This window comes from Epinephelus lanceolatus, chromosome 16 (genome assembly GCF_041903045.1).
Source record: "Epinephelus lanceolatus isolate andai-2023 chromosome 16, ASM4190304v1, whole genome shotgun sequence".
In the NCBI taxonomy this organism is placed as follows: Eukaryota; Metazoa; Chordata; class Actinopteri; order Perciformes; family Serranidae; genus Epinephelus; species Epinephelus lanceolatus.
The window spans coordinates 33,336,464-33,408,500 of record NC_135749.1 but is presented as its reverse complement, the minus strand read 5'-3'; the positions used below and the strand labels follow the sequence as shown (position 1 = coordinate 33,408,500).

The window sequence follows — 72,037 nt, the reverse complement described above, 5'->3', positions numbered from 1 at the left end:
CTTCAGAAACTTCGATAATGAAAACAAAATGTCTTTCTAAAGATTGAAAAGCCTTTTGGTATTCCTTGGTTTTAATTCTATGCAGCTTACAGCAGCTCCTGTATTTCCTTTCTGCGTGGCAACTGTGTACAGTTAGTGTTTATAGCACGTGTATGGTCAAGAGTTTTGTTGTTAATCTCACTTTTGCAGGGTGAACACATTACAAACTAACAATCTGCTTAGACTTCAGCAACACTTCTTCACTCCCAGCTTGTCAAATGGAGCAGCTTGGTCAGTGGCCTTATATTTCAAACTATGATGCTTGAGATCCCCTTCTAGCATCAATAATGGACATCAGTTTCCACTCCTGTGCATACAGTGCTGTTCAAAATAAACTTCTGTGATCACAGGAAACAGGTTTCAGCACCAAAAGTACTTTGTTAGATTTAAGTAAATTGTTGGTTTGGGTTAAAGTGACATTGGCCTTGGGTTTAATGTGAGACACACAGTCTCCTGGGTGAAACTATAGTGTTTGTCTCATACAAATGCTTAACGTTGCCTTGTGTGTTGGTATCAGACCAGGCTCCAGGAAGTGCATTGAGCTTTGTAGCCAATTTTTGTGGTGGCCAAACAAACAGTGTGATTACACTGTCTGGTTGCATCCTGTTGTCAGAAAAGACCTTTTCCATTGATTTACATAGAGAGAAAGACGGCTGTAAATCAGTGGATACTTTGTTTTTGAGCCTCAACCCCAGTGAAATGACTCATTTTACAATCAGGGTTTTATCCATTTGGTGTGATAACAATAGGATAGTCTAGAAGTGAAACAAAACTGAATCATTTTATCTCCATTTCAGTAAACGGAGCGCTAAACCAGAAGGAGCTGGCTCAGTCAGCAGAAGTCTCTGCATTGGAGCTAATCATCTGGGTAATATTGGCTTCACACGTCACTCAGTATGTCTACATAACATTAAAGAAGACTTTTTAAATACTTTTAAACATGTTAGCCCGACTGAAATCGTACTAGCTCAAATTTCTCAAAGGCGGACCAACACACCCAGGTAATGTGATGGGAGTCAAATTCCTCCTGCACATATACAGTCAATCAGACCCAAACTGGTATAGGTGCTTTGCGCATGCTCCAGTTTCCACCCAGAGCTTTGACCTGGATGTTGAAAGCATTAAATGTGTAAAAGAAGAAGAAGCAGGTAACAAGATGGCGAAATCTACATCCAGAGCCCTGCATTTTTTGGAAGGACGAAAACTACAGAGCTGTAAAGTTGTCCACCATGATACCTGTTGGCCACTAGCTAACTGCAGCTATGTTGGTTGTCCATTTTGTTTTGTCTGTGACATAAAAGGTCAAAGGGAAAAAGGTCAAGCCACCTATTGTAGCAAAGTCGGACAAACTTTGGTCAATAAATTGCTTGTATACTGGGACAAGGACAGTAATCCATTTAAATGGCCGAGTCGGGCTATAACCGTAGCCCCACTTAACTGTGCGTGTAAACATACTGATTGAGCAACTGAACGAGGCCTCGCCATCAGTGCTGTATCCAGTTCTCTTTATTCATCCATGTATCAGACACCTAAGAGTTTGATAAAGTGTCAGTACATAACGACCTGAGAATGAGAACTGGTTGAATTTAGACATACTGACATACTTCTTGTGTTCTGACAGCTGAGGACTTGTACCGGTAATGCTGATGTGGACGCTCAATGGTTGTTGTCGGTCTGGCGTTCCATGCATGCACATTTCCTGATCCTGATCCATTTCCAGTTGGTGGCAGTAGAGATGGCCAAATGAAGCCTCATGAAGCATTTTCTTTATTTCATGAGCCCACTAGATGGTGCTTTTTGTTCAACAAAAGGTTGAAAGCACACTGAATTGCCATTCTTTGAGCCTCTCTCGTTAAACCAAGAGCGTCATCTAGTGGGCTCATAAAATAAAGAAAATGCTTCATGAGGCTTCATTTGGCCATCACTAGGTGGTGGTAATGCACCATACCATTGTTTGCCAACAACCATAAAAACCAAGAAGGAGAATCATGCATTCATTTTGCATAAGGAGAAAACTGTGACCTCATGACAGCAAGAGGAGCTCCGGTGTTTGTTGTTTTTGGCCAAACATGAAAACACAAAAAGAGAAAATCTCTGAACAAGAATAGGACCGGGGACGGGGAATACAGTAGATAAGTCAAGAGAAGAGAAGCATCACCAGCAGGAGCATGCACACTCTGCATGCTTGCTATGTGTACAGGGGTCTGCGCAGACCCTGACAGACGTGGGCAGATAATGACATTTACGTCACAGACAAAAGCAGACACCAAAAGTATGAACTGACCCTAAATATGTAGACAAGGCAGCTTTTTCGTTTTGTTTTTGATCAATGCAGCTATTCCTATTTGTGACCACTAGAGGCAGATAAAGACAATACCATGTTTGGTTACATTAAAACAACTTTCAGAGTAAATCAGGGCACAAATAAGACACTTCCACTGCAAACATTAATTTATTAGAATCCCAGGCAATAATCAGAATAATGCATCTGTAATGTTTTAGTGTCAAATGTTTGTCACTTCTCTTTACCTGTGATATCCAGCAGTACTGAGGGAGCACTAAACACAGTGGGATTAATGCTCAGTACCTGCTCACAGTTTTAAATCTCACAGTTTCTCTCTACATTTTAATGATCATATCTGTAATATCTTCAGTCTCACCAGTTTCATTCAGAAAATGCCTCAAAAACACACAGAGGAGTCACATTCAAGCAGAGCACACGAACATTCAAACCACAGCTGAAGTGCACAAACACAAGTCAGGTCAGTTCACGAGACAATAAAAATAAAATCAGGACTGTTTCTGCATCACAACTGTTACAACAACTCAAACTGAGGCTGGACAGACAAACTGAGAAAAAAAATCAACTTTGTTCTTGTCGTGGTTCTGCAAGAAGTGAAATTTCTGCTCAAACATCAGCAGCAGTACCAACACTGACAGCAAGGGGGCAGCTTTCCTGAAAAAAAAAATACTGTACAACACAGCAAAGAGGACAGAGAGGAAAAGAAAGCAGGAATCCTCAAACTCAGGATTAAAATACTGTTCAGTGATGTTTTAGTTCCTCAATTTCATAAAAAAATCAAAACAAAAGAAACACAGTGTTCACTATCATTCAGTTAGAACCAGATAAATATTAAAGTCTAATTATTACATGCAAAAAAAGGGTTAACTTATATCACATGGATTATGTATGGAAATTATGTTATAAACCATTTCTTAAACTGTCACTCTAATTTACTGCAATCTGGTTTTTTAATGGACTCTCAGTCCAGATCATCCACGTATCAGTGCACAAGTTGTCATTTCAATTTCTGGCAATTATGACAAAACTATCATTTATATTTCTGCATCTTTAATATCTTAATTTCTGATGGAAAATATCTCCTGGCCTGTCTGCTGCTCATGCTGATGTTTAAAGAAAGAAAATTTAACAAGAAGAAAGAAAGAAAGAAAGAAAGAAAGAAAGAAAGAAAGAAAGGAAGGAAGAAATTAAAAAGAGAAAGAAAAAGAAATTATGAAAGAAATTTAAAAAGATGAGACAAATTAGAAAGAAAGAAAAAAAACAATAGAAAAGAGAGAAATCTATAAAGAAAAAGAGAAAAATTAAAAAGAGAATGTATAAAAGACAAGAAAATAAAAAGAAATTCAAAAAACTGAAGAAATAAATAAAATAAAAAGACAAAGAAAGAAAGAAAGAAAAAGAAAGAGAAAATAAAATCAAAAAGAAAGAAACGAAAGAGAAATTAAAAAAGAAGGAAAGACTGGGAGATGACAGAGCAGCTGACTCAACATTAGTTTTGTGTCTCTAAAACTTTTTCTGTAAGAAAAATTTGTTTTAAAGCCAAAAAATGACTGAATGAATAAATAAATAAAATCTTATTTGACATAACAACTCCCCTGTAGACCCTTCTGTTGGATGATTTTGATTCTTTCTGGTTATTATGGCTCTTTGTCAGATACTGGAGACCAGCAGTTCATACTGGTGGTCAGTGGAAACCAATAAAAAGGTCACAGATCACTTCCTGTTCCTTTAACTTGGCCCGGAAAGTCTTTTTTTCTTTTAAATCTCACTTTCTGTGGCCCAATTTCCAATTTTCTAAATACTTTTTTTTTTTTTAAAAAGAGTTTTGACTTTCATTTTTCACACAGGATAATACAGCAATAACAAGGGGGAAAAGTCTGCTTGACTTTTCTTTAATTCATTTATAATTTAAACCGTCCTATCTGGTACCCAAAAAAAAAGCAAGACTATGACATCCACTCAGGATTCCTGCCTGAGAGAAGTTTTCCACGAGGAGCGGAGAAGAAAAGGAGGCACTGGAGCACATTACAGAACAAGCATGGAGGTTTCTGAGGAAGGCATCTGTGAGGAAGAGGAGGGTGAAGAGCTGGAGGAGTGCTGAGGAGAGGCTCAATTTTGGCTTGGTAGCATTGGTGCAGACTCGTCCTGCGACTCGTGTGTCCATCCCTGAAGAGCAGCTCAGTAGAAGAAATACACTGAGGAGGGAGAGCAGAGATGAGACATTTAAAAATATTAACAATGACAATTTAATGACAGCTGGACAAACTCCATCTCCTGATGAAGAGCATGTGATACGATTGAAATGTACTTAAAGGTTCTGTATGTAACTTTCAGATAATCTTTGTTAATGATGACACCAGTGGCCGTTAAGTGAACTGCAGTCAGCATCTTGTTGCAGTAGGCGCCAGTCAGTAGTGATGGCCAAATGAAGCCTCATGAAGCATTTTATTTATTTTATAAACCCATTGGCACTTTTTGTTCAGCGAAAGGTTGAAAGCACACTGAATTGCCATTCTTTGAGCCTCTCTCTTTAAACCAACAGTGCGATCTAGTGGACTCATAAAATAAAGAAAATGCCTCATGAGGCTTCATTTGGCTATCACTACCAGTCAGCAACTGGGTACTGGCCAAAATAGTGACATGACATAGGCTACATGAGACTGAATGTGATTGATCAGCATCATGTTGATAGAATGCTGTAAAATTTATTGAAATCATATTTAGAATAACGTTACTATCTTTAATGTCCCTACATTTCATTTGGACCACTAGCTTAATGAAACTAGCTAGCTTGCCATTTGTAAACTACGTTTTTAAGCCCCAGTCACACAGAAAGCGCTTTAGCAGCTGGAGGCGGCTTTTTGTAATTGTTTTTATGTGAATGAAGCTTTTTGCTTGCTGTTTTTGCATTGCTACGCGCCTCACATTTCTGACCGAGGCATGTGGTGTTTTTGCCAGAGCGCTCTGAACTCCTTCAGTTGAAAAAACTTCAAGTCAGAGTGGAAAAGTGCCCTACGTCATCTCCCCTTTTTTCCCATCATCCAATTAGATGAGCTGAGAGGCGGGCCTTCGATGGTTGTCAGGACAACAAGTTTGGAGTTGGTAAACAATGGAGGAGAAACTGATGGTGGTGGTTGCTGGATACCAAGAGCTATACGACTTTACGAACTGCAGTTACCATGATTAAAATATAAAACAGCAGGCATGACAGCATGTAAGTGCAGTACTTGAAATGGCCATCATCGAGGTGAAACTCCTGGACCAACTGGTGGTACTCCCCATGATCCACCCTCTTTTTTAGGGTCTGATGTACCCACATAGATCTCTGTTTCCCTGTGCCCAACAAACTATTTGCTGACAGCCTCAACCAGAGCCACAGCAAGTACCCTCTGTCTGTCCATTTTAGTAACCAGCTACTAATTACATGGGAAGGTTAGGGTATGGAGGTGATGGGGTGGTTGCCTGACAATAATAAAAACGGTGCAGCAAGCGTTTTTTTTTAAATAGTGGCATTCAATTTTTTTTTTAAAAAAAGGCAGTGCAATGCGCCTTGCATTTTTCAACCTGCAAAACATATTCTGTGTGATTGGGGCCTTAGCTAACATTAAGAAGCAACTGAAGGCAGGTCCATGCAGATTAGCTTTAAAGCTAACTAGCTAACCTTAGCTCAGGTGCAGTTAGCTAGTTGAGTATCTCTGCCTTGCATCACTCTTGGCTACTAGAGAGCCATTGTTAATTGCACACCTTATCTGGTGAAGTAATTTGGCAAGCTAGCCGTCTACCATAAAACTTTGGACAATTAAAAGCCTAGTCCTAATTAAAACACCCAGTCCCTTTTACTAGCCCGGTGTAGCTACACATTTTGAAAAAATAAAGGCCTGTCTAAATTAGATGCCTCGTCTGGCTGCCAAGCAGTTCTTTTTTTAAAAAAAAAAAATCATAGAAGGTCTTTTGATGTTGACTACGTCAAATTATGTCCATTCCTCGATTTCCCTGTAAATTATTTATATTCTTTTAGTCCGTAAGGGTCATCAAATCAAAACAATCAAAAGGGTTTCTTTTTAATAAAAAATAATCCAAGTCGTGAGTGTTGTTTTAACAGGATGAAATGGTGTTGTGTCGGTATGCCCAGTGCTGTAATCCTCGAGTGCTGTGACTCACTCTCTCTCTGATGTGCTGTCTGTCAGAGCTAGATCAAATGAATGATTCATAATTGATATGTTATCTGAAGCCTAATTTTTAAACAAGTAATATTCATACTGGTTTCAATAAACAATTTGAATGTATTTTCCTATCTTTGCTTTGCTTTTGTGTGAAATAAATTAAAGGCCTGTCCCATAGAGACGCCTGTCCCAAATATAGGCCTGTTGATTTTAGGTTTAAGTAAAGCAAAAACAAAATGAGTATGAAAAATAGGAAATATTTTGACAAAATCAGACCTGGAAAAAAGAACCTGCAAAAAAAGAAACTAAAAAAAAGAAACACTTTGAAAATATACTGTTTTCTGTGAAAAGCTACAAACTACAAATATCTTACAGCAGTTTTTCCAAATCTACAAGAGTATTGTTTGATAGTTTTTGACATTTTTTTTTGGTGAAGAATCTCTCTGATAAAAGTGAAGCCTGACTGCTGTATGTGACAGAAGTGTGTTTGTGTGATGTTGGTTTACTTACAGAAGATGACTCCAAAACATATAACACCTACAACTGCCATGATGATCATCATCTGGAAGAAAAAGAAATGTTGATGAATAAACTGAGTGTGTTAAATAATCCTTAAATCTCTTTTATTTCTGATATCACAGGGAAAAAAAACATGTGGTTGACTAATTTAGACTCCATGTGTTGCTTATTTTATTTTAGACCGTGTGATAGTGTTTTTTTATCACCAAAGAAAGAGAGTCTTATTCTTTGTTAGTTATGGAGGATTTTCTGGGTACAATATACAAAGTTACACAACACAAACACTGTGTGGACCTAAATACTCCATAAATAAATCCACATGATGACATGAGAGTCAGAGCTGCTGACAGACAGGCAGGAAATCACATCACCTCTGATGGGGGGAGGGCGAGAGAGATTAATAAGAACAAGAGGATAGAGATAGACAGAGAGAGAGAGAGAGAGAGAGAGAGAGAGAGAGAGAGAGAGAGATTGGATGAGCTTGATGGGTCTGCGGGTTGGTAGAATTGCAAGAGAGAAATAAGAGAAACCAGATGTTGATTGTGAGCTTGTTTGAGTGTGAAAATGAAGCAATGAGGAATTTAAGGAAAAAGCGGGAACTATCACCTCACAGTTGTATGCGTATGCCAACCAATCAGGTTGCAGTTTTATCCATGTCTGTCCAGACACACTGTCAAGACTCTGAAGGACTTTAATAAAAGGTATTATGTGTATAAACATGGATGCTTCACACACATCTTCCCCTGGCAGCACAGAAGAACTATACAAACAGCACAGTTTCAAGGTGGACACCCAAGATTAGTGTCACCAATTCAGAATCTGACCCAGTGTCTCCCCTTCTGCTTCTGAGATATGACACTGAATAATGACCAGGAAAGTGTTTCGGGGAACATTATGATGTCACAGTGAAGTTGACCTTTGATTTTTTTTTTTTATCTAAAAAGTCAGCATTTTACACTATTAGACATTTGTGTGAATTTTGGTTGTAATTAGCATGTGAATTCTTGAGTTATGGGCAAATTCATGTTTTGTGAGGTCACAGTGACCTTGACCTTTGAACACCAGATTTTAACCAGTTCATCCTTGAGTCCAAGCAAATCTTAAAAAAATCCCTCATGGCCTTCCTGAGATACTGCGTTCACAAGAATGAGCAGACGGAGGGACAGATGAAACCTCACACACCTGACTCTATTCAACAACAAGCACACCACGAATGGTGTCATCACATTACAAACTTAACATAAAGTTATGTTTGTAACATAAAGATATGTAGATAAGATTTAGGAAAGTTTTTTATTTTTATTTAACCTTTATTTTACCAGGAAATAGTCCCATTGAGATTCAGAATCTCTTTTCCAAGGGAGTCCTGGCCAAGACAGCAGCATAATAGTTCCACTAAAAACACAACAGGTTAAAACAGACAACATGAAACAAACAGTTATGTTGCGCAAGTTAGTTTTAGGAAAAGACACATGGTTGCGCAACCTATTCTCAGACAGTTCTTATGATATCCTAAGAATTTGTGCCCTACAAATGACATTACGTCCTTAATGTACAGTTATGTAATTAGGTTAGGTTTAGGCAATAAAAGTAGCTGTTGTTATATTTAGGAAAAGTAACACAGTGAGGAAGAACATTCAAATGACTCAAAGTTCACAAGGATCTGAACATGGGACTCCAGAAGAAAGTCCCAGGTAAAAGTATTTTTTTGTGACCCATCCACCACCCCAACCTGCCTCCTTTCAAGCGCTCGGGTCTGCCTCTCACATGATCGCAGCCTTTCAAAATACTTGGGATATTTACAAATTTGGGTGCATTGCTTTCATCTAAACAATGTTTGAGCACAGTCTGGATGGCGACATCCCTTAAAATAACTCAGTTCACTTGGTTTCACACAGGACATAAACACTGGTCTCCTGGGGGACAGTCCTGTGTTTGTTTGATCCATCCACCTCCCCATGCTGCCACTTGATGCAGACTTTCACTCATTATACTACTTCCTTTTTTACTCCCGTCAGTGCATTGATCACATGATTGCAGCCTTCCTAATTACATGGGTTAAACAGAAATTTTGGTGCATTACTATTCTTAGGTATACATACGTATTGTGCATGACAACAGTGTGATGGACAGATGGACTGAAACAACACTAAAAGATAACTCATCTGGCCACAGCTGGCGCTGGTGCGGAGGCCTGATAAGTTTAATTTCCTAAAAAAGCTGGTCACTGTAGTTTTTAACAAATGGGAGGAAATAGTGCATTTATTGGGGACTATTTTCAGCAGGGGATTAATCCACATTTAGTGAGTATTTGTGGCAGCAGGATAGTGTATGTGGGACTGAGTCCAAATGAACTACAGTGTTTGTGTTTATGGTAATGAAGAAACATGTCACCCAGTGACACAGAGTGGCTTTTAACACTGATGTAGCTCTATGGCACAGAGGTAGAGAGAGATATCAGGCTTCAATACACACACAGTGATTGTTTCATTGTTGGTCTCTTACTGTGATTTATTTGCATTAAGAAAAATATCACCAGCCTAATATGTGACATAACTCTTCACAAAGTCATTAGAAGCCACAGCGTTCTCAAAAACAACAAAGAACAGGACCTTGGTGTTGTTAGGGTTAATATTAGAGACTAAGGGAGTGCATTATGTCAATGAGGGTCCTCACAAGTGTAGGAATATTGTGTGTGTGTGTGTGTGTGTGTGTGTGTGTGTGTACTGGGGGTGGGTGGAGTTACATCACAAATCACAGCTGGCTCTTTAATCCCAGACTGTCACTGTAATCCAGATTGGGATTTCTCTCTGTGACTTCCTGGTCGCTGTCAGTCAAACTCTCCTCTCATGTAATCCTCCTCTGACTGTCTGAATGGAAGCTTCTGATTGGACGCTCTGGAATCTGCACTATCTGTCCGTCAGAGGCGGAGCGCTGGATGAACTGATGCTGCTGAGATAAAAATGGTTTGGCAGCCATGGCCAGGATGAATGGATGAACAGGGACAGTGTGTTGTGGTGATGGAGGTGAATGAGGGATAAGGGTGGTGGCTGAGCTGAGTCAAACTGAAAATTGTTTCAGCCTCATTCAGCTGATGAATTTATCCAGAACAAGCTCAACCATAACTGTAGCCTGTTGTTAAGATATAAGTTATCTCATCAGTGTTATCATTTATCAGTTCTGCAGCACAATATGTCAACAAGTACATTTCTCTCCCTCAGCATGTCATTACTGTCTCACATTAGCTAAAGTAGTGATAGTGATAGTGATAATGATGATGATACCTAAATAAGAAGAAAGTAAAATAAGAAAATAGGCTATATTTTTATTTGCCTTCCAAAATGACCCGTATAACCGTTTAAAAATGACTTATGAGTGTTTTCTGCTCTGCCACCTCTACAGCTGTGGTAAAAGTTGATTGCACGATGTAATGTAGTTAATTATGTAAGAATAATGACACCATAGGCTTTTAAGCCGCATATCCAACAAACATGTTCGATATAGAGCCTTAGAATTGTACGTAACCAATATGGCTATGTACCTAAACTCTTAATCTGTTTGCAGACAGTACTTCTAATTGTAGGTAGGGTTGTTACAAGATGGTATTAACCGTGTCAGTGGTCCTTGCAGCTCTCGCCATATTTCCTTTTCCCCGACAACACAGGTTAATGTCTGAACCTTGTTGATCATCCATAGGACAGGGTAGTTTTTGTCTCAGTCAAATGGGATATTGAAATGTAGGGGCTTTGTGGTCTGTGCATTGAGTCCTTGTCAAGTGATGAGTGATGATTTTTTCTTGTCTAATCAACGGACTGCAGTGTTTATAGCTCCACTTTTTAGAATTGGATCAATGTGCTAGGTACATCAACAGAGGGGTGACGAAAAAACAGGACAGGATAGAATGATTGCTTTGTCACTGTCGACAACTTTTGACAATGGAAATGCAAAAATAATCGTTCCAATGTGTAATAAACTGAACTGAACCGGACTGCTTTGTGGTATAAGCCTTGCTTTCACTATGCAGTTTTCTCTGCCACTGGGTACGATTTCCCGACAAAAAAATGAAGGCTTAATTTACAGCCCAAAGGAAGTACGTCAAACATTGAGCAAGAATATCAGGAAGAGAGTAGCACTTACAAAAGTTATCTTATGGCACTTTTTATATAGTACAGGTATAAACCATACTATTTAATTTACAAAGACCTAACATTTCCCTGAGGAACAAGCACTTTGGCGGCGAGAAAAAATGTCCTTTCAACAAGCAGAAGCCTTGAACAGAACCAGACACGAGGTAGGCAGCCATCTGCCTCAACTGGTTGGGTTGAGAAATTACAGGAAAACAAAAAGTGATGCGGTTGTCGCTATGCTGAGCAGGTACTCTTCCATAAAGTCCACTATACTGACAAACCAAACCAACACGGTCTCACTCCAAAGTCATTGAAATCGGGCGCTTGGGCAGTGACTTCCAGCATTGGACACCAAAGAAAAAGCACAGGTAGGACACAGAATGCATCACTGTCTCCAGTGACTAAGATGGACACGCTGAATGCCTGTCCATCCAACTGGTTCCCTCAGAGTTTTTCCATTGCTTACAGCATGCCGTGCTCCTTTCACCTTTCCGTCAGAAAAATAGTCATAATTCGAATGACCACAACAGTTTGATTGTAAGGAAAATGTAAATATGTGTTGTTTTAGGCAAATAATCCATGCTGCCATCTTTCTGGTGAGAACAATCTTGCTGGAGAGTCCTCCTTACTTGTCTGTTGAAAGTCACTCTAAGCAGTGAGGTTACTTCCTGTAAAAACCATATTTTGCATCACTGGTATCCACACAATTCATATCTACATCATCTAGAGCATCACATTGGAATCTGATTGTCCAGTTTTCAGCTGCCAGACTCAAGCGAATGATTTTCAAACTAGAATTTCATGAAATCAGTGTAGATAAAACATCAGATGTTAGTTTCAGTTCAGAGGGATGAAGTCACACTGATGGATGGGTGTTACAGATGGAAAGTCCTTATGTAGCATTGACAAGGGCCAATGCATGATGGGAAACAAACACCAAACATGCCTACCTTGCAGTTTTTCCACCAGTACTTGTTCTTGAGTTTGGCGGCGCTGCTCTCAAACTGCGAGGCTCCGGCCTGCAGGGCGTCGGCTCGGTCATCCAGCTCCGACAGCTTCTGATCTCTCTCCAGGACTTTGTCCACATTCACACGCATGATGTCCACCACCTGTCAGACAACAAAACCTTTCAAAACACCTTTCAATAATCTTAATTCATTGGTCATTTTAGTGTCTCATTTTTCCTTTTTTCATTCATTGTAGCCTGATTTTATTTTAAAAGTGCATTCCTTTGTCTCCGAGCAGTTTCCTCACCTCGTCCACCTGTGCTTGTGTCTGCTGCAGTCGTCTGTTGCTGGTGAGGTTCGGGGCCGGAGCCGGAGGGCCCCCCTCCCCCTCTGGGGCCCCGGGAGTAACTGCTTCTGGAGTGGACCTGCAGACAGACAGGGCATGTGAGACAGAGGAATAACCATAAACTATGATTAAAACAACATTTCAAGTTCAGTTCAGTCTTTAAATTTGGAGTTGATTTATTTTGTTTTTTGCACTTTGGCCAGAAGTGGCAGTTACATGGATGCTGAAGCATAGCTCAGTAATGTCACAAGTATCAATTTATCAATAAATATTGATTCTGAATATCTGAAACAGTTTCAATACTCATTTTCCTCAGTATTAATACACTAGTACCAGCTGCGCTGTCTTATTGTTAATGTTTAGTGTTAATTGGGGGTCAGCGTTTCAATCCCCGGCTCCTCCAGTCCACATGTTGAAGTATCCTTGGGCAAGATATTGAACCCCAAATTGCTCCCAATGGCTGTTCCCTTGGTGTGTAATTAAGTTTGAGTGTTTAAAATTTGTCACCAAAGGCATCAAAGATCAAATCCAATATCACAATAGATATGTACTTTTATTTGTCCCTGCGGGGAAACTGGTTATCACACAATTACAAAGTCAACATAATGAAAGTCACACATCCCCAAAAATCATCAATAGCCATACACAGAGATAACACACATTCATATGCCCATACAAATGCAGGAGGGGGGGCAGACCAGACTAGCTGGACATGTTTTGGGACAGGGACAAAGTGGCCACAGTGCATGGGATTAGCTGCTAGTGCATTACCTGTTTAAAAACTTAGTGGTGTGTGGAACAAATGAAAACTTGGTTTTTAGTGTATATATCATCGCCCAGATGGCAATAGATTAAAAAAAGAAGGCAAGGGAGTTACTCTGGTCACCCATAATGTTGTTTGTCTTTGTCTCTGTACATGCATTCCATACTCAGGAAAGTAATTCCTAATACTGTTGTTTTTCTGTGCCTCTGTAGCATTACTAACCCAGCTGATGATGCAGAAGGATAAAACGCTTTCAGTAAAAGCACAGTAAAACATTCTGAACATTCTGTTGTGGACATTAAAAGATTGCAGCTTCTTTAGAAAGTGCATTCTTTGTCGTGTCTTAGTGCTTCTGACGTCAGTGCACAGGTCCCATTTAAGCTTGTAGGCAGGCACGATGCCAAGGTACTTGTAGTCTGTCACAGTTGTTATTGGCTTCCCATTGATAAAAGTCGGGACAGAGGATTGCAGCCTCCTGAAATCTTTTTTATAATTTCCTTTGTTTTAGAGGTGTTCAGATCGTGTCTTTATGGTAGCTGCCCCAAGGTTTTGAAGTAGCCTTCCACTCTCCATCAAATGACACTTTTAAGACAAATCTTTTAATATTAATGTCATTTTAATATTTTGGTGTTTTATAATCTTTTTACATAATTGTTCTTATCGTTTTATTCTGTTTTACATTTGTGTACATGTTATACTGCTATATATTTGTGTGTCACTCTTTTAATTTGTACAGCACTTTGGTCAACTGCAGTTGTTTTTAAATGTGCTATATAAATAAACTTGATTTGATTTGATTCAGGAGTAGATTTGGCTTCTCACTACAGTAAAGAAGTAGTCAAGAATTGCCCCATGCACCTCCTCAAATTTACAAGGATGGGACATAATGGATGGAAGATCTGAGTACTCTTAACTGGAATAAGAAATCCAAGGGCGTAGGTTTCATTTCAACATTAGGAAAGTGGATTTGTGGGTCAAACACTTAATTTGCTGTATTCTGGACTGTCAAAATAACACGTTAATTTCGATTTATTAATCACAGTAAAAAATAATGCAGAAAAAAATTAATGCTGATGATTCACATTTCAGGGTGCCCTTTGACATGGTTACTGAAGGACTCAGTGGCTTTGTCACATGATGGAGGCAGACGAGACGACGCTGCTTGGCCCCGTGAATGGAACATTTACATTCAAAAAACATATAGATGGAACTGTTGATAGGAGCACCATTCTCTGCAATTTCTGCAGTAAAGGATTTTTTGTACCATTGGAGAACTAAAAGCCTGAAATATCACCTCAACATAAAGCTTTTAGCAGCAAACCTGGAGGCCCGAGCTAGTACAGCTTATGATGCTATGATGGTGTTAAGATGCAAACTGAATAAGTCTACCTGTGACTAAGTAACAAACTCTCTTGCAAATGGACTGCAATGGACTGCAGACCAGTTTCGGTGGTAGCTTTACCACAACACATTCGCCAAAATTCATTTGAATTGAAATTTTTTAAATACTTTAACAGCAAAAAAAATGATGTATAAGATTAATTTAGATTTATACATCACAAAGGGTGTAATTAATCAGATTTTTTTAATCCCTTGACAGCCGAAATTTAAACATCTAAATTCTGTCTGAATAAATGTCCTCTGCTACTTTTATGTTCTAAGTTATAAGGGGTACGTGTCCCCTGCATTACCCCATAATCTACGCCCATGACGATAGGCCTGTCATTTGTCTGCGACTTTATAAATCAGAGTCTGTCAATACAGAGGGGATTTTTAAAACCCCAATTCAGTAACAGAGACATGACTCATCAAACTTTGGCCTCCATCCATCTAATCAAAGTATCAGAGACTGAAACAGCTCAGCAGCAAACACACAGCAGGTGGTTTGATGCATGGTCACACCAAAAAACAGCTCACTTCTTTGACAGCCTCAGGCTTGTTTTCCAGAGGCAAAATGGAGAAAGATTAGTGCAGCAGCAGCAGCAGCCAGAGGCTCCGGACAGATAAACATGCACGCAATAATTCCTCCCCCTCCTCCTCCTCCCCCTCCTCCTCCTCCTCCCCCACAAGAAAAATATAATAAAATAAAACATTATAAGCCACATTTTATCCAGCTCTTTGTGATGCTGTGAGCTGAATAAAGTGTGTGTTTGTTTGATGGTGTGACGATTAATAGTATAAACGCACTTTAGCCGATCACAGTGTTATTGATGGATAGTTTTGTAGGTGAGTCAGCCGGTGAGTCATTGTACCAATATTTCTGCTGCAGCCCAGAAATGTCCAGAAACACAGACAAGTTTCGTTTCAGCAACATAAACGTGAATAAAAGCAGAGCTCACTGTTATGTAAATAAAATGAGGGGAATGTGAATTAAATGAAGAATGTGTAGTTTTCAAACACTGGAAACTACACCGAGCAGGATGTTTCTATATGCATGTAAATTAAACTTAAAATTAAGACAGTGAGGAGATATTCCACACAGTCAGAGTTTATATATATATATATATATATATATATATATTTAATATATATATTAAAAATGAAAGAAATATGGAGTACTCACATCTGAGCGGCAGGATGATGGAGATAATCTGAGTCCGAGAGAGAGGGAGGGTGAGACAGAGGGAGAGGGAGAGAGAGAGAGAGAGACAGACAGACAGATCCAAGCTGAATATAAATGAAGGATGACTTCAGGCTTCTCTCCTTCAGTGATTCAGTTTTTCTATAAGACCAAAAAACTACAACTCAAGCAGCTGCGCATATTAAAAAAAAGAAAAAACTCTGCGTCACAATAGCCCCGCCCACACACACCCCCACACACCCACCCACACACACACACACACACACGCACACACACACACACACATACACACAGTCCCACTCGCAATAATTCTTTTCCAAGGATGACGAAAGCATGGCCCGCCCTACTCTCCCTCTGATTGGCTGCTACCCCTTGCCTTCTCTAATTAAGTTGTGAAGGTCAAAGTTAAAGGAACACTTCACCCCTCAGATTATCATTTGTGTATTAGTTACTCAACATGACTTACCTTGAATTCACAAAGGAAAGTTTGATTTTCTTGCATGCCTCAATGGTAAACGAAGAATCCAAAACCATAGAAAATTCTTGATGAATTGAAGTCATAGGGGGCCATGTTTAACAACAGCAAAACCATGTCAAATCATCCGTTAACAAAATGTCCCACAACTCGTGCAGCGATGAATTAAAGCAACCCTTACCTTTCTTCATTTCACACAGCACTTTGAAAAAATTTGAACATCCACAAATCCCACCTCCCTCCAAAGTCCTGTCACCCTTCTCCTGCAACTCCACCTCCCTCCATCGTCCTACTTCCCCCTCCTCCATTACGTCCTTGTGACGTCTATGATAGATGCCTGCGCCAGCAAGGTAACGTTAGATACACAGAAGAGGAGAGCGAGTGTAACGTTACAACCAGTCAAACGCAACCCCAGAGTTTTAAAACTTAACCGGAGTCAGTGATGACTGATGAGTTTTAGAATAAGGTTACAGTGCTAATGTTAGATAGTAGCGTTAATGTTACTAGTAAGTGGAAACGCACAAGAAAGATAATGTTAATGTTTCAGAGGCTACGCTACAGTAGGCTAACGTTAGTCATTAGCAACTGGATGCTGTGTTGTCATATAAAGTTAGATGTTATATTAGGAGCAAACTAAACATAACGTTACCTGTCCTGCACAGTCAAATGCAACCCCGGAGTGAGTGGTTACATCAGTCGGAGACCTCGACGTGGGGAAGACAGACAGGATGCTCGGCCAATCATTGCATTTGGTCCGAATGCTTATTAATAGAATTTTAACCTAAACAAAGAAAAGTGTAAAATTTCCAGAAAGGTAAGTGTGGCTTTAACGTAGGCTCGTAGGCTCGTAGGCTCTGCATCCATCTCTCTTGTGTTGCTGTAATCTGAATTTCCCCTGTGTGATCAATAAAGTTTTAAGTCCTCCTAAATCTTGTGTCACAAGTAAATTCTACATTAATAAAAGTACATATGTATAATCAGCAAAATGCACTTAAAGTATCAACGTAAAGGTACTCATGCAGAGTGGCACTTTATATAAAGTTTCATTATTACTGGATTGTTCTTATTAATGCATGAAAGTGTGTGGAGCTTTTTAATATACAGTAACAGAAGGAGGTGGAAGTAATTTTGAGTACTTCATGTATTGTTGAGTTGTTTAATCTGTAACAACGCGTCAAGGTCATCATATTTTAAATTTTAAAAGTAAAGCTAGCTGTCAGATAAATGTGGTTGAGGAGAAAAAGTGTTTCAGTCTCTTTGAAATTTAATGGAACAAAACACATCTACCTCAAAACTGGACTAAGTACTTCATGAGTAATATGATATCACACTACTGTACTCTAAGTTTCAATGCTGTATTCGGTGATGGAAGAAGTATTTTAGATCGTTTATTTACCGAAATGAAAGTAGCAATACCACAGTAAACAAATACTCCATTACTCCATTACAAGTTAGAGGCGCTGATTTTAAAATTTGTCTTGATGAAAAGTACAGAAACCTACTGAAATATCAAAAGTAAAAATACCCCTTATGAAGCAGAGTGTTGCCTATTAGTTAGTGATGGCCAAATGAAGCCTCATGAAGCATTTTCTTTATTTTATGAGCCCACTAGATGGTGCTTTTTCTTCAACAAAAAGTTGAAAGCACACTGAATTGTCATTCTTTGAGTCTCTCTCTTTAAACCAAGAGCGCCATCTAGTGGGCTCATAAAATAAAGAAAATGCTTCATGAGGCTTCATTTGGCCATCACTACTGTTAGTCTTGTTATTATATTGTTTGATCATAATTTTTGATGTATCATCATGTGAACAGCATTTTAAAGCCAATTAGTATCATAATACATAGTAATAAAACATCAGATTTTATAACTGATCGTATGTTTTGTGTGTAAAATCCTTTCTACACGAGTAGTAACTGGAGCCGATAAATGTAGTGGCATAAAAAAGTCCAATGTTTCCCTCTGTTTTTTAAGTAGAAGTATACAGTAGCATAAAATGTAAATGTCTGCAGAGTATAGTATTTGAATAATGTATATGTAATGATGTATATCTTGTATTGGTCAACACAGCCAGCTGGGGTTTCCTAAGTGCTCTGTGTTTTAAATGTGCTGAAGCGGTGCGGCTGTTTCCCCTCAGCAGCCTTTTCTTCTTCTGCTGTTTCGGTGTTTGTTCTTCTTCACTGACTATTGATTCAGGTTGTTTGTTTTGCTGCTTTGGAGCTCCTGTGTGTTGTTGAGCCGACAGAACAGTGTGAACATGAGGCAGTTAATATCAAATTATTACAGGAGCAAGCGGACTGAACTGAAACTGATGAAAGTAATCAATGCTGCAGATAAACTCTAGTTCAGTCAAAGAAAACTTTATTTCCACAACTGCTTTAGTCACTTCACAGATTTAGATTACAAATACAAAATGTTAAAAAAAACTCATTAATTCTGGTGTATTGGTTAAGCCACTCAGAAGTATAAGCAATTGATATGAACTCCACCTTAACCAGCTGCATCATTAGTGGTAAATATACATTAATGCATGAGTAATCATAATCCAGCGGTCAGTGGTGGGATGTAATTAAATTTACTCAAGTACTGTACTGTTTACAAAAAAGAAAGAAATCCAAGGCACTCCTCTAGCAACACATGTTAAAAGGCTTTATTCAGATGGCTATTTCATGATGAAATGTAAAACACACTAATACATATTAAAAATGGAGCTGGGATACAACCCACACATAGCGGCACAAACAGCCTTCTTCAGGGTGTAAATCCTCAGCACACAGTTTCCCCTTGAATAGACAAGATAATTACACACACCTGAGCAGGAAGACAATAAAGTCTCAGGCAGCAAATGCAAGCCATGACCATTAGATGGCTCCACAAGATATGGATTGAAGAACAATATATTAGTCCATAGCCATTGGTAGCTTTGTCACCTTCTACCTATGCCAATCCTCAATGCCTATGTGCAGTTTCACATAGATTGACCATGTCAGTGAGTAGAAAAATGTGGGACAGACAGAATGACTGACTGACAGAATGACACACTGACAGTTTCCGTGATTATGTACAGCATACCATACCATGACTTAGTCATACCAAAACAAAACATTGGGCCACAGGGGGAGCCACAGCGATCAGTCACATTTTAGCCATTTTTAAGCATTTTTCTGTTGTTATAGTGCCACCCAGTTGCCAATTAGAGTTAAATTTCTCCAGTCACCTTGAAGCGTCTTGGTGCCCCATTTTTTTGATCGGGTCAATAATGGAGGGGTCCCCTCAGATTATGTGTGGTCATATGCCTACAAAGTTGTGTGGTGATCGGTGAAACCCTTGAGATGTTATACACCTTTATGTGATGAGCCACGCCCTCCGCAATATTCATTGCCTTATAGAAGCTCAGTTTTAGTAAGTTTTCCAACTTTTGCCAAGAGGGAACTTTAGATATTGGTCCCTAGATTATGTTCACCCAGTTTCATGCAGATCGGTCAAACTTCCTAGGAAGAGATCGATTTTGTAAGAATAAATAAATCAATAAATCAATAAAGATAAAAATAAATCAATAAATAAAAATAAAATATAAAATAAATAAATGAATAAAAGAATAGAAAATAAAATAAAAATGAAAAATAAACAAAATTAACAAAGAATTAGAGGGCAAAAACTCATAATCCTAAATGTATATACCACACAGTTATAAAAAAAAAAGGACTGTAGTCAATTTCTTGGTTCAGTCCTGGGCATATTGTAGCCTGCGTATGGAATATATGAAAGGTTTCTCTCTGCAATAATAATTTGAGTTGATCACCACCTCGAATGTTCTTTTGGATGGTTTCTAGGCCTTCAACCATAAGGCTATATGAAGGCCTAGAAACCATCCAAAAGAAGATTCGAGGTGGTGATCAACTCAAATTATTATTACAGAGAGAAACCTTTTATATATTCCATATGCAGGCAATATGCCCAGGACTGAACCAAGAAATTGACTACAGTCTTTTTTAGTAACGGTGTGGTCTGATGTCTGTGTTGCTTAAGAGGCATATATATTGTTTATGTTTTGTTGTTTGTATATACATTTAGGATTATGAGTTTTTGACCTCTACTTCTTTGTTAATTTTGTTTATTTTTATTTTACTTTTTATTCTTTTATTTATTCTTTTATTTTTTTATTCATTTATTGATTGGTGTGTATGTTTTCTCTATTGTACTTTTGCTTCACTGTATCTGTCTGACAGCTGGAGTTATTTTACAGAGGTTAAATTTTTACAAACAAAACTTTATCAATTCATAAAATATGATGCTTTGCTACAGATTAAACCATCCAACAGTAAGTAATTAAAATGTGCTCCCCCTCATTCAATATGATATTACAATGGATCTTATGTGTAAAAACATTCATGATAATAATAATAATAATAATAATAATAATAATAATAATAATCAATTAATCTGATAAATATATAACAATATAACAAATTAGGGATTTTTTTTATTATATACATTATACATTTTTGCAAATACACATTATAATACAACTTTTGAAACTAGAATAATGAAATCTGTGTTAAAGCTGCCAACTGTTGAGTCTGTCAGATGTATGTGACACCTCTGACAGGTTTTATGACAGTGTTGGTCAGTCTGTCACATTTTACTGGAATAAAAATGATTAAAGTCAGACGAATCGAGTGAAAACTTTTTCTTATGAGGTAAAACTGATGTTGACAAAGTCTTCCTTTCCTAATAATTTGCAGTTGGGAAAAAAAGTAATGATTGCAATATACAGTACAGGCCAAAAGTTTGGACACACCTTCTCATTCAATGCGTTTTCTTTATTTTCATGACTATTTACATTGTAGATTCTCACTGAAGGCATCAAAACTATGAATGAACACATGTGGAGTTATGTACTTAACAAAAAATGGTGAAATAACTGAAAACATGTTTTATATTCTAGTTTCTTCAAAATAGCCACCCTTTGCTCTGATTACTGCTTTGCACACTCTTGGCATTCTCTCCATGAGCTTCAAGAGGTAGTCACCTGAAATGGTTTCCACTTCACAGGTGTGCCTTATCAGGGTTAATTAGTGGAATTTCTTGCTTTATCAATGGGGTTGGGACCATCAGTTGTGTTGTGCAGAAGTCAGGTTAATACACAGCCGACAGCCCTATTGGACAACTGTTAAAATTCATATTATGGCAAGAACCAATCAGCTAACTAAAGAAAAACCAGTGGCCATCATTACTTTAAGAAATGAAGGTCAGTCAGTCCGGAAAATTGCAAAAACTTTAAATGTGTCCCCAAGTGGAGTCGCAAAAACCATCAAGCGCTACAACCAAACTGGCACACATGAGGACCGACCCAGGAAAGGAAGAGTCACCTCTGCTTCTGAGGATAAGTTCATCCGAGTCACCAGCCTCAGAAATCGCAAGTTAACAGCAGCTCAGATCAGAGACCAGATGAATGCCACACAGAGTTCTAGCAGCAGACCCATCTCTAGAACAACTGTTAAGAGGAGACTGCGCCAATCAGGCCTTCATGGTCAAATAGCTGCTAGGAAACCACTGCTAAGGAGAGGCAACAAGCAGAAGAGATTTGTTTGGGCCAAGAAACACAAGGAATGGACATTAGACCAGTGGAAATCTGTGCTTTGGTCTGATGAGTCCAAATTTGAGATCTTTGGTTCCAACCGCCGTGTCTTTGTGAGACGCAGAAAAGGTGAACGGATGGATTCCACATGCCTGGTTCCCACTGTGAAGCATGGAGGAGGAGGTGTGATGGTGTGGGGGTGTTTTGCTGGTGACACTGTTGGGGATTTATTCAAAATTGAAGGCACACTGAACCAGCATGGCTACCACAGCATCCTGCAGCGACATGCCATCCCATCCGGTTTGCGTTTAGTTGGACGATCATTTATTTTTCAACAGGACAATGACCCCAAACACACCTCCAGGCTGTGTAAGGGCTATTTGACCAAGAAGGAGAGTGATGCAGTGCTGCGGCAGATGACCTGGCCTCCACAGTCACCGGACCTGAACCCAATCGAGATGGTTTGGGGTGAGCTGGACCGCAGAGTGAAGGCAAAGGGGCCAACAAGTGCTAAACACCTCTGGGAACTCCTTCAAGACTGTTGGAAAACCATTTCAGGTGACTACCTCTTGAAGCTCATGGAGAGAATGCCAAGAGTGTGCAAAGCAGTAATCAGAGCAAAGGGTGGCTATTTTGAAGAAACTAGAATATAAAACATGTTTTCAGTTATTTCACCTTTTTTTGTTAAGTACATAACTCCACATGTGTTCATTCATAGTTTTGATGCCTTCAGTGAGAATCTACAATGTAAATAGTCATGAAAATAAAGAAAACGCATTGAATGAGAAGGTGTGTCCAAACTTTTGGCCTGTACTGTATATTATTGCAATTCTCAGCATATCGCAATACATTTAATATTGTAGTAATATTGTATCATCGTGACCTAAGAATCAAGATAATATTGTATCGTAGGTCCTCTGCCGATTCTCACCCTTATAACCCACTAAAAGAAAGGCTCTGCCCAACAAGTACTTTTACAAGGACTTTAATACTCAAAGTGTGTTTTGTAATACTTTTGTACTTAAGTGAAATCTTGAATACAGGACTTTTGCTAAAGTATTGATACTTTTACTTACCTTTACTTGTAGTAATATAATATAATATCATTCTGAAGTGGGCCATTCTGCACAATGAGTACTTTTACTTTTGGTACTTGAAGTATAATTCACAACTAAAACCTACGTTATTTTACTTGAGTAAGACTTTTTTTACACTCTGGTAGTGCTACTTTTACTAAAGGGTGACTTTGGCACTTTTCAAGCTGGACCCTTTTTTCCCATGTTTTTGTGTCTAAGTGGCTCATGGGAACAACAGTTTTTGAAACTGGTCACTATTCAGCAAGAGCCCTGCAGCTGGCAGCTGCCAAACAGGCAATAATGTAACCACTCGGGGCATGTTCACACGGTCAGTGTGTGTCTACTAAAAGTTTTTGTTTTTGCCACTGACAGGATTCAGATTATTATTATACTAGTCTGACAACATTATGGAAAGGATCCCTACAGAGATAGATCTTTTTGCTGAGGTGTAAGATCCTTTTGGTTTTACCAGAAACAGCCCTGAATATAGCTATCATCAAACCCACCAGACTCCATTTAAATAAACAGTAATCTTATCATCGTAAAACACACTTCATTCAAAGTTGACAGAAACAAAATAAAACTCACAAAAGTTGTCTTATTTTGTCTTTCCAGTGTTCCAACAATCACCAACTCTGCTTTCGTTGAAATAAAGCCTTAATTCACCCCGTCAGATATGAAACTGTGCTGGCTCTATACACGGTAAAATTAATGTGAATTTAAATGGAGTCTGGGGAGTTTGGTGATGTCAGAACTGTTTCTGGTCAAACAATAAGGAACCTACTCTTTTCCAAAAAGGTCTATCTCTGTTGTCTATCTCTCCTTTTTCCATTATGTTGTCAGACACTTAAAATAACAATCTGGATCTTGTCAGTAGTAAAAACAAACACTTTAAGTGGGCATACATTGACGGGTTGTTACATTATAGCCTGTTTGGCGGCTGCTAGCTGCAGGGCTCTTGCTGAATAGTGGACCAATTTCAAAAACCGCTCTTCTCATGAACCACTTGGACACAAAAACATGGGGAAATAAGGCCCAGGTTGAAAAATACCACAGTTACCCTTTAAGTAAAAGATCTGAGTAACTTCTTGTAATAATCTACAAAAAATCTTAATTTGCAAGTAACTGTTATGTAATAAAATGTATTATATTTCACATGAAGATAAAAAACAACGACTGGCCAGCTGTGAAAGTCCATGGTACAGGCAGGCAATTCAAAAATGCATCTGAAGCACTCTGTGTTCAGAAACCCTTTATTAACACATGGATAAACCACCTTGTTTTAGTTGAATTTAAATATAAAGTCCAGTTGCCTACAATATAGCACTTATGATTACCATGACCTGGATGACTGAGACTCTTTATCGACAAGTATAAAGTAGACAGTCCTGTGGAAATGGATTACCCAATTTACTTTCAATCACTGCATGTAATAATACAACACATTTTATTTTTAAAAATTTAGGTACTTGGTACCAACAATACTTACATTTACTTATGTCACATTTTTATTGCAAAACTTTTACTTGTAATCAAGTGTTTCTCCAGTTTGGTTTGAAGCTTTTCCAAAAGTACTTTATCATACCTGATGCACATTTAACATGTAAATTCTTAATCTGCAAAGTAACTGTACATGTTAAATGGCGTGCAGTAAAATGTAAAACATTTTCTTTTAATGTTGTGGAATTTAAGTATAAATTGACCAATTTGGTGGAAATTTAGTACATAAATAACTGTAACAGTCCAGTAAATGTACTTAAGTCACTTTTCATCACTGTAATCAACAAACTCACAACACACAAAAGACTCTCTTATGTCTTTTATTCTGGACAATTTTTCATTTAGCTTCTGTGAATTGCTCAAACATACAGCTCTACGAAATAAAGAAAACAAAAAGTTAAAGACCTCATCAAAACAATGACTCAATTTACACAAACCAAACTAAGTATCTGAACTATATCAGCCACAGAGAGCTCACAGACACTATTTTAAATATAAAGAATAGCGCTTAGCTCAAGTACATGCTGACCTGTTGAAGTCCGTTTCGGCCACACTCTCTCGTTTCTGTTACATGAGGTCTTTAAGTCATTGTCTTTCCTTTCACACCTGATTTATTTCAATTTTCTGCTCTTTCCACAGATAGTATTTACATTCTGATAATATAGATGTCAACAGTTCAGTTGAAGCAGCGCCTGTACACAGTTTGATAAGGTGAGTAATGTCCGTCTATTTTGCTTTAAGTATATTGTACACTTGCAGTTGCTGTGTTTTTTTCTCCTTGATATAATAATACATAAAGGAATAATGTTGCATTTTAGTCCATTTCTTCTCAGAGCACTAGCTGAGAAAGTGTAAAATAATACGTTAATAGATGAAAACAAGCATGTTCATTTTGATTAGAAATGTGCTCTGAGAAGAAAACAACAGGACTAAAACTAAAAGTGTTCCTTTCATGGATCTGTTTTTTGGGTGAACATGGCAGGTTATTGACTCAGCAGACATTCATATAATGAGAGATGATGTGTTTGTAGAGGTGAACTGTGACACACTCATGTCAACAACGACAGAAAAACTGGCACAAACAAAGTAAAAAAAAAAAAAAATCATAATTTTTTAAACATCTTTTGCAAAATGGCTTCTTTCCTCTACATACTATATATATACACACACATCCTTCATCAGGAAACTCAGAGGTCACTTTAACTTTGAATCACTGCAGCAAGAGACAACCCTTCTTAAATGATACTGATGCCAGCTGTCCTACTATGATGTCTCAATCTGTTAAGAGTAAGCAAAAGTAAAAGTAAGGAATAAATAAAAGGCTGAGTGGCATTCAGCTAACTTTACATGATAAGAACATGAAGCGTACATAATAGATAGTTCAGCAATATACACAGCCTTATTATGTACATCAGATACAATATTCAGCCTTTACAAACTGTACATTCATAAAATAGGTTTTTACTTTTGTAAAATAAAAACAAAAATAAAATTTCCCTTCAATTTCTGTTGTTGCCAAACATCTCATAATCACAGACAAGTTCTTTCAAACAAATGATCTCTGCAGCGGACATGTGTCAAAGGTGTTGCATGATGGGATTTCAGGAGTAATGACTTCATAACACAGGATGGCTCGACGCCTTCCCTTTTAATTTGTTTAAGAAAAATTTCACCTCAGCTGAAAATCTCTTCCAATTCTCAAAACTAAATTCATATTTTAAAAAATGTGTAAGTTGATCTGTGAAGAACTGAAACAATTAATTAAAAAAGTAATTTAATCGACTGACATAATGTTAATCAGCCTTCATTTTGATAATTTTACAATTTTTTAAGTAAAAATGCCCCAAACTGAACAGGTTTTAGCTCCTCAAATATTAACTATTTGATTGCCCACGTCAAGTAAACTGAAGATCTTTGGCTTTTGACTGTCGCGTCGCTTTTTAGTTTTATTTTATAGAATTTTGTAGAAAGTAATTGCAGGATTAATCAATGAAAATAATGATTAGTTAGTTAACATCTGTCCTTTACACAGGTTGCATTTTAAGCCAAATCAAAATAACTTATTAAATTACATTACACAGATTTAAAGTAGCATGGTTTTTCATCTGTCTAAAACTCTCAGTAAAAAACAATGTCAGTGTTGTTTTGGTGTTTGGAGTTTCCTAATATGTACTTCTAAAATATTCTTTGGGCCGGTGTAACAGTTTTCAAACCGGTTTGATATTAAGCCAAACACCGGACTGGTTCACTGAGCAAGCAAGGACTCGACTATCTCCTTGCACCGCGTAACATCAGAGCTCTCTGTCCACATTGAATCCATTAGTTATGCATCTCTGTTACATCGTGTAAACAAACCACATTTATATCAGCTGTGCACTCCAGATCAGACTGGAGACGAAACCACTTAAAATATGGGTGAATACTTAATATTCATTTGTTCTTTTTAAACTGAAAACACATTTTAAAGTGTGATATTTTCTACCAGAAATGACATACAATACAGCCAACTGCAAGTACCTTCATAATTCAGTATTCAAAATGATGGATCAGGCTTTCCTCGTCCATTGTGATGCTTTCAATGCAAGACACACAAGTAACTAGAGGGAGCGTCTAACCAAGGTGCAGCTCAATACGGTGCACTGCGTCACTCATGTCCATGTTGTCACACCTCCTTCGTGTGCTTCAAATCCAAACTGAGAGACTAACTCCTCCATGTCTTGTCACTTTACCCCGAAAAACACAAACTTTCTGGTAAAAAAAAACATGTGTTGCTGTGTTGGCTCTCAGCCTGTCAGACACTAGAGGCTCCGTTAGTCTGTTTATCAGCGTAGAAATATCTTAATCATCTTGTAAAATTGCTTATCACTACTGCAGTACAAGCTGGATGTAGCTCTTTGAAGCTGTTGGCACAGGTTGCTGATGTGGGCTACTTTTTAATTTGCCAGAACACGTTACAACGACAAATGCCTGTTTGCACAAAATTAAACCGGTATAAACTTGTACACTGGACTGCACCAGCAAAACCAAAAAACTCTAATTAAGAAAGAAAATAAGAGGATTGAATGCTCAAAGATGCATCTTCAGGACAGCTCTCATGACTAACATTGACTCTCATGCAGCTACAATGTTTTTTATCACAGAAGGTGTCATATTAGAAATCAGTTTAAGGCAAGTTGGGCTTTGATAGGTGGAGATGAATGTGAAATTTTTGTTTAATATTTAGTTTACTTTCAGTAAAATCCCAGAAAATCATGAACATGTAACTACATTTTTAGGAATTAAACATCTGCTTATAATTGCAACATTTCAAAGCTGCAGCACATGACAGGTTTATACACAAGTAACCAAAACACAGAATAAAAACAAGCATTTCATTATCATAAATAATTTGGTTAATTAGTAAACTGTTCAGACTCTTAACCACAGTCGTGTGCAAACTCTTTCATTGTGCGTCACTTTGTCTGTGCAGCTGCAGCTGAAAGGCATTATTACTAAAACTGTGCAAATGATTGGCTCCTGCACTAAACAGCCAGGTCAGTGCGCAAAATAAAATATGTCCCTCTGTGAATGTCTGACAAAATTCCATTTTGTTCTGTTTGACCTTCACTAAGGTGCAGTTACAGCTGATGACCACAGGAGGGCAGCAGTTAAACATCAAGTGAATGATTATTGCCTTTTTGATGAAGCTCAGATCTTTCTATAATTCACTCTACAAGCTTTGCAAGCAAATTCTACTTTTGTGTGTATGTGGGTGAAACTTTTCTGCTCTCAATAACAGATTTAAGTTCTTCTCCTTTGCCTTTAATCACCTGCTGTTGAGTTTGTGAACAGTAAAAGTAACCAAACATCATCAGACTGGCTGCTTCGAAAGAGGCTTAAAGACCAAGAACATACATTTTTACATCTGCTGGATTTAAAATCATTTTTACTATGGGTGAACAAAAACCACTGAGACATAATTTTAGATGTGTGGAAGTTGTGAAGTTGTACACAGCTCAATTTTTCCCCCACCCCCCATTAGATTTAGGCTATGGAACCACACTACAGGAAGAGGAGAGCGTTAGTGTGACATTCTCTGATTGTAGTAGCAGTGTTTGTTAGGGCTTCCTCCAGGTCAGAGGAGGGATGGCGGCGTTGGCATCGCAGTGAGAGTCGCTGGTCAGAGAGTCGGCAGGGAGAGCTGGCTTCTTCTTCTCCTCACCGTCCGAGTCGTCCACTGTGATGAGCGAGGGTGACTTCCTGTAGACGGAAAATAATGTAGCGTTAGCATTCGTCTGTCTCTGTCTGCTGCTCAAATGTTTCCTCCACATTGAATCTTTAAAGGGCAGAAAGCTGAACTGTTCTCTGTGGATTCAAACCTTATTTTGGCCTCCTGTTTAATTTATGTATCATTACATTCATGTCACATAGCATCTGTTTTCCTGAGTGATGAATTTCGGGTGATCTCTGCAGGCAAAACATTCACATAATGAAGTTCATTCAGTTTCTGTACAATGGACCCTTCGTACTTCCTACTAGTGATGGCCAAATGAAGCCTCGTGAAGCATTTTCTTTTTTTATAAGCCCACTAGATGGTGCGTTTTTTTTTTTTGTTTGTTTTGTTTTTTTAACAAAAGGTTGAAAGCACCGTCAATTGCCATTCTTTGAACCTCCCTGTTTAAACCAAGAATGCCATCTAGCGGGCTCTTAAAATAAAGAAAATGCTTCATGGGGCTTCATTTGGCCATCACTACTTCCTACCACCTACTTCCAGCACCCTTGTTCAGACCATACACATCTTCAAACTTGGCTTCAAACCGTCATGTCACTGAACATTAACCACAATGAAGGAGAAATTTATAACCAACCCACACAGACCGGCGGGTCCGTCCTCTATACCTACACGCTTCGGCCTTACTTTCATCAGAGCATTTTTACTCCAGTGAATATTCAGTATCATAACAACCAAATGCAACAAAAGCGTGTGATGAAAAAACACTGCGCCATTTACTGTGCCTCATTGCCCTTATGTGTTCTTCATTTAAAAACTAACAAGTATTTAATTTGTTTTAAAACTGTGTTATCTTTGCCATTTAAATGGCAAACAACATACTGTACCTAATAAAGCTCATTTATAAAGCACTACAATCAGATTAAATTAAGTAATTTGCAAAAGGCTGTAGTACCATACATCCTGCTGTTGAGCCACCTGCAAGGAAAATGTCTTTACAGCAACAGCCTGACAAGCTGGTGATGCCGTGGCTGGAGGTATTATGTGTCTGGGTTGTCTGTACATCTGTTCTGCAAATTTGGCACAAATGTCCACTTGAACTCAAGGATAATCTGATTAGAGTATGGAGGTCAAAGGTCCCTGTGACCTCAAAAATACATTTTTGGCCATAACTCATGTCAATTCATGTGCCAATTATAACACAATTTCACACAAATGTCTGACAGGTGTCGCCAAAGCCAAACACAGGGTTGTGAGGCCTTCTTGATTTAAGGGATGTAAGAAATGTTTTAAAAATATATACACAGTAGGCCTATATCTCAGCATTTGATTAACTTATATGAAGAAAACTGAATTAAATTGTTATTTTTAAAGTTTAGATTATTATTCAAGATATAAACTTAAAAAAATCTCACACGATGAGGCAAAAACATTGAGCCTTATATATGACCTTACATTTAACCTTAATGACAGTAACTGCCCCAGTTCCAGCTTGGTGTACCTTATAACTTGCAACTGAGTGCTTATCGTCATATCATTCACTCTCTGACATTTTCCTCCTCTGTTTCTAGTGGTTGGTTTCGATTTCTTGTGTGTGTGTGTGTGTGTGTGTGTGTGTGTGTGTGTTACCTGTCTCCACTCTGTGTGATGAGTCTCCTGCAAGTCTCCATCTGAACGTCCAGCCCTCTTTTCATTGAACACATCTCCATGTACTCGTGCAAGTGACGGTTCATGTCCTTCTTGGCTGTGGCCAGTTCCAGCTGACCAGGACAGAAAACACACTCCACAAATTGAGATTACTGACACTATTATCCCTAATTACACCAATTAATAGTTTATATACCACAGAGTGGCCAAGTCATAGGAGCCATTTTGGGCACCCCTGGTTCTGGGGTAGTAAAAATGTGCCAGAAAAATATGGTTTTTTAATAAAAAGTTAAAGGAACAAGCCTGTGTACATAAAAAAATCAAGGTAGATGTTAAGTAAGACTCCCCAGGGGCATTTTGGCAAGAAACATACAATCATCACATGAATTCACTTCAGCTCTGATTAGCGCACTCACCTCAATCTGGTCGATGGTCTCCTGGTATTCCTTCTCTCTGGATTTGAACAGAGTCTCTGTGTCTTTTATCACATCCTCAATGGACTCCTCCTGCTGCTGTAGCTGGATACAGTAAGTGTATGTTGGGAAAAGAGAAAGAGAGAAAAATACTGTTCATTTGCACAGATACAGCCAACGTTGAGCTGCAGGTGTCATCAGTCATCAATACTTTCTAGGGACAGGGCTTCTGTTAAAGGGACCGTTTGGATCTTTTGATGTGGGGCTGTATGAGGTATTTATCAATAGTCAGTGTATTACAGAAAGAAGAGGGGAGTCGGTTCGCCCCCAGTTTGAAGAAGCAGGCTGGAGTCTGACAGCGAAGCTAGGAAATGTACTGCTGCGGATGGGGCAGCAGAAAAATATATTTCAGCCACCTAAAAAAATCACTGTCATTTTCAGTGTATGCTATATTTCGAATATTTTCACTGCTTTGCCTAGACAGGGGACTGAAGCTGTTACATTGCTCTCTTCAAAGCCAGGCTCCATTGAGAAAAACAGCGATTTAACATTGCTGAACACAGGAGCTGCTGGTGTACCGCTGCCTCTATCAAGCACTTTGTTTCTGTTACTCTGTGACTTTGGCTTTTGAAAGGGTTAGTTTGGATTCAGCAGAGTCACACAATAACACAAACTACTAACTTATCAGGGCAGCGGTAGACCAACAGCTCTCGTGTTCAGCAAGCCAAATTTACTGATTTTGTCAATGGAGTCTGGTGACACTGACGAGAGCATAGATGGGGAACTGAAGCTGTTAATGGCTTCCTCATTAGAACGGGCTTTTGGACGTAAAAGTAAAGTTTTCATCCCCAGAGTCCATGTTAGCTGACAACCTTTTAAACAAGACACTAAATATAATAAAAAATAGTATAAGTAGGAGTGGACAGAATAATGTAAACACTAAAATATAGGCTAATAAAATCCACCTCAAACCACACAGTCCTGAAGAGACTGAGGCCCAAGCAGTCAAAATAAGCAAGAAAACACAGTGTGAGTGCACCACAGGTGTGTGAAGGTCTTTTAATCTGCATTGGCCTCTTTCAGCTCTGCACTCAGCAGGTCTTCAGACTCTCTGGCTAATTCAATCAACAACAGCTTACAGGTCACCAGGATAGACTCCAACCATCAGTGTCATCAGACTGAACTCAAAAACAAACGTCCACCAGGTCAGAGAAGTAGGACAGAGTACAGCTGCCCCCGACAGGAAACACCAGTGGCTTTACTGACGGTGGGAAAACAGATCTGTACAGAGGTGGATGAGACACTGTGAGCTACATTAAGTGCTGCTGATGGCGGCTGCCGCCTGGGTGACTCCTGTTCTGTCAGTGCTTCTCTGTTATAGAGTGTTCACATATTAAAGGCAGTTTGACCTCTCAGTATCTGTTGTTTTTAAAGATTCGTATTTCAGTATCTTGGGGTAACAGTTATCATGTTCCTGTTTGAAATTGTCTGTTATACTTTATATTGCAGTTTTATCAAATAAAGTATTTATTTATATATTTTTGAGGTATTTTCAGTCGTAACTTATTTTTAAAGCTTTTACACATGATGGTCAGAAAGTAGGCTAGTCGGCGGTATCACAGTATTTATGGTATACCACCGTATTCATGCATGCGGTATGATTTTTAATATAATCATAATTACAGATGCTCATCTTTCTAATATACGTGCCACTAGAGGTCAGTCTTTACTGATGAAACTGGCAGCTAAGTTGAGAAAGAAGGCGGTAGCCAGTGGTGGGGATAACGTTAGAGGACTCGTAAAAAGCCGGCCAGCAATGGCAGAGAGAGACAACAAGGACATATTTTCATATCTAACTCAGTGAATTGAGAGTTTATTTCGACCAAACTAGAGTTGATGATTGTTGGAACAGTAGAACTAAGTCAATTTTAGTGAGTTTTTGTGACCAGCCAATGGCACACCTGTGTAGTAATGATGCTGTTTTATCAGCATCTTGATATGCCACACCTGTCAGGTGGATGGAAGAAGTGCTCACTAACACAGATTTTAACAAATCTGCAACCAAAATTGAGAGAAATGTCTTTTGTGTGCATAAAGAAAGTCTCAGATCTTTGACTGAAACTTGTAAATAATGGGGACAAACATTAAAGTGCTGCATTTAAATGGTTTTTCAGTGTTGTTTAAAAGGAGCAGTGCGTAGGATTAGGTGGCATCTAGTGGTGAGGATTACAGAGAGCAACCAGCTGAAACTTCTCCTGGGAAGAATTCATTCAGTGGTCAAGTTAAGGACTTTTTTTTATACCAGGAGCTGGATTATCCACAGGGTCTCCTCCTCTCTAAAACAAACAGACCAGATATGTAAAGCCAGTAAAAACACTGAGTAAAGCAGTTTCAGTGTTATTCTGATGCTGTTCTGCATGTCGTAGACGGGCCACTAGCCTAGCACCTGCTAATGTGTGCTCTCCGTTTTTCTCTAATGACTTAAGATCTAGACCTTGAGGAGGACAAATGGACCCAGTGAATTAAATCAGTAAAACACTGAATGAAGCAGTTTCATGTTACCAATCAGTGTTTGTACGATGCTGTACTTCTTGTCACAGAAGGGCTTAACTACACTGGCCAACACTAAAACACAAACATCCCTAACTAGAGTCACAAGGACCCACTCCATGTATAGATATAAACAGCTCATTCTAAGTTAACAAAAACACAGCAACTCTTATTTTCAGGTGATTATACACTAAAGAAAAAATACTTGGTATGTTATATTTCATTTCTGCCAATATATCCCCCTAAATCCTACACACTGGTCCTTAAAATCTGTAACACTAAGTGAAATGTATTCATTTTATTCTTATTTAACCCATGTCTGTCCAGGTAAATCAATGACCTCTTTTTTAAGGGAAACCAGGCCAAGACAGCGGCAATAGATAAAGTTACAAACAACAATAACCACAACAAAAACAACATAGAGCATATGCAATAAGATGAAGAAATATTAAAATAGTTACACACAATGACAAGTACTAGCTGATTCATTCACCTATGTACTCATGAGAACTTTAAAATCAGGCAGAGAGACCAACTCTTTCAGTTTCAAATCTTTTTGAAGGCTACTCCAAGTGCAATAAGTGAAGATAATGTGTGTGTACGCACCTCTCCCTGTGCTTCCACTCCCAGTGGGTATCCAGGAAAATCTTCCCACAGCAGAAGAGTTTCCTCCGTCTCCTCCCAGGCCAGACTGTCGCAGTCATCCTCAAACTCACACTCCCTCCTTAACACAAACACACACACACACACACACACACACAGATTAGACAAGTCGACTACATGATTTAATATGTTTAAACATTTATGGCCAAAACACCTACAGCTGATTCAGCATCCTCTGCATCTGCTCGTTGATCTGATTGGCCGACGTGCTGCAGGACTCCTCATCTTTAGCCCCGCCTCCCTCGCTTTCGGACATGCTCAGTTCGTCTCCATCCGCACCCTTTGCTGACTGCCCACTCTGTTTCCTGGCCCGGCCACTCATAGTGGAGGGGGGTGTGGCCACCTGCTGAGAGGAGACATGTTAAGTGTAGTGCAGTGAAAGTGGATGATTTGTTGAGGATATCTTTTATCACTAAAAACATACCTGAAACATGTTGATCATGTCCTCGCAGTTCCTCTGCTGGGCAACGTCGCAGAGGCGGGCGGTGATGTCGATGCGGCGGCAGATGTCCATGTCAACCTTCATTGCCTTCTCCTGGATTTTACTGTCCAGATCTGACAGGTTCTGATGAGGACATCAAGGATTCTTATTTTCCAGTCATCAAAAAAATCTGTTTTGTTTCTGTCATGACTCAGCAAGATGTCCAGCATTTTGTACCTACAGGAAAAGTCATCACCCTGTCAATGACCTTTAATGGTGCACCCTGACCAAACACCTGTTTTCTACATCCCACTGACGTAGTATGCACTCTGCCAGTACACCCTTAACTGTCTGTCATCAGAGCTTATAAAATAAGATTTGAACAGATGAAAAACAGAACAAAATGAAAAAAAAAAACCCCACTAAATGCAGGGTTTGCACCATTGTATGTGAGCCAGGCTGCCCATCTGCCCTTGAACTCCTGCTTGGCCTAAGCATCAGGGACTTTTTTAAATGTATTTTTAATATGTTTAACTACAGTTACAGTGGGGTGTCATCCTTAGAAACACAACAGTGATATCTTTTGGGTGAAATATGAACGCACAGAAGGAAAACACCAGGACTGAGATCAATGAGCCTCATTCACCAATTTCCATCAAAGTTTTTGTCCTTTACAAAAGTCCAAAGAAATGTCTACGTCAGATTCACAACATCTTGTTATATGGCAGAATTGTTAACACCTGTATTCTTATAGGCTAATGATAAATCCAATTGTCCTCATTGACAGCACATGCCAGTTAATCCTAATTAGCATAGGTAAACTCCCCGCAAATCCCCATAAAAGTGCATTAGACTGCAGGGCCGTGTGCACACTCAGAAATTAAAGAAGAACGAAAGTTGAGAGAATCAAGTCAACTGATTCAAGCCTGAGGAGGTTGGAGTACCAAGAGTGGATATAAAATGACACTAAAAGATCCATGGGATGCTAAAAGTACATGTCATTCAACCACCCGACCTGTAAACTTTAGGAATTATAGTAGCACAACTGTCAGGACTGAGGACAGAGTCAAGAGATGTAAATTTTGTTCTTACCTAAGAACAAATCCCAAATAAGAAAACACTGGTGAATGTCAGAATCTTCTTGAAAACTGCAGAAGAAGGTTTTAAGAAGAAATTTCTTCTTAAAGGGGGACTAATGTTTTTTCCACCTGGGCCCTATTTTCCAATCTACTTGTGTCTAAATGAGTGATAGGATGTTCAATATTTGACATTTCTCCTGTACAAAGCTAGGGCGAAGCCTGCAGCCCGCGAGAGTGCGCTATATTAAATAATAGGGCACTCAGACAGCGTCAAACGTCAAAATACGTCCACTAAAAGTGCATTTTTTTCACACAGATAGGCTCGGATTGTTAGTATAATTATCCGACAACATAACGGAAAGGAGAAATGAACGTCTGTCTTTACCTTTAGCTGGATTCAGACATGTTCCTCTGCCTGTTGCAATTTTAGTATATGTGTAACCGAAGTAACACTGCTCCCTCTCCTAGTCCGCTCTTCAGTTTCAATGAGCTCTGCATCCTTGTATGTCCGTGTACTCCGTGTTCAAATAAATACAGGCAGTCGTCAAATTCAAATGGCTCATCCAGATCCAGCTGGTCAAAATTGGGTCAACCCTAGCTTCGTACTGGAGAAATGTCAAATATTGAACATCCTATCACTCATTTAGACAAAATTAGATCAGAAAATAGGGCCCAGGTTGAAAAAAACATTAGTTCCCCTTTAAGCACGGTTGGTGACTGAGGCCCAATGTTCTTTACCCTCAAGAGAGTGTTTAGTTTAACTAATGTTACTGTTTTTTGCCTTTTAAAGTTGCTATTTTCACATTGACTAACATTAGCTAGCTAGCCTCACTAGTAAACTACAGACAAAGAGGGAGGGCAGCAGAAATGGTCATTAATCTGGTCATGTTAAATCAGTATTCATTTTATTTCATCATCTTATATCACAACATTACAGAGTGAATGATTTTTTCTGCGTGATAACACAGAAATAGCCATCAATGCATGCATGTGTATGTGAACCAACATATACTATTTAGATTTGTGGTGTGTTCAGTTAAGAATATGCTCGACTCAAAAGGAAAGTCTTTAGTATTACAAATCGTCAGAGTGCTTGGGGCCCGTCACAATGTATCTTCACAAGTACATTTTAGTCAGTCTGTGGTTACTGCCTGTATAAAGGGCAACTGCAAGCTGCATTTCAGGAGGAAGGTCAGAGTGTTATAATGGAGCACTACATTTGTATTATTTATTTATTTGAATTGTGTCAGTTACCTACAGTTACATGTTAAGTTTTTTTTCAAATAAATGAAAAAAGATTATCTTCTGCTTTTAGGTTTTGTTTTCTCAGCTGTACTGAAAATATCAAGCATATCAAAACACTAATTATGTTTACTGTTACACCCCTAAAAAAGACACTGGGCCACTGTCCAGTGCCAGCCCTGTCTAATAAAGATACTTGCCACCTGACCTAACAACCTTTCTGGGGGAAATGACTGTGAATCAAAAGACATACTTTCAAAAATATTGTGGAATCCTGAATCTTTTGGTCAGTTTCAGAAATCTTTCCTATTTAAAAATCAAAGCTAACCCACAGCACAGAGTCGACTTACGTTGCTAACGAGTCCTTTAAAGAGGACGAGTTCGGCCTTCAGCTGCTTCACTCTCAGAGCCAGCTCGTCCTGACACACCTCGCTCTCCTGCAGGTCCTGGAAAACACACACACACAGGTTATGTCTTAAGTATATAGATTAGATGAGTAGGAAAGTGGTTCTTGTAACTGTGCAATCTGTTTTACCGTCAGAGGGTTCATATATTCCAACCTCCGGATAATGTGATTTTCCATCTAACCTAAATTAATTGAAGATGCAGTTATAGATCAGACCCCTGATTGCCTTCAATCAAATCATAAAAAAGAATATCTGTAGGACAGTTTTCTACAGATGTTAATGACTTTTTTCTTGTTACATCAAACTTTCTTGATGTATTTCAAAATAAAGATGACATTTCCCATAAAGCCTGTTGCTTCCTGTCACAAAGCGTTCTTATCCCTTGGATCATTCATTATGCTTTAAGGAAAAAGAGCTGAGATTGGTTCAGAAGAGCTAGAGAAGATGAAGAGAATTTTGCAGACAGGAAAATATGGCAACAATCAAAAGCTGATCGTAAGAAAAAGTGAGAAGATCGTAATGGAGTTCTGAAGTGAAGCAGTTTGATGATATTTTTAATGTCACTTTACCTCCTCGAGTTCAGCCACCTTCTCCTGCAGGTCCATTCTGGCTGTGTACTCTTCCTCCCATCTACAAAACACACACAGACAGGAGGAATGTAATTATACAGAGAATTACGCAGACAAATCAGTTCACAAAACATACAGATTGCTCCAAACGCTAAAACAACCTGCGCCCAGTAGCACAGGTGTTTTCAGCACACTTGTCAGTGAATATGAAGTCAAACTTCACTCTCCTTGTTCATTTATTTTCTGTGTGTCATCTTTTATATTGTTATCTTTCAGCTGACTTCACACCAATAAGCGAAGCAACAATAATCTGGTTGTCATGCTGGCCCCACGTAATCGTGGCCTGATCTTCAGCCTGTGTTAACTCCTGATCTTCCTCTCTGCAGCTTTAAGGCAAAACCCACCACGAGTACCTGACTGACCCACACTGTGCAGCAGCATCAAGGCACCTCCTACATTACTCAGCAGGTGTTACATAAGCAGAGACCATGCAGTGTGCACGTTGAGCACGAACAGCACGCAGAGCATGCTGTAACAATGAAGGGGTAAATAAAGCGTAGGACTACGTGCGTTCTGAAATGCTACTCTTTTTCTGAATCATTGTCCCTCTGATATAATGTGGTCATTCTCAGGGAAAAACATAAATATGAGCTCATAGAAATATTAAAAAATAACACACGCAGAGTGACAGCCACATTAGCAGTGTAACACATAAAAAGGCAACGGGTCGATTGATGGGTCTCTCCAGCGTTTCTATCCAGTCTGTAACAACTGATGGGAATGTATCTGGGACTGGAATGACATTTGGTTTAAACACTCTTGGTCCAGAGACTGAATCCTAATTACTCTGGTGTAGGGATGCACTAATTACTAGTGGACATCACAAGTTTCATCACAGTACCAAGTTAGTCTTTGGCCAATGACACAACATTTGCTGATGTCACAAAGTCTGCCATAATACTATTTGGATTTGGAAATATCTTCATCATCTTTTTCTTGGCAGCTTGCCATTATCTGCCTGGTGCTAGGCCACTAGCACTGTTTGAGTGTTAGTAAGTTAGTGGTAACTTATTTTGGTCCTTGTTAACAATATTCCAAGAACAATGCACGCAATAAAGAATAAATAACATCAAGGCATTAAATTGAAAGGAAAAACAAATAATACAGAGTGAACAGGAGTAGGCTGAAGCTGATTATACCTACCCTTTTTACTTAACATATTCTCATGAGTAACTAATTTACTACTAGCTTAATGTATGTTTAGGAAGATGTGCTTGGATGGAAAAGGCGTTCTTTGGGAATGTCAAAATAAAGGCCTTTAATATTGGATCATTAATCACTGAATATATGAATATGATACAGTATCGCTGACAACCTAAGCACCAATCAAAATTTTTCGCTCGATACCAATTCCAATGGCTCAACTCAAGCTCTCTGATTATGCAGTACTAATCCAATACCAGTACTCTCTCCATATTTAAAATTATACCTCACAGCATGAAACTTGTAAGAATCATTTTTACATAATACAACATGAGGACAGAGATTGCCGTGGCACTGAAAACAGAGCAGCTGTGACTGAATGAACGTAACTGAGAGTGAAAAACACTTAATTTTATATTGACAAATAATGTATTTAATGTGGTCAGTATTTGCACGATACTAATCCGACATATCGACTTTGCATCTCCATACTTTGGTGATGCCCTGACTTTCCCTCTATGCAATAGCCTACATAAGTAACCTACACCATTGTGAGAATTTATACTTGTGTGGTGGTGTGTCAGTGCTGCTCTGCAATTACACCTCCAAAATGCTAGTATGCTTACTGTGCTGTGTTTCTGTGAAGTGCAGTAAAGTTTCACTGATTACACTAACACACACAAAACACACATAAAAGATGGCTCAACAGCAACAACATTTAACAAACCGACAAAATTCGGCTTCATTATAACTTACAAGGTTTACAGACACATCTTCCCCACATACACAACATGGTAATGTTATTAGCATAAGCCTATGACATTTTACATAGCATTAATTAGCCTAATAGCTAGCAGACATTCCCTCTACTCATATGAAGCCAGGGACAACAGTAACATTTACCAAAGGTAAGGTTACAAAATTTGCCTCCATTATAACTCAAGGTTCACAAACAAAACATTTGTCTAATGCTAGACACGTTTTTTCCCACATATACAACAGGCTACTTTATCAGCACAAGCTTATGACATAAATCACCCACAAGACTTCAAATGCTATTTTGCATTCCAAGATGGCGGCGCGCATGGTCGCAGCGGCTCATGGCTCTCCTCTTCAGTGCTCTTTTTTGTCATTTTTGTACTTCTTTCTTGCCTGTTCGTGCACTATCGGTTCTGCGAACATTCAGTTCACCCGCCAGACACTTTTGGATATCGGTGACCATCACCAGATATGCCCCCCCTTACACCCCCACCCCCCTCTCTTTGCACTATTTATCCTTTGTCCATATTGTATATTCTTGTATATTTTTACACTGCTTGCACTGGTACTGGAGCTGCTTTTAATCTTGCTGTACATGCGTATAGTGACAATAAAGGCATTCTATTCTATTATGGAGGCTTTAGTGACTTCACAATTTATTGTTTTTTAGCTGTGACATAAAAGCAAATAAAAGCTCCAGGGTTTTCCACACATTAATTTATTTGTGGCGGTCCGCCATCGTTAGAACATCTGCTGCCATCAAATAGATTTTTTTAGTTTTGGAGCTAGACCATTCATTAGGAGTGCTATTGGAATATATATACGTTTGGTCATTTATAGCACCACACTGTCGGAGCATACTCAGGGCAAGGATGGAGCAGAAGAACGCCAGGCGCACTGAGGGTGAAACTTAACTGTTCCCACTGCTGGGTCTAAGAGTTTGTATTCACTTGCAGCAGCTGCTCCTCTTTGACCTGATCAGCTCTAAATGGCTTGGAAGATCAATTATCCACTCCGCCAGTTACAAACTGCTGCTGAGAAAAAACAAACAAAAAAAACCCTCCAAATTTAGAGAGGGGACACAGAATGAGCCAAGGGGACATACAAGCATTAAAAAATAAATAAATAAATAAAATAAAAAAGAAATAAAAAAAGTTTGCATCTACACAGAGCTTGGACCATATAGTACAGTGCTGATTCACCACAGAAGTATAAACGTTGCTTTACAATGACTTTGACTTAGCATGATAGCATGCTAACATTAAAATTCAGCTCAAAGTAGAGCACAGTACAGCTGAGACTGACAAAGTTCAGCATAAACTGAAACAAGCTAAGCAAAGTCAGACAGTGTTGAGCTGAGCCTGACAAGCTGAGTGTGAAATGTCCTAAAATGGCTGCTGTACAAAGAAATCCCTTTGATTAATGCAACAACACCCTCTATACTGGTACCACCCTCGCACCAAACATTTCATCTTATGCTCCACTATTTTTCATCTATTGAATTGTTTTGTTTCCTGCTGCCTCTTCTACTTGTACCAAAATGCTTCACACCTGTTTGTGCCTCTGGCTTTTGACTGAATTGGTGCATTTTCTTAAATACCATCAATGAATCATCTAAGCTGGTTTGGCTTCTTTCCATTTTTTGTCCTTTTTGTCCTTCACGCTATCACTGCTAAGCTGGAGCTGCTGGAGAACTGAAATTATGACACCATGTCTCTGGATGATGACCTCTATGTCAACAGGGACAAGTCCCAACAATTTCAGTGTTGAAAACACAAGTCAAATAGGTTACATGCATTGAGTGACATGTCTATGTAACATATGAGGGGGGTAAAATCCAATTTGGTTTAATTTCAGAGCCACACAAAGAGATACTCTGACACAGATGTGATGGAGCCTTAAGAGAGACAGCGGAGAAGAGGGTGTCACAGTGAGAGAGCTGATGTCGTCGTCGTTCTCATCTGTTTATCAGTCTCAACACGTGGCTCTGCAGTGAGGCTGCTGGGTGTTATTAAGTTCGACTGGGCACAGAAGCTGGGCTGTCTGTATAACTGATGATGGCACAACTGCTGGATGAGGCAAAAGCTTGTTAAAAATGTAGCAAAGCGTTTATCTGAATAATAAACATAAATTACGCTTACCCTTGTGTTTTTTATCTGACATTTGTCCTGTCATAGGAGACCGGCTGCTGCACTGCACTCATGAACTGTGATGTCAGCAAACGAGGACGTCACAGGAACACTGACGTACACTCAAACTGCCCTCTGTAACACTACCTCCTGTTCTGCCTCATACCAATAGCCAGGTATGACTTTCTCTGAAAGAAGTGGTTCAACATAGACTCTTTTCACCTTCTTGCAAACAGTCACCACCCTCAGACATTATAGTAGTGCTGATCTTGTCATCAAAGTCTCGTCAAACATGATTAACATAAAATACCAAAGCACTTTCCCCAAAATGTCAACTATTCCTTTAAAGGGGCTTGATGCAAAATTGAAAGTGTATCAGTTGTCTGCACACAGTTTTCAGCATGGAGGTGGCTGAGCCAGCGGCTAGCAGCTAACAGTGCTAATTCCATAAACAGTGCTAAACAACAGCAACAGTGCTGACAGTTCTACCCAGGGGGGGAACTGGACGGTGGCCGCTGTGCTTCCATGACAATGCCATCCTGATATCAATGTTAACCACTGTATGAGTGCAGTGCTAAGTGACAGCAATGGGCTAGCCAGTGGGATGCACACATGTGCATACTTAGTGCACAGACATGCCAGCTTGGCTTGACTTGGTTTGGTTTGGCACGTCAGCCCAGGACGGCAGGGATATACATCTCCATTACAACAGGCTGCCTGCTTGAAGGTGCGTTTTTAACTGATGACAGCTTGTCTTGAGTGATGACACTTTAAAGCAGCAGGCTAATCCACAGCTTAAGTCCCTTGTTATTTTGCTGCCAGTATTTTTCCATGACACAGCACAGCAAGTAAACGAAGTTTACCTGTTGGAGGTGAGCTGTTTGCATAGGTCAGTAAGAGCCTGTTGTCTGCAGCTCCTCACCTAACATCTCACTGTGACTGTTTCTTCAATAAAAACAAGTGTACTGATACCACAGGCTAACAAAGTTCCACTAATTTAGTGATAAATACATTTAATTTCCTATAAGTTCTTCACAATACAAGTCCACCGTTATTTTGTTACGTAAAAGCTTTTATTGTGAAACAGCAAAATAAGGAAATCTTGATTTTTCATCAGCAGTAACTTAACACGACTCCTACACGACTGAATATGAACATGAAACAGTAAAACAAAGCTGATATCTTCAGTACAAACTAAACTCCAAACTCCAAAACATTTAGTTAGGAGCGCCCCCTTGACGGCGCCACTGGCTGTGCACATGTGAGTAGTTGACAGTGACAACGTGTGTGTTGGCTTCGTAGAGTGTACCAAGTGCAGCATGATGCTGGTATATGACAGAAAAAAGACGAGGACCTCGACACTTAAGAGGCACATGACCAAGGCTTGCCATGGAAAGAAAGATGAGAGTCAGCCTTCAATGTCCACGTTCATATCCTTAAAAAAATGTCGGGTTTAAACTGGGCTAGGGCTCATAATTACAGTTAAAGGGCCGGGCCGGGACGGGCTCAGATGCAACATGCACGGGCTCGGGTGGGGTAAGGCTGGATTTTTTGGGCCTGATCTAAGCTCTACCCAGCACAGCTTGGCATGTTTAAACTGACGAAGGAAACACAAATCAACACAGCATGGTTTGACTCGGGTGTGGCTAAGCATGCCAATGGAAAACGGCCATAACATGCAGCCGGATCAGCTCACCAAAACAAACCAAAGCGCGACTTCATTCCCAAGTGTATAATAAGAAGGACAGCGTGAAAACTAAAACAAGAAGCCAAAACATCTCTATTGCCCCCTCGTGGCTGGCTGCAGAATAGGTGGTAAATCCCGCCCCCTCCATGTCAGCTGATGGGACATGGGCCAAGCTAAAACCTCAAAGTGTTCAAGTGTTCAAGTTTAAATTCATTTGTTATTTGATGCTATAAAACGGAGGTTTGGCAACATAACTGACAGCTGTGTGTGAGCCTGTGCTGTGCTCGTGATCAATGGTGCTGCTCATGGTCGGGTGTATGGGTGGGAACAAGGGTAGCAATGGTATGAGATTTTTAACAGTCTCAGAAAATTTAGTGGTTTCATGGAATTATTATTTTATCACAATGATGCCTCAAGGAAGGAAAAGGAAGGGTTCTTTATGGTTGAACAAATGTTTTATTACCCCTACTGAAACTTGAAACTGTTTTTTTTAAAATGGAAGAATGTGTGTTTTATTTTTTAAACATCATACATAAGCAAATGTACAGGGTATGTAGTGATGGCCAAATGAAGCCTCATGAAGCATTTTCTTCATCTTATGAGCCCACTAGATGGCGCTATTTCTTCAACAAAAAGTTGAAAGCACACTGAATTGCCATTCTTTAAGTCTCTCTCTTTAAACCAAGAGCGCCATCTAGTGGGCTTATAAAATAAAGAAAATGCTTCATGAGGCTTCATTTGGCCATCACTAAGGGTATGATAACCTTCAGTTTTCATATCATGGTATACCCTAATATCGCTGCATCTCTAGCGGGACATCAATATCACAGAGATCGCCACTGTGCAGATTTTGGCTCCGAATGGCGTCACCAGCACAAGATGGCAGCAGCCGTATCCTGCATATTTTTGCCTTTTTATGAACAATGGGAGGAAGCAGAGATCCATAGTCCATCTTTATTATTCAGTCATTGCTTATTCTCTGCCCAGGGCGCTATAACTCCACTATATCTTTATAAAGTAAATGGTGATTTGCTGCTACATTAATGTTCTGAAGGTTGCATACAGAACCTTTGAAAGATGTTGCAGCTAACTGTCGAATCTAAATGTCACAAAAAAGAGAAGCTGTTAAAGAATAATCCCTGCTTGCATACTTACACTATTACACATTAGCCATTATAACCAGTGGCTGCCTGAAAGGGGGGAAACCCAAAAACATCTAATATGTTTTTGAAAATAACCAGCAGTGATGTAAAGTCAAGTAAAGACATGAACCGCAGTTACTGGGCCAAAAGCAGCAACATGTTCCCTTTAATACCACAGGACGTTGGTGGTAGCAGCGTAAGCTCTCAGCCTGGGTGGCCTCTTTGTATCTACAAGGAGATGCTGTTGCTTTCTGCTTTTATCTCTCACTACACACACACACACACACACACACACACACACAGAGTATGACTCACTACAACCTCACAGTGCATCTATTATGAGGTGATGTTGGCAAGGTGAGATAGATGACATTTGTGAGTGAGCATTTAAGCCTTTAGAGACAACTCAAGTGTGTGTATAAACACAAGAGGGCCAAAAGTATGTGGACACAGATTTAGTTGGTTTTCCTGATTGGATTACATTCTTAATTCCAGTGAGAAGAACTCATACTTAATGATTTTGGACGACAGTGTGTATCCAACTTTGTGGTGACATGGTGAGACTTTATCACCCAACATCAGTGCTGCACCTCACTCATGCTCTTGTGGCTGAATGGGAGCAAATCCCTGCATCTGATAGGAAACCTTCCCAGAGGAGTGACTGTTGTTATTGCAACAGATTTATGTATATGGTTTTGGAATCGCATATTCAGCAATCACATATGGGTGTGATGTGCACATAGTTTTGGCCATGTAGTGCTTATGCTTTCGCATGTTTTTTGATTTAAAAACAACGTGATAATGAAGCCACATTGAAGTGAAAAGAACTGAGAGAGCAAGAGGGTTTATTGGAGTCGTGGGGTTTGGGGATGAAGATGATAGTGATGATGTTAATGATGTCAGCACCTGGCTGATGCTGCAGGGGCTCACATGGGACAGAGGGGGAGGAACAGGCAGAAGGGCAGAGCTGGATGGCAACAACAAAACAGAGAGAGGGAGAGAACATAAAAATGGAAAGGGAAACGTGAGGAGAGATTGAGACAGAGAGAGAGAGAGATAAAAGCATAGAGACACTGGGAGGGAGGCAGAGGGTAAAAAATAAAATGGAGAGGAGACAGAAGGGAGAGATGGCAGACAGGGTGACATCACTGTAAGCAGTCACAGGCCAGTGCTGCATTGCAGGTACCAGGAGAAAACTCAGCTGGGAGGAGGAGGAGGAGGAGGAGGAGGGGAAGAAAGAGGAAGAAGATGAGGAAGAGAAAGATGGAAAGAGATAAAATGAGGAGAACCAAGAAAGAAAAGAAGGGAAGATGGGAAACAGCAGTGTGAAAATAAAAACAACAGCTCATGTTAACCTTTTCCCCTGACACTTCATCCCCCCAGACAAACAGGCAGCCAAACATTCACAGTCCCAGCAAAATCAAAGCTCTGCTCCTTTGACATTAATGGAAGACAGTTTGTATTTATGATGTGGGAGCAGCTGCTGGTTCTGGGAAGTTATAGGCCTACATATACAGAAACACAACTCTAGTTACAATCAGGGACAATGAGGTTGCTTTTTTCTTCTTGTGAATTAAGGGGTTTTAGCAACCTGAGGGGGGGTTGCAAATAAACATTTTAAAGCAACTTTTGTTAATAGAATAATAAAATCAATTGCTTTTTCAGTCAATTAAATGGTGCTGATATTTTTTTTTCCTGGTGAGGTCAGCTGAGGTCTCTGTCAGCGGCATTTGACAGGACGTTCATCAAAACAAAGATGGTGAAAGAAATCAGAAATACGTCTGTAGCTATGTTTCCATCCAAAAGTGATTTGAATCATTGGGAAATGTGCATTAAAAGAAATACAAATCCTGCGTGTTTCCATTAAATGTACGGACTTTGGTGAAAACTACGAACTCGCGCGAGTTTTTCGCAGAACCAGAAACAAAACAAGTCTCGCATTCTTCTTCTTCTACGTTTTCTGGTGGTTGGCAACCAGCTTGTAAATGCATTACCGCCTTCCCGACCCGGAGTGTGGATATCACCATGGAGAGAGATGTGCTACGTCAGACTTAATTCGAACATAACTGTTTCCATCCCCCGTTTTGTGAATCAACATTTTTTCGAATCAACCAAAACCCGGCTAAAGCGAGCGTATTTTAGTTTGTGCGAATCAGGGGATTTTCATTCGAATTTTGGCGTTTCCATCATAATTTTCCGATGCGATGCTTCTAGATGCACATCTAAACAGGCTGATGGAAACATGGCTTGTGTTTAAATCAAACAACTGGACTTATTTTGGATTTTTTAACATGGAAGGAAAGAAGGACTTGGATATGATACATGCGATTTACAAGCAGTGTCATATAAGAATAAAATACTCTGGGAATACTGCGAACATGAGGGCTCACCTCACACTCCACAATCCAGAGATAGCGTTAGCTGCTAACAGCCAAGCTAATGCTAAACCTGCTCTGCCGAAAAATCAAACAACACTGGACACACTTAGCTTGACAAAACTACCATCCAACCCTGAGAGCGTGAAGAAAATAACACAGTCCATCACCTACTTCATGTGCAAAGATCTGCGTCCGTACAGCGTTGTTGAAAACAAAGGCTTTTGTTACATGCTAAAACACTGGAAGGTACGTGACTCCGTCCCAATGTTTTTTCACCGACAGTCGTACCCAAGGTCTACAGAGCAGTGACGCATAAAATTGAGGAACCTGAGTACAGCAGGAAGGGTGGCATTAACTTGTGATGCCTGGACTTCAAGGTCAGTGGATTCATATGTGACTATAACGACACATTATCTTACAGAGGACTGGTGACTGCTGTCTCACGTTCTCCAAACTAGAGCAGTACACCAAAGTCACACTGGAGCAAACATTGTAGACCTCCTGCAAAATGCAGCACGAGAATGTAACAGACAAGTCTTCTACCATCGGCGCTGCCATTCAGTTTGCAGGTTACTGCATGTGAAGTAATTTGCTCATGCCCTTAATCTGGCCTCGTAGAGAGTTTTAAATCTGCCAGCAGTTCAGTTTGTCAGGTGTATGCCGCATTTCTGACAGGTTTTATGTCTACTATGCATTACATTCTGCTGCAATAAAAATGATTAAAGTCAGATGAACAGACTGAAAACTTTATCGTATGAGGTAAAACTAATGTTCACAAAGTTTTCCTTTGGGAAAATAATTAAATAAGTTATTACTATTATTGCATGTTTGACAACCAGTAAAGTTGTGTCACCCACTGCCTGGTAGCCTACAAGCTAACAACAACATAGACATAACTACAATTGCTGATACGTCTGCTTTGCACTTGAAAATGTCTGTAGAGGGACTTTTAACTTGATCTCATTGCAAGTAGAGCATACAACAAAATTAAGCTCTGTGATTGGAGGATCTTTCCTCAGGTCTTTTTTGTTTGTTTTGTTTTGTTTTATTTTAATGGTAAATGGACTGCACTTGTATAGCACCTTTCTAGTCTTCCGAGTAAGTGCTTTAACGTTACTTGTTACACACAGTCACACACTGGTGGTCGAGGCTACCATACATGATGCCCCCTGCAGCTCAGTAACCATTCATACGCACCCACATACCAATGCAACAGCCATTGAGAGCAGTTTGGGGTGCAGTATCTTGCCAAGGATACTTTGACATGCAGACTGGAGAAGCGTGGCCTAATTAAGAGACAAATATCTACTTTATCACAGTTACAAACAGTGTGTTTCAAGTGGCTGGTTCGTCATCAGGTGCAGACGTCACACAAAATATTCTACAGTGATGCAACTCTTTGCAAAGTGAAATAAAATCTGCAAACATTAAAGTCAAGTCCCATCCCTCCTCATCTCTCACTGAATAAAACAGCCTGTCCCTCTTTAACTGATGCACATTTGTTTTACACTTCTGAGTCATTCTGTCGTGGAAGGAATTCACATTAAGGAAGCAGGATGTATTAAAAATACTGCTTAATTGGAGGAAACATCTCATCTGTTTCTATCTCAAGTTCACTTTAATAGCTTTCAAACATGTAAAATTGGAATATACATGAGTGCAGTACTAAAATTTAAGTGGCAGGCACAGCAACACAGATCAGAGAGAGAGTTGTTGCTGTTCAGTAAAACATCCTGCTGGTTCTGAAATCGATGTGACTGAAGGTTTGTCTTGCAGCAGCATCCTGCCTCAGCAGGCTGAAGCACAAAGTAGTGAGGTCAGTGATTCTTAGCAGAAAGCAGCAGCAGCGGGAGACTCTGTTAATGTGTGTCAGTGTCCGAGCGTGAAACAGATCAATGCTGAAAACGACAGGAGCTGCATGCTGGGCAAAACCCTTCACAGACAAAATAGAGGTTACGTGTCATAGACTAATTCCTCTGCTTAAAAGCAACACAGACTCTGTAAATTAACATGTTAATTTAAAACACCTTGCCCTGCTCAAGCTACAATATTTTCTTTGGCTTTTGTCTCTTTTACATGCTCTTCATCATGTAAGACCCTGCTGTAAAACAGAAGTGAGGTTTAGTGACATTTACAGACTCAGCACATATTTTTTATTCTTAATATCTTCAGTACTAGTGTTAAACATTGTAGCATCATGCACATTTTTATTTCTATTTTATTTTATTATTTATATTTACATACACTCTAGGGCCACTTTACTGGGTACACCTGTCCAACTGCTGGTTAACGCTAATAGCTAATCAGCCAATCACGTGGCAGCAGCTTGATGCATTCAGGCATGTAGGCATGGTAAAGACAACCTGCTGAAGTTCAAACCAAGCATCAGAATGGGGAGGAAAGGTCATTTAAGCAACTTTGAACGTGGCATGGTTGCTGGTGCCAGATGGGCTTGTCTGAGTATTTCAGAATCTGCTGATCTACTGGGATTTTCACACACAACCATCTCTAGGGTTTACAGAGGATGGTCTGAAAAAGAGAAAATATCCAGTGAGCAGCAGTTCTCTGGGTGAAAATGCATGGTTGATGCCAGAGGTCAGAGGAGAATGGCCAGACTGGTTCAAGATGATAGAAAGGCAACAGTAACTCACATAACCACTCATTACAACCAAAGTCTGCAGAAGACCATCTCTGAACTAACAACATGTTGAACCTTGAAGCAGATGGGCTACAGCAGCAGAAGACAACACCAGGTGACACTCCTGTCAGCAAACACGAAACTGAGGCTACATTTCACACAGGCTCAAATAATTGTGAACATCATTTTGGCAATAATCATGCAGTGCTAGTTTATAGGTGAAATATAAATAACATTTGTCTGTTTTCAGCTTAATCTTGTGAATTACATATCATAAAAATCTAGGGAATTCTCACATTGATGCACAAAGAAATGCACTTCCAGTTTTTGATGACACTGAGCTCTCGCTCAAGGAGTTTGAAGGCACTTATTTTAAGTAGCTTTGGACAACAGCATCTGCCAAATGAATGTCACGTAATGTTAAAAAAAAATCTGTAAAGCCTGCCATAAAGCAGCCCCACTCAGCAATGTGCAGCACTGCACTCAATGACCCAATACAAGCAGAGACATTAAAGCCATTGCTACCTCAGCATAAACTGTTTGGCAAAGTCCTCGTGGAGTGACAAATTCCAATCAGTCAACTTTCTCAATTGCCATGTTTCAGCCTTTCAAAGAGATCGATGAATAAAACCAAAACACATTGTGGAACAGGAGTGTAAGCTCAGTAGTGGGGTGTGTAATCGGTTCTCAGCAGTGTACATCTTCAGCATCTAATATGAAACATGAAAAACAAGGAACACAAGTAAGGCACTACATACTGTAGCCTACATACACAATAAGGTTGAAAGTGTATTACTGATGCCCCACTCCACGACCAAACACTACTAGGGATAGACCGATATGGATTTTTTAGGGCCGATGCCGATACCGATTTTTTTCCATCACCCTTAGCCGATGACCGATTATGGACTGCCGATTTTCTTGAGCCGATATTTGGGGCCGATACTGCTTTTGCTCCCTCAGTTTACATCAAAAAAATGACACAATGATAACAAATATTACAGGTCTCAAGTTTAAAATAAGAAACATTTATTGAACAGTAAAAAATACTAAAACAAGATGGAAAGTTGAGGTAGAATATTATTATTATTATTATTATTATGCATTCAAATAAAAAAAAAGAGTTCAGTGCTCTTAAATCTTACAGTAATGTCTTTATAAAATAAACAAATATTTAAGCTGAAGCATAAATAAAACAACAACTACTGTACACAGTAGGATTCGCTGCATGTGCGCTGCAAGGTCTTCCGGCAACACAGAGCTGCCCGTGGATGCCTGTCTGTAAATCATGCCAGGGAAAAATAAATCCGCGAACCCACGCGCGTATCGGCCGATGCCGATACAAGTAAAAAACTCAAATATCGGCCCGATATATCGGCTGGCCGATGTATCGGTCTATCCTTAAACACTACCTAACAAACTAGCAACCGAGTATATATTAGGGGTGGGGGATAAAATCCATTCATTCGAGTATCATGATTTATTTATTTCAAGATTTTTTAATCCTTATTTTTAATGCCTGAATCGATGTAATTCAAATACAGAGGTGAGAATTTTGTTGCCGCTTTAATTGTGGTGGTCTATGAGTAAAGTGACATCATATCCATTTCAAGAACAACAAAGCCAAAGCAAGTGAGGAGAGAATGCCGCATGGTCTGAGAACATAGTGCAAATTCACAGTGCAAACTTTCTGTTGCTGCCATTACACAGATTAGATCCAGCCCGCTGTAAACTCTGATGCTGGGGTTTGCACTGGCTGAATTCAACTGGCGCTTTTGCCTGCTCTCCTTCCAGTGAATAGTCTCCTGCACAGGAGAATGAGGCGGAGGTTGCTAGCTAGTTTGTGTCATTTGCAGTCTGTTGAACAGACAGAGAGAGAGGAAGCGGGGTGACTGACTGAGCTAAAGAATGTGCTACAAGCAGCTCTACAAAAAAATTCAAATTTCATTCATTAAATCAATACAGCAGAGTATTGTGATATTTTTGTGTGGCAATATTGTACCATCACACAGTGCCAAGATTAATTTGACCAATACAGATTAAACTTTAGGTAGCCTACTACAATAACACCATCAGTTGCTTTTTCAGTCCACTAGATACATTTTGCTGCTGCAAAACAAATGGCTGGGGTGAGATGAACAGCTTGAAAAATGTATCTTCTTAGATAAAAAAAGATGTTGACAAAGTTTTCCTTTGGGGACATAATTCACAGTTGAAAAAAAGGTCAGAAACCGCAATTTATCACAATTTTTCTTATCACAATACTCAGAAACATATTAAAATCACAATAATATTGTATTGTGACTTTAATGTCATGATAATATCATATCATGGATCCTCCGGTGATTCCCACCCCTAGTACATATAGTGTGTTTAAGGCTAGTAGTACACATACTGTATGTTTTTTTGTACGTCCTTTTACTGCTGTGAGACTTTCAGTTTCCCTGCGTCAGATCAATATCTTATCTTACAGACTAACATCAAAGCCTGACAATGACAGTACACTCTCTGCTTGATGCTGCCATCCAATACAAGTCAATACTTCTTAGTCAGACTAGTGGTCAACGTCATTTCCAGTAAAGGAGCTGAGCTGGGAGGCCTGAGCATGTCCTGCATAATGCTTTCATCTTTTACAACCCCCTTAAACCTGCATTTCCACAGTCTTCTTCCTCTATGCAACAAACCACCCAGTATAATATTATGACTTCCAGATAATGATCATCATAATGCAATCTGACACTTTGGTTTGTTGCCTCTTCCTGTAGAAAACACAGCCCTCATGCCTGTTTGACACAGCAGCACATATCATATACATACCAAGACTCTACCAAGATATCAGTTGCCTGTTACAAATTCCATTATCTGTAACCGCTTATCCTGTTCAGGGCCATGGGGGGGCTGGAGCCTATCTCAGCTGACTCATGGTAAGAGGTGGGGGAGCGCCCTGGACAGGTCACCAGACTATCACAGGGCTGACATTTAGGGACAGACAACCATTCATGCTCACATTCACACCTACAGGCAAATTAGAGTCACCAGTAAACCTAACCTGGAAGTCTTTGGACTGTGGGAGGAAGCTGGAGTACCCAGAGAAAACATGCAAATTCAACGCAGAAGGACCCCGACCAGCCAGCTTGTTCATACCCAAAACCCTCTTGCTGTAAGGTGTCTGTGCTAAACGAACAAATCGATACAGCATATTATCGATACACTGATGCCAAGTATCGATCTTTAATTAAATACATTATTAATTTTTGCTAATGCACATTTTAATATAACTTTTGGTACGAGAATAATAAAATCAATTGACTTTTCAATCCACTAGATGGGGCTGATGCTTTTTCCCTCATGAGGTCAGCAGTCTCAGTCAGCAGCATTTGGCAGGAAGTTCATCAAAACAAAGATGGAGAGTCACACTGGAGCAAACACTGCAGACCTCCTGAAAAATGCAGCACAAGAATGGGGGATTGTGGTTGTAACAGACAACGCCTCTAACATGGTTGTTGCCATTCAGTTAGCGGGATACCTGTATGGGAATTGTTTCGCTCATGCGCTTAATCTGGCCTCACAGAGTGCGTTAAATCTGCACACAGTTCAGTTTGTCAGGTGTATGCAGCATTTCTGACAGGCCTCATGACAGTGTTGGTCAGTCTGTCTGCTTTGCATTGCACTTTGCTGCAATAAAAATGATTAAAGTCAGATGAACAGACTGAAAACTTTATCTACTGAGGTAAAACTGATGTTGACAAAGTTTTCCTTTAAGGAAATAATTTGCAGTTGGAAAAAAATTAATAAATCACAATATTATTTATTGCAATACTCAGCATATTGCAATATTCCAATAATATTGTATTGTGACCTAAGTATCGTGATAATACCACATTGTGGGGCCTCTGCTGATTCCCACCCCTACCATAATTGTAAAAACAGAAATCAGCATCAGATTTTCACATTTCCAACAGGCCTGTGACACATCATGTGCAACAAACACTTCCGTCAGAAAAAAACACATAACCAAATCTGAACTTAAAATAGTGACATTTCCTATGTCACTCAGGGAGGCTCAAAGAAAAAGTATTTGTCGCTTTGGGGAGCTTCAAAATAAATCAAAAAATATATAACAAAAAGAATTAGTCACACCCCAGTCACCCTCCTCCTCTGATAAGTAAAGAACAGTCCCTAACAAGATCAGATCTCTACAGGAAACACAAAATCACTGTAGTAACTCACTGCATCAGAAACCAGCCAGTTAAATACTAAAATGTCTGCATCAGAATTAATAATTCAAACTATTCAGCCATGTCAAAGTTTTAAAGAAACACTACAATCAAAGTGTAAACAACCCTTACCTTCTCTTGTACTCGTCTCTTTCTCTCTTCACCTTGGCCAGCACGTTGTACAGAGCCCTGATCTCAGGTGTGATGGTGTCGATCTGGACCCCGACACCGTCCGGGTGTGTCCAGGAGACCCCGGGGCCCGTGACGCATGACTCCCTCCCGGTCCCGAACCGGCGGGTGTGGTTGAAGGACCAGATCGTCCCGGGGAGGAAGCGCGGAGGAGGAGGGGGGATGTTGTCGGTGTTCGTCCCGGTGTTTGAAGCGTATTTCTCGTTGATGTTGTTGATGGTTTTGGACGGGTCGACGGGACTCAGCGCCGGGCTGATGGAGAAACCAGAGGTGGTGAGGTTGGAGTTTGAATCCGTGGAGACTTGGCTCGGGTTGAGGTTGTTCCCCAGCAGGTATTTGTTGTCAAAAAGAGGAGGGGGGTTCAGGGTGGGAGAGAGGAGGCCGCCGGGGAGGTAGGCCGAGTTGTTGGCGTTGTGGAGCGGGATGAGGTTCGGTCTGGCTGGAATGGGTCCAATAAATCCGGTCTGGACCCCCATGTCTTTGGTCTGCGGCTTCGGGTGTCCATCCTCTCCGCAGTTACCTTCAAGAGCCTGCTGCAGCTGCTTCTCCAACACCTTGTTCCTGCGCTCCAGCTCGTGCACTTTAGCTAAAAAGCAGCGGAAGCGCAGGTTCAGAGTCTTCAGGACGCTGATGTTGGATCCCAAGTCGTTGCGCAGCGCTGTGGCCGCCGGGGGCACGCGGTGCAAGGGGGTGCTTAGGTGCAGGTAAGCAAGGCCCGACGGCGGCAGAGCTCCCAGGTCCAGCCCAGACAACCCATCAGGCCCGAACCCGCCGTGGTCCCCCAGGAAGTAGCCTGGCTCCGGGATGGCGGAGTCGGTCTGGCCCGTCATCTGGTGCTGATGCTGCTGTGGAGCCAGGAAGCCACTCTCCCCCAGGACCGGATTCATGCTCGAATAGGAAAATCTGAAGTGCTCGAAATCCGGCATGAACCCAGACTTCTATTTATTCAACTCAGCAAGTAATTTCGTCTTAAACTCGAGTATAGTCCCGCACCTGAATCAGGCCCAACTGCCTCGTTTTTGAGTCCTCCTCCTGGTGTCACCCGATGATCACCTTTACGCAGAGGAGCTGTGGGCTGAACTCTGATGATGCGGCTGAAAGGATGCTTTACGGGCCTAACAGCCGCAACAAAACAACAAACTTCCAGTTGAATATTGCCGTATGGTGCTGCAGTATAGGGAATAACAACAGCAAGGCGCCTCTAAACTAGCAGACACAAAGCTGGTCGCTGCAGCAAAATGTGATGTTACTTTTACGCAGGACTAAATTCTAGTCAAGGAGGCGACGCGCAAGACCATAAATTGTTTATTCTAAGCCTTAGAATAAAGCGCTACGGAGATATTTTGCAGCAGTAATGAAAATATAAGCACCGTACCTGGCAGTCAGAAAGGAACACACTAACTTTTGCACCAGATAATGACGTGATTAGAGTCTGAGCAGCAGAGTGTCGAGCAGCGGTGCAGCAGAGCTCAGGGATAAACACAAGTGACTGACTGCGGCGTTCACATACCGTACTGACGGTAACACAGGAGCACCGGGCAGTCTCTGGTACCGTAGTGACCAGAGTAGAAGTGCATCTGTGCCTAAAGCCGCAAACAAAGGGAGGGGCATGGATTTATGGTTTATGGGACTTTTTTTGTTAACGCAGAGTCATACAACTTGAAACGATTTTAGTTTTTTTTTTTTTTTACCACCAATTTTAGAGGAAAGAAGGCATGCTTTGAAAGGCAAGACTACACCATTTATCATACCCAGAAACTGTAAAAACAGAAATTATGATTCCCTATCGCTTCAATTTCCAACGGTCCTTGAACAAATTACACGGGAGGAACACTTCTGTCAGAAAAAACACACACAAAAAACCCCCAAAACATAAAAAAAAGCAAAACAAGCAAACAAAACAAAACAAAACAAAACAAATCTGAATTAAAAATGATGATATTTTATCAAAATCACTTTATTCTTTATGTCTCATTTAAAATTTTGCAAAAAATAAACCATTTCCACAAACATGCATGACTAAAAACCAAGGCTTTTTTCAACTTCAGGATTTTGTCTTCAGCTTTTAACTTTTAAACATCAGCGGTAAGTTATTGAAATCTAATAACTTATTTATGGTGGAGAGAGGGTCATGGATTTTGCCCAAGTCACTCAAAGAGGTTCAAAGAAAAAGAATATGTGTGGCATCAAGGTTAGGTTAGTTAGAAGTTAAAATAAATAAATAAAAAAATCACAAAAAAGCAAAGTCACACCACAGCCACCTCGTCCTATGATAAGTTAATAACAGTCTTATTGCTAAGTTAACAAACACTTATACTCCCTGCTCCTTTTGTAAACATGATATAGAAACTATTTCTCATCTTTTTTTATGTGAAATATCCAAAACATTTTGGACCGATCTTAAATTTCACTTCTTTAAAACCTCTAATCTTTCAAGTAGGTTTGCATCAGAATGAGATTTTCACGGTACGATAGCTGTCCCAGAAAATATTGCGGTTTCACTATATTATAAAATTATTATTATCAGTCAGATTGACCCCTAAAGGAATGAAAACAACTTTAAACTTGAAACCATTTTTAAATGGAAGTGTGTCAAAAAGTCTTCCTTTTGAAAATAACTAAAATAAAAGGTGAGATTCTCTGTACCGTTGATATTAGATTTTCTGACAATATCCAATATGACATTATTTAACAACTCATTTGACTGATAACCAATACTGATATCTTTATACACTTTTCCCCCTACCTAATTTTAGTGGTCAAGTCTCTTCTGTAGTGTACTGTAGTAACGTCATATCATGCATGCATACTGTCATCATGATGGCCCACCAGCAGATGGAGACATTAAATACAATATTTTTTAATCTATGTAATATTCATTCATTGTGCATATAAGAAAAAGCATGTTAGCTGATTCCGATGACGTGCTGACACTATCATGCATCCCTATTTGTAATTGAATAATAATTTATGTAATAAAAAAAAAGATACCTGGCATCCATGTATCGTGTCCCCAAGACCAAACAACAAAGTCCTTCAAAGCAAGATAAAACTCTCATCAATAGTCTCAGTAATAAAAACATAGGTTTGCAAGAAATTCTTTGCAACTGGGCAATGCCAAAATAAAAGCAGGCAACATGTAACTTATCTGAGCTGCACCTTTAAATTGTTGTTCTTTGCACCACCCTATATATACACATATATTCCTGATAACAATAATTTAGTTTTGCTTTATATGTCTTCATTTAGTGCTACTTTTATATGCTTTTTTTGTTATTTTATTTTATTGCCTCTCATCCTGTCATTTCATCCTCAAAATAAATGTAGGGATGGAGCTAGAGCTGAATTTAATTGTGTAATCCTGTATTTTATTAGGGGAGACTGCGGTGTGTCATTGTTCTGCTGAGAAGGTGATTGGCTTCAGTCGGTGATCCCCTCAGGACCTTACACCTCCAGGACCCTGAGACGGACAGGGGAAATTGTGGCTGGCCCCTCCCACCCTGGAACAAATTCTTTGTGACACCCGCCTCTGACAGGAAGCTGCGGTCCATCAGGACCAAACCTCATGCCACAAAAACATTTTTTTCCTGACTGCAGTTGGCCTCATCAACAACACCCAGGACCTCCAATGACATGGACTCTTATATCCCACAGCCCATTGCCTGCTTAATATTTTTGCTCATACTGCACTGAACTGTGCATAACCACCTATATTGTACATATTTGTTATGTTAAAGTACTTTTTAACAGTGTCTTTGTCATATTTTTATTGTAATTTTTCTTATTTTTTATGAATGCACCAAAAACCAAAGTAAATTCCTTGCTAGTAAAAACTTGGCAACAAATCCTTCTCTGATTCTGATTTTAATGACAATAAAGCTGAACTTTTCTGTACGACATACAGATTAAGCTACACTGGCACTATGTGTAGATCACTGATGATGCAGATAGAAAACATTTGCTGGCTATCAACTGTGATGTTTCAGCACATCAGATGACTGAAAGTGGGAAGTCTCTCTCATTAGTTCAAGGAGGGGTGAGACTGTCATGATCATTTGTTAGAGGTAATTAAAAGAGACGGATGATTTCTATGAGATTATCAGGAGTGACATGTCGCCCCACAAAACTGCGTGTGTCTGAGTGTCTGGCTTCCTCCTAACATCCCTCCTGTCTCCTTCTCTGGGTTTCAGTGTAATAATGTTGTACAAATTAATTGCTTCATTAGATTTTGGCTGATCTCCCAGAAATTCATTTCATATTCTGCACCAAAGTCAAAGTCACTTGTCTAGGCATGCTTAACAGAACAGCTTAACAGTCTGTCTGGAAATTGGTTAGCAGCCCACTGTTTAAATAAAGCCCTTTGTCCTTTGACTGCTAAATTCTAATCAGTTCATTGTTGAGTTCAAGTGAATGGGTGAACCAAATGTGAAGAAATTCACTCAAGCTGTTGTTGAGATGTGGCGTTCACAAGAATAAGACAGACAAGGCCACAGTGACCTTGACCTTTGACCTACAACCACCAAAATATAATTAGTTTACACTTAAGTACAAGTGGACAGTTGTACCAAATTTGAAAAAAATCCTTCAAGTTATCGTGTTCATAAGAATAGGACGTATGGATGGACGGATGGACGGAAAACCCAAAAACATAATGCCTCCAGCCACAGCTATTGCCAGGGTGGAGGCATAAAAACAGATTTACTGTCTAAGCAGAGGTAATCACAGCCAGTACAAAATACATGATAAAAACTGCAAGTCTTTCAAACTGAGGACTTTATTATCACGTTTTAAGTGCAAAGGAACCAGTGTACATGTTTAGTGCAACCAGACCATTCAGTACAATACAGTTCAGTGATGGAAAATCATCTCTACAAACACTGCTTGCTGCAGTCCTCACTGCTGGACAGAGCAGAGGTGACTTTATCTTATAAAAAGGTAGTATGGTTATGATTACTATGATTATTATCAGCTGGTCGTAGCAGTTTGTCGTAGAAGATGTTTGCTCCCGGGACCGGATGGTGCCGCATCCAGTTACAGGTGAAGGAAGAGGGAATCATGGGAAGGAACGCTGAGTCACAGCAGGGCTTTACTCCTTGGAGAACATGTGCAGGACCAGGTCGCACACGCGGTTGCTGTAGCCGAACTCGTTGTCGTACCTGCAGACAGACAATGAACAGAGACTGAGGTTGTGGACAGAGTGGGGAATACGTGATATTCATGACTGAAAAAAACTGTGCCATTATAGAGGGAAGCATGAACGATAGAATTATAGAGATTTCACTGACTTTGTCTCAGAGCAAAGATCATTAAAACAAAATGTCAAAAGCAGTTGTTTTCTCCACACGCAGCTGGATAAATTTATACAAACACAAGGTTATTAGAAATTCAATTATTACCATTTCAGTCACATGAAATGCTTTTTACATGCTTTTTAAACCTCTTCCAGTCAGCAGGGATGCCAGCATCCTCCACCACCATACGGCCTTTAAGAGGCTGTAATGGACTGGGTTTTACAGCTAGGGTGAAAAGATCCAAGGAATCCATTAGTACCAAATTTAGGCAAAGTTTTGGTGAGGGAAAATGCAGCATTGCCATTTTCACAAAGATCCCTTGACCTCTAACCTCAAGATATTGATTAGACAAGACAAGATTAGTCCCCAGTGTAGCCATTTTCTGGACCATTTTTTGAAACTTAACCTTCTTGTATTAACTGACCTATAGTGATCTCTGGGATAATAAGAGCCCCATGAAACTTTACAGCCACAAACTAGAAACCTCAAGCATTTAGAGGAGGAATGGCTTTCATGGGTATATTGACAATAAGATGGTTTCTCAGCAGTTTCCAGACCAGAAGTGCTCATCATCCAATCGCTTCAAAAATTCAATTCTTCCAAAAAATCTTGACCATTTTTATTAATTCTTGAGAGGTTTAAATATAGCACCAAATCTGTGTAACAAATGGTATCAACCCAAAAATTGCTGCAGCTACTTACAACACAATGGAGCATGGGCACACATACTGTTAAAGCAGAACACCAGGTGAATATAAACTTCATGGCTTCACCAGCTAAACAAAGCTGGAAACCCTCTGACCTTATTACTGTATATGTATATCTAAAGTCTGATCCATATTTAGCACCATCAGCTGACCAGTGTTTCCACTGAAGTCACACTGCTTCAGAGACATGATCCTGCTGCTGCACCGCACGCTGTTCACTCACCATGAAACCAGCTTGACAAAGTGTTCGTTGAGTGCGATGCCGGCGCCGGCGTCAAAGATGGAGGAGTGAGGGTCGCTGTTGAAGTCTGTGGACACAACCTGAGCAGAGAGAGGCAAATGCAACTGTTTATACGTGCACAGGTATAGTTGATATAGAGCTGTCCATTGTATATGTGATTTTGAATCCTGGATTAGCCAGGCCATGCAGCAGCAAAGACAGGAGTTCTTTAATATACAAAAAACAACAAATATCTGCAGAATTTGTTTTGTCCTCTTATACATGCAATTCATTTTTTCAGTGACTTTTAGTGAAAGTAAAAACACTTTTAGTTCTCTCAAGCCAAAAGAATGAATGAAAAGTTTTCTAATTGATGCTGTGAAGACACCCTGATCTGCCACTCATTACAGATGTGCTGCCATCTAGTGGCTCACATATGGATCTACACACACACACACTCCCAGAAACATGACAGCTGACTGGTGTTACATGTTGAAAATTCTAAATAAAAATAAATAAAATTAGAAATATTTTGTGTACCTGGTCCTCTGTGTATGCCAGGAATCCCTTCATAGGTCCCTCAGCAGCGGCCTTGACCACCTTCTTGATGTCATCGTACTTGGCCTGGAGAACGAGACATTTTAATTGTCAGGTGAAGATTTACATCACAGACAAGAAAATGTGGATTTGTTTTCAAGCACTGCAAAGTCTAAATAACAGATTCTATGAATAACAAATCTTCAAAAAATTCTTCCCCTTTGATCCAAAAATTTCACTCAAAAATAAAGATCTAGTAAAATAGGGGAAAAGGGAAATCATCAGCTATGTTTTGGTTCCAAAGTAAAGCAGGCACTTGGTTAAACTGTTATATGTGATCGATAATAAACTTCATGTTATTGTAAAAGTTTGAAAGATACTTACGGGCTTCTCCAGACGGACGGTCAGATCAACGACAGAGACGTTGGGGGTGGGGACACGGAAGGCCATACCAGTCAGTTTGCTGTAAGAACAAGACCGTCAAGAGTCAGACAAAAAGTAAAAACATCAACACACCTTGCCTTTTATTCCCCACTTGATCACCCTGATTACCTCAGGGAAATCTTTTTCACCTCCAGATGTCAAGCTCAGCTAGGAAACAGTTTATGGTCTATCCCAATGCTTGCCGTAAGTACTCAGCTGCCTACTTGTTAAAGGTAACTTCAGTATTTTTCAACCTGGATCCCTTTTTCCTTGTTTCTGTGTCTAGCTGACTTATGGAGACAATCTTTTTTGAAATTGCTAATCAGATGTGGTGATTGTTGGAAAAAGTGAAAGACAAACCAAGGTAGCTTTTGTGACTTTTATTTTGTTTCTGTCATCTTTGAAGGAAGTGTGTTTTACTGTGACAAAATTACATTTTATCTAAATGGAGTCTGGTAGGTTTGGTGATAGTAATTTCAGGCCTGCTTCTGGTTAAACAAAAAAGACCTCACTCTTTAAAAGGTCTGTCTCTCTAGGGATCCTTTCCATAATATTGTCAAACACTTAGAATAATAATCTGAGCCTGTCAGTGGCAAAAACAAACACTTTTAAGACATGTAAACTGAGGGTGCGCTGTTGCCCTGAATGATTACATTGCAGCCTGTTGCAACTGACAACTGCAGCCCTCCTGCTCAGTATTGGACTATTTTCATAAATTGTTTCTCCCATTAGTCACACAGAAACATGGGAAAATCGGGTTACCTTAGTTACCCTTTAACATATTTTCTAGTGTGTGTAGAGAACACACTTGCCCTCATGCTATTGATGGGATCATCTTGTAGCCTACACAAATCCACGAATCATATCAACAGAATTAAATGATTTCCTTAAAAATTTTGGCAAGATAAATTTATTTTTCACCAATGTGACTGCCTGATCCTCTGGCTGAATGGTGGTCTGCTTACTTATGTCACATTATATAAAAATAAGGTGAAAGTGACTCATACCCGTTCAGCTCGGGGACGACCTTGCCCACGGCCTTGGCGGCTCCGGTGGAGGCAGGGATGATGTTCTGGGAGGCACCACGTCCATCCCTCCACAGCTTACCAGAGGGACCATCAACGGTCTTCTGTGTGGCGGTGATGGCGTGAACTGTGCTCTGGAAGAGAGGGAGCACAAGGTCACATTAGAAAATAGATTTATGATTGGCCTATAAAATAATCTGATGAATTGATGACAAACACAGTCATCAGTTTTGACTGCTCGGTTCAAACTGAAAACGTGAGTATAAAGTTTTAATTTCCTTTCCTTCTGTCCTCAGATGCTCTGTAGCCTAATATCAGGTGTCAGTGTGAAACAGGATGTAAATGAAGTTACTGTTGCGTGAAATTTTAATCAATGAACTGTCTGAGTTCTTTACCATGAGACCCTCAATGATGCCGAAGTTGTCGTTGATGACCTTGGCGAGGGGAGCCAGGCAGTTGGTTGTGCAGGAAGCGTTGCTATGGAGACAGACAGAGACTACAGGTTACAGACGATACAAAGTTACGGTACTACTGAGTGCACAGCCAGTCACAGTATGTCTTAAGAGATCATCTTGGTTTGACATTTGATTTTTTTGGCAGAGCATTTAAAAGCATCCAGATGTTCACATATTTCCTCTCCAAGTTTGAGAACACTTGACTGGATACTGCATCACACTAACATGAGGACCTGACGTCAGTCCAGCCAAACAGACATGTCTTACTGCTGATTATGAATCTGTCCAAAACTTAAGGTCATCATCACAAAAATAAAACTAAGATTAAAACTAGAGAAGCTATAAAAGAACAAAGTAAACCAAATTACACTTTTTAGCTTTACAAAAAAAGCAGGTGTAACCAATGCAAAGAAACAACGGATTCATAATATCCTACTCTCCATGTCTTAGCATCTTTAAGACTTTTAAAAGCTTGATTTTAGAAATTTAACTCTAGTTGAGGCCTTAATTTAGATCAGTACATTCAGTGCCTCTCAAGACTTATTACACGGGAACATTGTTTTTTATTCACCATCAGTCTGTACAAAAACTGTACTGTTCTGAATGTGTGTTCCAACAAATGATATAAACGTGCCTCCTTCATATCCAGAATCAGCAGTGACTCACCTGACAACCTTCATGGAGTTGTCATACTTCTCGTGGTTGACGCCCATGACGAACATGGGTGCATCAGCGCTGGGGGCAGAGATCACCACCCTCTTAGCACCACCCTTCAGGTGAGCCTGGAGGGATGCACAAGAGGTCAAATGTCTAGAAATAGCTAATTCAATAACCTTCATGTATTCTGAATGAATACAGGAATTCATGTAGTTTTGAAACACATCATAGACCATCTCATGAAATTTGCTGAAACTACACATTCTTATAGTCATCTTCCAGTAAAATCAGCCTGGGAGCAGTTGGTGAACTTACAGAGGCTTTCTCGATGGTGGTGAACACACCGGTGGACTCCACAACGTAGTCAACGCCAGCATCACTCCATTTGATGTTGGCGGGGTCCCTCCTGTTTGATTACATCACATAATAAGAGAGGTTAGACAACATCTGGACTGTGCCGGAAACAGACTCACAGATACAGCTGATTAAAAAATGCACATACTCGTGGAAGACCATGATGTGCATTTTGCCGATGACCAGCTTGCCGCCCTCGGCCTTCACCTCTCCGTGCTTCCATGGACCGTGAGTGGAGTCATACTTGAACATGTAGACCTGCAGGAGGGGAAGACATGATGAGAGGAACGGTTAAAAAACAAGGAAAAACACAGGTATTGATGCTGCATCTTACAGAAAACAACCTATGTGAATAAAATAAAAATAGATTTCTGCTCCCCCTGTTGGTTCTGTTTTCAGGCTTTAGAAAATCTAACCCATGACAGGCGACTTTGGCCCTTCACAGGTCATTTCAGAGAGAGGTCGTCCATACTGGCTGTTCAACAAATGCAGATTTGTTTGTACATCCCTCAGTGAAAGCCTGATTCAGTGGTGGAGAATCTTGCCAATGCAACAACTGCCTATGCTGCAAGGCAACCCAAAAAAGGACAGACTTGTGAAAAAAAAGAGTCTAAAGAGTGTCTGACAATGTTTCAGAGATGGAGAGAAAATATTGCTAATAGTTTAGCTTTCTGCTAACTAGGCTCACAATTTCAGGTTCATGTTTATATAACCAATGTTAGCTAGAGCCTTGAATCCCAGAACGTCATCCACCTCACTCCCCGCTGCAACCGATTACCTCGCCAGGAGGAGAGCGGGCAGCGGCTCCGCAAATGAATCGGCCGCAGCAACCTGAGTCCAGCCAGTGCAAACCTCACCTCTGGGGACAAGACAGCCCTAACTGCACCACCCCGTAGTGATGGCCAAATGAAGCCTCATGAAGCATTTTCTTTATTTTATGAGCCCACTAGTTGGCGCTCTTGGTTTAAAAAGGGATGCTCAAAGAATGGCAATTCAATGTGCTTTCAATCTTTAGCGCCATCTAGTGGGCTCATAAAATAAAGAAAATGCTTCATGAGGCTTCATTTGGCCATCACTACCCACCAGCTCTCTGTCTCCATTTAAGGCTTTAAAATGTCTCCCCCCTAATTTTGTAACTTCTTATAACCCAAAGATAACTTCACAAACTAAACTACCTTTTACACTGCCTTCCAGAATTGTTCATTTCCATATTTCTCTAAGATATATACTTTTATCCAGAATGAACTTTGGAAAGAGAAAAACAAAACAATCATGAACCATTTGGATGAACTGTTCCTCTCACCATGTAGTCCAGATCGATGAAGGGATCGTTGATGGCCACAACCTCGACCTTGCCACCCTGAGCGGCAGCACGTGTCACCAGACGGCCAATACGTCCGAATCTGAAATGCAGGAGGGTGCAGTCAGCATGGTGAAGCCAAACTCAGCAGGATCACAGTGGGATCACTGTGTTAAGACCCCATTTATTTAGCAGTTTAGACAATTAAAACACAGTGACAACCAGACTGAAGCTCTTGAGGAGATGTTTTGTCTCCCCAGTAAAGTCTGCAAAATCCCTCAGGTCCCTCTGTCTCTGAACTCTTGACTTGTCCAAACTAAATAATTTAAAAACCTCTTTTATCTTTAATTTTAGAGCAGGTTTATGTGTAAAACAAAAGACTGCTTCTTCCACTTCACACCACCTTTCCCCTCTCTGACCAGCAGAAGGCACTGAAAGACAAACTATTATGGGAGTCACAGCGGGGGACAGCAGGGCCATACAAGGCCTGCCAACCTTCACTGAAGATAACAATGGTTGGCGCCAGCAGCCAGAGGCCTGTTTACACCTAATATGGCTGCCGTCACGGCAGGTCAAACAGCAACTGGCCCGAAACTGGAGAGCGGAGCAAATGCAGGGCAAAGATGTTTAATCTGGAGCAGCGCAGATCTTTATAATTTGATCTTTATGATCTCCTACATCCTTTATTTTGACGCACAGGAGGAGAGAGGAGAAGGAAGCAGACGTGGACGAAGGCAAAGTTACCTCCCAGACACAGACTGACTTATAAAAAGGTCACACATCAACCACAGGAAAATAGAAACATACTGTAGGGGAACTGTCCAAATCCACTCAGGTCCAGTCCTGATAAATCTGAACTAGTGTGGGATTAATAGCACAGTTTGACAGCTTAAAAGAATATTTGAGAGCCTGTGAAAGCTTTGGCTGAATGCAGGCAATGTTTTAAGGGCAATTAAAAGGAAAAAAAAAGTCCTAGCTTTGTTAATACACCCCCATCTGATTATTAATGACAAGTAAAAATTCTAACTACCTGTGTGGAAACAATATCAGAGCTCAAAAGCAAGGATGTAGGTGTCAACATTGTGGAGGTGTAGACTTGGAGCATCAAACTAATTTTTTTTTTGCATGTTCTTGAGTACTCTGTAATTATTTAATACAAGTACTCAAATATAGAAGTTACTAAAATGCCTTTCCATATTAATTACCTGCATTTTGGTCAATTTTTTTGCACCAATTTCTGTTTTTTTCCTTTACTTATGGTGTAAATGTCTTAATTTTGTCAAAATAAAAGTCCTCTGTTTATGACATGTTTTTATTAAGGGGGGGAAATGGAGGTGCTCTAAATATTGAGGGGGTTTTGTCCCCTGCATCTCCTTGAGATAGTAATGGTTGTCAGGTTCGCCACTGCAACTGTTATGAGGAATTTGCAGCCAAATGCTGGCCTTGAGTTGCCATCTGTGCATCCCCTTTCCAACATAAAATCGGGACAGCAAACAGTGAATCGTGAACCCCTAAATATATATATTTTTGTATTTTAGATAATTAAATATTGGCCATGGGGGAAAGCAGAGCTTGCAGCATATGGAGACCATGACATCAAGCATCTATGGAATCACTTTCAACTGTCCTACAGAGACAAAAAACCTATGAATGAGGAAACTGTCTTGGCAGAGTGGATTCAACTGACGGCTCCCTGCCAATGTAAGGTGGTGTGCTATTTCTAGTGCATGTTATGGAGGCCACCAGGAGAGGTCTGCCCACATTCTGATGCGACATGATGCGCTGTCAGCTCTCCCAGTCTCTTCAGCTGTATGTGAGAGGGGATTCAGCTGTCTAAGCAGAATCGAGTCAGACTGGAGTTCATCTCTGAAAGTAGAGATGATGGAAAAGTTGATGTCTGTGTCACTCGAGGGACCCACAATCCCAGACTTCAACGCTGAAAGGCCACTGAATCTGTTGTGGGAATCAGCCCAAAGGTCCTAGGAGCCAAAACTTGAAAGGGAGACGACGGATGAACAAGATTCAAATTCTGTTAAGTATTAGATAAAACACAACTCCTAAAAAAGATTTCTTTATTAATTCCTGCGATAAAGATTAAAAAAAAAAATGTTATGTCGCATTTTTATTATCAAGTTGACTAAAAATGACAGCCTTGAATATGGCTGACTTGTGCAATATTGTGCGACTGACAAATCCTGAGCTGTTCCTGCTTGTGTTTCACAAGTTTTCCGTGTGAAAAAATAAATAAGTAAATAAATGAATTCAGTCGTAGAAGCACAAAGAGCAGAGTTGCCACATAATAAGCAAAGTTCAGCCGGTGAAATCTGTATCTTTGCACAGTTTGTCCATACAACAGAAATAATGGCCGTCTGATACGAACATACTGTTTAACCTTTATCAGAGCACAGACGAGCCTCTGCAGTCACACAGACTTTTCTTTAGTGACAATACAAACTGAACCAGGCATGTTGAACCAATCTCAGTCAACACTATACATACAATAAGTCATTCATGACTGCATTTATTCAGGAAAAGGCAGATTGTGATGGCTTACTCGCAGACTGGGAAATAATAGGAACCTTTCTGCAACGGCACCCCCAGCATGACTGTAAATGTTCCAGAAGTTACTGTGTCACCAACATGAAACAGCAACAAGGACTATTTGATGAAGCAGGAAGTTCCTATGTATAGTTATCAAGCTAATGAAGCCATGAGGGAGTTCAGTGCCTTGCTCAAGGGCCAAGTGGAAAAAAGAAATGCTGCCACAGTGTGGTATATGATGTGTGCTTAACATGTTGAGCACTGACTGACTCCTGTTATGTAACATCGCATGTCTCCAGCACTCAGGAGTCACATTACATGTCTACTGCATGTACAGTATAGGACAGTTTGAACCCTGTGACACAGATGGTCACACACATGTGTAGCTTTTAGCCCTAATAAAATGTAAACAGCTGAGTTATATAAAAACCCTCTGCGTTTTCTGTTGTAATGAATGTTAAAATTAGCTACAGAGTCCAAAACAGTTTTTTGTACCAGGCTGTGAACATGTTTATTTCTGCTGTAGAGTTGGACATTTTAACATGGGAGTCTATGAGGGCTGACTCTGTTTTAGCACCAGCCTCAAGTTGCCAGCAGGGCATTGGGTGCAGGTGAGTCTGATTCCCTTTTGTTAGAATGATGTTTCCCTGCCCAGTCGCCAGAAGAAAATGCTGGCATTATATGTTTCTGCAAACCACAAATACATTTCATTTACACGTTTCATATATATCACATCAACATTCTTAAAGTGCTGTAAAATATCAGCTGACTTTGTCATCAACTAGTGACGGGGATGGTGGATGGGGTGACATCAAGGTGAGATGCTTTTTCTGCTTTTTCTGCCAAGATAGTGCAGCAAAATTCTGGGTAGTTTAAGCCAAAACACGATCTTTTCCCAAATGTAACCAAGTGGCTTCTGTGCCTACACTTAACAACATGTTAACCACAGCGTTGCTGATCTGTAACATATCTGTGGTTTGCAGAAAAGTTCAATGTCAGCACTTATTTCTGGCAGTTGGTTGGTTTCCTGCAGCGCTTATATCAGAACATTTTGCAGTGATGTGATTAGAAAAACTTTTTAGACCCATCGTTTTTGAAACTTTGTAAGGTCTTTTATAAGTAAATGTGAAATTAAAACTTCTTAAGGTCCTGCGGCCGCTCTACAAAAAGTAAATCACTGGCATAACACTATAAAACTGCAGACTTAAACAAATCCCCATAGGGAAACTTTCCTCTGAATTTAAGGAATTTTAACTATTTATAGTGGCAGTGGGCAGACACAGTGCAGTGCCAGGGTCCAACTATTGTTCTGTTAAGTATTTCTAATAAGCAATCTGCATGTCTTTGCAGTGGGAGGAAACCCCAGGTGATTAATGGCAAAACATGCAAACAAGTTTGTCAATTATAAAATCTCTGTCTAATTTTCTGCCTTCTGTCACAGGAAGAATGGACATGAAGGAAAACTGTCAGTGGACATCAGACTTTCGCTCATTTAGTTTTGGGTAGCCACCAAACAGCCAGAAGGCCAAAATGGACCAGAGCCCATCTTCTGTTTCTGAGGCTCAGTGTTGGTGTTGGTACGAGGCCAGGATCAAGGAGCTAAATCTCCCTGCAGCTCCACAGCAGCTGCTTCACGGAGGAGGAGAAAATGTTTCGCTGGTGATCTCTAAGTCTGAGCAGCGTCTCTAAACTGCTGGCCGGATGATCTCTGAACTTCAGCGGAAAGGTTAGAGGGTTATTAATAGACGAGGGGAGAATAAAAAGAATGTGACAGCTGAGGGGAGCAGTGATACAGACAGAGAAGGGGATTGGAGGGGTCTGAAGGGTGTGGAAGAAAAGGGATGCCAACCGTGACACTACAACACCGCCGGACTATAAATAACCAGAGAATAGACGGGTCCTGTCCAGAGTCCTGTCCTATCACCACCACCAGCAGCATTTAGATGAAGAAAGAGTCTCAAATAAAGGGGAAAAGATAAAGACACTCTCTTTTCAAGGGTACATGATACATTCATTTGGTAGATGCTAGGAGACAGACTCAAACCCCAGACCCTATGACTGTAGCCAGCGATATGCCTAAAATTAATTAAGCATTTCTATTGGTTGCAATTGACTTTACATTTTCTTAATTGATTATTTTCTTGATTAATAATACAAGCACTAACGCTGAAAATTGATAATTTTCCAGAACCCACGGTGATGTATTCTTGTGTCCAAAACCCAGTTATTCAGTTTAATAAATATCAACATTTAATCCAGGGTATGGAGAAATGTGTCTGCTTTTCTTTATACCCAAAGCATGAATTTATGACTTCATGTGCTGAAGAGAAAAATCAGATCATCTCCTTGCTAACTCACATCGTCTTTTCGAATTTCCTCTCCTTCCACTGACTCCCCTACTCACTTGTTTCAAAGTAAATCTCATATAATCATTTGAGGGTCACAGAAACATCGCCTGGGTCCTGACTGAGCCAAGAGGACCTTCACACCCCATCTACTGGATGCTTATAATATTAGTGGTTTAGGAAATTAAGGCTTTTCTACTCTCTCTCCAAACTAAGCAGCAGCTAAAAAAGAACATCAGTGGGTCCCTGTAAAGCCCACTGAATGAGTCACAGGATGCTTGGACTGCAGGATGCCATAGTTTCATGTTTCTTGATATGTGGAGGATCAACTTGAGGATTATGGATGCAGCTGACCAAGAGACCTTTTTTTTTTTTTACTTGCTGCCTTGAAGATCATCATGATAGCCACACATCAAATACGTCCACAAAGAAAATTGTTTTTGTTATACTTGTTTGTATTTTTTTTGTTTTTTTCATGACTGTTTTGTCATTAAATGCCACCGCATGTGTTTGCAAAGACTCCTGCCCCCACATCTGCCTCTTCAACATCCCATTTAAAGTTTTCCAGTGCAACACAAAATCTGCTGCCCTTTAGAGAGCTCTGCACAATTAGTGATTTGGAGTCTAATGAGAGCTTTAGTCTGGAGGTCCATGCCAGAGGACAGTGCTACACAAAATGACACAAGTTGTAAAATATGAGAGCTTTAAGTGAGTAAAATTTAAATAAAAACTTACCCATTGATTCCAATCTTCACCATTTTGTCTGATATGGTCTAGTCCTCACTGTAGGGGAAATAATTAAAGACACATTTAATATAGATTTCATTCAAAAACAACCAAGTACAACTTGAAACACAAAACAAAATATCGATATTTACACTAGTTGACCAAAACCTTAAATAAAAATCACGTAAGCACTGCAGAAATTAATTTAAATTAGATTTATCAAACATGAACTTTTTAAGCATCATGTAGTTTCATTAGAAGACAAATTTCAGGAATTATAAAATGTCCGTTTTCAGACAGTTTGTGGAATAAAAAACCAGAGCTGAAGTCTGAAAAGTTTTCAGTCAAACTGTAAAGGAGAAGAAGTAATAGGTTACCGTTCGTGAAGGCACCTCGGTCTTGTCAGTCCTCAGAGGAGAAGTGAAAGCAGGGGACGAGCTGAGGTCTCACCGCCATTTATCCCCCGCCGCGCCGTCGGACACGCCCCCAGTCAGAATGTCAAGGTCGCTGCTGCTGCCTTTAAAGACATTGCAGCCAGATTTCTAAAAGAAGAAACGCACTTTCATTCAGAAACAATAAAACGTGTTTTATTTAATACACTCAGGAGTATTGCTGCTGAAGACTCACTTTGGTTAATGTTAATAATGTCTAATAGTCTAAGGTTAATATTAAAGCTCTCATATTATGCTCATATTCAGTTGCATGTGGGGCATCTACCAGAACATGTTTACATGCTCTAATGTTTAAAATGCACATTATTTTTCTCACACTGTCTGCCTGGATATGTATTCACCTTAATACTCCGTTATAGCGCCAGTCTGTTAAAGCCCCCCCCCCCCCCCCCCCAAAAAAAAAGCCCAGTTCCCTCTGACCATAGACTGTATATAAAGATGGGCAATGCATCTGTACTGACCCCCACTGTACAGAAGTGAAGCTGAAATATTAGAAATAGAAAGCTTTATTGTCATTATATATAAATATAACAAGATTACAGGTGCTGCTCCTTTGTTCTCAGTACAATAAATAAATGACAACATAAAACAGATAACAAACATGACAACATATCACATACACAGCAATGAATAAAACAGTGCAGTGATTAGTCACTAGCTTTATTTTATAGCATTAAATAAAACGAAAACTTGAACATACAGTACTGTAAACTACCGCAAATGACAGAAACCATCTTTAGGAAAAAATTTGTTTAATGTGTACTAGTTTTCAGTTTGGGTCATGTCCCATCCACTACTGTGGAGAAGGTGGGTTTTATGACCTATTCTGCAGCCAGCCACCAGGGGGCGATTGAGATGTTTTGGCTTCACTTTTGGGTCGCTGTCATCGTCCACCTTTGTATACAATCTGCGCTCTATCTGGTCAATGCTTTTGGGTCTTCCACATCTGATATAATCACTACATGCACATAATCATAATGTATATACTCGTAAATAAACAGAAGCTATAGTGGATATGTACGGTGTTAAGTAACAGTAAGTCAG

The 72,037-nt window shown here is 39.9% G+C and overlaps 3 protein-coding genes across 4 annotated transcripts; all 3 read right to left on the bottom strand.

Moving 5' to 3' along the window:
• Positions 1–2,472: 2,472 nt before the first annotated feature.
• vamp1a (vesicle associated membrane protein 1a) lies at positions 2,473–15,950 on the bottom strand. Its single transcript, XM_033636726.2, has 5 exons — positions 15,770–15,950; positions 12,405–12,522; positions 12,101–12,259; positions 7,015–7,066; positions 2,473–4,536 (listed from the first exon to the last, which is right to left on the bottom strand). Coding segments are annotated over exons 1-5 (348 nt in total). The 5' UTR covers positions 15,772–15,950; the 3' UTR covers positions 2,473–4,519.
• Positions 15,951–28,381: 12,431 nt separating this feature from the next.
• iffo1a (intermediate filament family orphan 1a) lies at positions 28,382–55,449 on the bottom strand. 2 transcript variants are annotated; one of them, XM_033637973.2, is made up of 9 exons: positions 53,904–55,449; positions 37,619–37,679; positions 36,993–37,088; positions 34,325–34,465; positions 34,059–34,246; positions 33,844–33,961; positions 30,691–30,792; positions 30,257–30,387; positions 28,382–28,656 (listed from the first exon to the last, which is right to left on the bottom strand). In XM_033637973.2, exons 1-9 carry the CDS (start codon positions 54,884–54,886, stop codon positions 28,515–28,517), a joined length of 1,962 nt encoding a protein of 653 aa, XP_033493864.1. In that variant the 5' UTR covers positions 54,887–55,449; the 3' UTR covers positions 28,382–28,514. The 2 variants fall into 2 exon arrangements, with proteins under 2 accessions (XP_033493864.1, XP_033493865.1); XM_033637974.2 differs by having other exon boundaries at positions 34,059–34,243.
• A 3,272-nt stretch (positions 55,450–58,721) lies between these two features.
• On the bottom strand, positions 58,722–71,036 carry LOC117263871 (glyceraldehyde-3-phosphate dehydrogenase-like). The gene is made up of 12 exons (XM_033637569.2): positions 70,919–71,036; positions 70,551–70,598; positions 64,933–65,032; positions 63,778–63,887; positions 63,591–63,681; positions 63,285–63,400; positions 62,559–62,640; positions 62,146–62,297; positions 61,100–61,178; positions 60,719–60,802; positions 60,182–60,279; positions 58,722–59,116 (listed from the first exon to the last, which is right to left on the bottom strand). Exons 2-12 carry the CDS (start codon positions 70,571–70,573, stop codon positions 59,047–59,049), a joined length of 1,005 nt encoding a protein of 334 aa, XP_033493460.2. The 5' UTR covers positions 70,574–70,598; positions 70,919–71,036; the 3' UTR covers positions 58,722–59,046.
• Positions 71,037–72,037: the final 1,001 nt, after the last annotated feature.

What these genes read in the sequence shown, in the direction of transcription:
- LOC117263871 (XM_033637569.2), bottom strand. Translation starts at nt 70,573, where the DNA reads ATGGTGAAGATTGGAATCAATGG. An exon ending in CACATCATGGTCTTCCACGA is followed by an intron (nt 63,682 to 63,777) that starts GTATGTGCATTT and finishes GTAATCAAACAG; the next exon opens with GAGGGACCCCGCCAACATCA. An exon ending in CCGTCCGTCTGGAGAAGCCC is followed by an intron (nt 60,803 to 61,099) that starts GTAAGTATCTTT and finishes CTCGTTCTCCAG; the next exon opens with GCCAAGTACGATGACATCAA.
- vamp1a (XM_033636726.2), bottom strand. An exon ending in CACAAGCACAGGTGGACGAG is followed by an intron (nt 12,260 to 12,404) that starts GTGAGGAAACTG and finishes GTTGTCTGACAG; the next exon opens with GTGGTGGACATCATGCGTGT. An exon ending in ACTGGTGGAAAAACTGCAAG is followed by an intron (nt 7,067 to 12,100) that starts GTAGGCATGTTT and finishes TTTTTCTTCCAG; the next exon opens with ATGATGATCATCATGGCAGT.
- iffo1a (XM_033637973.2), bottom strand. Translation starts at nt 54,886, where the DNA reads ATGCCGGATTTCGAGCACTTCAGATTTTCCTATTCGAGCATGAATCCG. An exon ending in CAGAGGATGCTGAATCAGCT is followed by an intron (nt 33,962 to 34,058) that starts GTAGGTGTTTTG and finishes GTTTGTGTTAAG; the next exon opens with GAGGGAGTGTGAGTTTGAGG. An exon ending in GAGTGGAAGCACAGGGAGAG is followed by an intron (nt 30,793 to 33,843) that starts GTGCGTACACAC and finishes TACTGTATCCAG; the next exon opens with CTACAGCAGCAGGAGGAGTC.